At 47.3% G+C, this 72,089-nt stretch overlaps 1 protein-coding gene, 1 long non-coding RNA gene and 4 pseudogenes across 2 annotated transcripts; 3 read left to right on the plus strand and 3 right to left on the minus strand.

Moving 5' to 3' along the window:
- Positions 1-4,951: 4,951 nt before the first annotated feature.
- On the minus strand, positions 4,952-7,140 carry LOC136541400 (L-type lectin-domain containing receptor kinase SIT2-like; annotated as a pseudogene).
- Positions 7,141-11,477: 4,337 nt separating this feature from the next.
- LOC136543252 (uncharacterized) lies at positions 11,478-19,625 on the minus strand (annotated as a pseudogene).
- A 2,553-nt stretch (positions 19,626-22,178) lies between these two features.
- Positions 22,179-25,518, plus strand: LOC136541403 (serine carboxypeptidase 2-like; annotated as a pseudogene).
- Positions 25,519-31,237: 5,719 nt separating this feature from the next.
- Positions 31,238-32,447, minus strand: LOC136543253 (succinate dehydrogenase subunit 5, mitochondrial-like; annotated as a pseudogene).
- A 795-nt stretch (positions 32,448-33,242) lies between these two features.
- On the plus strand, positions 33,243-34,483 carry LOC136545081 (uncharacterized). Its single transcript, XM_066537124.1, has 3 exons — positions 33,243-33,721; positions 33,803-34,054; positions 34,192-34,483. Exons 1-3 carry the CDS (start codon positions 33,392-33,394, stop codon positions 34,279-34,281), a joined length of 672 nt encoding a protein of 223 aa, XP_066393221.1. The 5' UTR covers positions 33,243-33,391; the 3' UTR covers positions 34,282-34,483.
- Positions 34,484-35,951: 1,468 nt separating this feature from the next.
- Positions 35,952-38,139, plus strand: LOC136541404 (uncharacterized). Its single transcript, XR_010780354.1, has 3 exons — positions 35,952-36,103; positions 37,502-37,607; positions 37,813-38,139. It is a non-coding gene; the product is annotated as an uncharacterized lncRNA (long non-coding RNA).
- The last annotated feature ends 33,950 nt before the right edge of the window (positions 38,140-72,089 follow it).

Here is a 72,089-nt window from a genome sequence, read left to right on the forward strand (position 1 = left end):
AAAGAGGTCCGGTAGCCTACAAGTTAGAGTTACCTGAGACAATGAGTACAGTTTTCCCAGTTTTCCATGTATCACATCTCAAGAAATGTTTGCGTGTTCCGGAGGAAAGAATAGAACCTCGAGGTATTCAACTCAAATCAGATTTGGTGTATCGTGAGCAACCAGTCCGAGTGTTAGACACTAAGGAACGTGCTACTCGGAATAGTGTGGTGAAAACTTACAAGATACAGTGGGATCATCATGATGAGGGAGATGCAACTTGGGAAACAGGAGAGTATCTACAAAAAGCTTATGAAGAATTTTATAACAAATGGTTCGTAACCCAAATCTCGGGACGAGATTTTTATAAGGGGGGAGGGCTGTAACACCCCGGTGTTATGCCTGCATCTAGGCACTGCTAATCATACATGTCATGCATCATCAAGCATCCTAATCCTACATGCATGATCTTGCATATAACAACTGAAACATTACTTCGAAACATACGAAACATGTTTGTGAAAAGTAAATGATGCATACACTTATTAGAGTTGTTTTGCTCTGATTCTTGCTTGCTAGTTGAGTAGAAATTGTTGGTTATGCTTGTAAATCATCTAGAATTGTTTAGCACAATTTTTGGAGCAAGGTTTGTATTCAAATTAATTTAAAATTCTACTTCCAAAGTAATTTCCCAAAATTAGGGTTTTGAGTTAAAATTTAACGTTGATTCTATAATTTAAAATCTAGATAGAATTGGACTTTGGTCATAAAAGCAAAGTTGTAGGGAATTTAATTCTAAACAACTTTCATTTTTGGTACATTTTCAAAAGAGGTCATTTTCGTGCTCAAAATAATATTTGAAAACTGTTATTTGAAAATTTATTGAAAATGGAAATTAAAAAGGGTGTTCTCTGTTTTAGCGGGCCGCCGCCTCGCTTCTGGCCCGCCATCAAAGCCGGCCCAGCGAGCCTCCAGCGCCGCGCGCGCCTCGCCCCGCTCGGCCCAGCCCAGCACCGCGCCGCGCCCAGCCTGCCTCCGCGCGCCGCGCCTTCTTCTCCCGCGCGCCGTGCCCGTCGCCGCGCCACGTCCCGAGCGCGTCAGGCGACGCCCGCCGCGTGTCCGCCACGCGCCCGGCTAGCCCTGACCGCGCAGCGCACTGGCGGACTTGAAGAGGAGCGCGCCCTGCTACCAGCCGCACGCGCTCTGCCCCCACTCCTCCCGCGCTGCTTTTCCTCCCTCCGCCCCCTCGCCGCGAGCCCCGAGCTCCGCCGGCGTCTAACTCCCTCACCACCGAGCCATTCTTCAATTCGTCGCGCCCGCAGCTCCGCCTCGCCTCCCTTTGGCTCACGCGCGAGCTTGCTCCGCCTTCCGAGCCCTGGGTAAGCCTCCCCACGTCTCGCCGCCGACGGCCATGGCGCCGCTGTGCACGGCCGCCGTGGAATCCGTCTTCCTTCTCCCCTCCAGCCTCGCCTAGCTACCCGACCGAGCTCTCCTTCTCCTCGCGCGTCTCCTGCGCTCGCTCACTGGCGCTGCCGTGGCCGGAGACGGCCGGCGGCCGCTGGCCGAGCCCCGCCGTCGCGCCAGCGCGCGCTCCGGCATGGCGCTCTGCCTCAGCTGGCCAGGCCAAGTGGCCGTGGGCCGAGCCCCGAGCCAGGCCGACTCCCCCTCCCTCGCGCTTGGGCCGCACAGGCCGGTGATGGCCGTGGGCCAGTTCCATTCCGCAGGCCGGCCCAGTAGGCATTTAAATGATTTGTTTCGAATTATTCATTTTTATTTGAAAACAGAAATGGTTTGCAAAATATTTAGGATACTCAAAGTTGCTCCAAATTTGTTGAAACAAATTTTTCTAGGTTCCTTATTACCAGATCTACTTGGAAAAATTATTGCATGTCATTTTTGATATACTTTTCTATAGGATTTTATTTAATCTTGAATATTGCTGATAACTTGAAAAATATGTAGAAAAATATATAGGCTTCAGAAAAATATGATTCCAAGTTTGTTAATCTTCTTATGTCATGTACTTCCTAGGAAAAATATATTTCATGTATGTGCTGTGGGAAAATTTTGAGGTGTAGTTCAAGTGCCTTTAAGGGCTGATTTCTGTTATTTTTGATAGAGAGCAAACTTTGTATAAAACATGCATGTGGTAATTTTTGTACAGTCATTATATGCTATGAAGAACCTAGGAAAAATATTATTCTGTTGTTTGACACTTTTCATAGTACAAAGTAATTTCATGCTCATTTTCATGCTATAGCTTGTCATTTTTGTGTAGGATAGTTTACTTATCCAAATGCCATGAAATTTTTATGGTAGTCTGTTTAGAGTAGTATTATGCTACTGTAATTTTCTCAGATTTTTAGGAGCATCAGAAATATATGTTGCTATTCAAACCTATTATTAATTAGGGTTTAAGCAAGTGTCGCTTTAAGTGTGATTAAGAAATTAGTAAAGCTTTGGTGTATCTTTGAAGCATTTCATAAGATAGGTTAACTTAACATATTAGTAGTAGAAGAGAATGCAGTAGATGACATGTGCTTGTATTATAGTTTCGTGGATGATGTTGACTACCTTGCATTTAAACATATCCATTGCATTCATCTCCTTCGATGCACCGTTTGCATAATCACTTACGCGCATTGCATCATACAGGATCGCAAACCGAGAACCCAGTCGTCATAACCGAGGAGCCCGAGGAGCAGCTCGAGGTGCAGCAGCAGGAAGTGCCAGAAGCCGACGAGGAGGACGTTGAGGAACTTCCGGAGTGCCCCGATCACCGTCCGAGCTCCTTCGAGAGAGGCAAGCCCCGGAGCATTTTTCTCCCGGTTTGCAATTAATTAATTAAATGCTTTACTTTAAATTGATGCATTACGTTCAGGAGTTGTTTGCAACCGTTGCTGCATTATACCTTGTTTACCTTTGTTATACTATATCCTTGTTACCCTGGTATCCGCAGTCGAGTCAATGCTTAGCTGGCTTAGACCGGTAGAAGTCGGGTGATTTCCTGTCACCTGCGAGCTATAGGTGGTTACCTGGATCTGCTTGGATGACTATGAAGTCATGGTATAACTAAGTGTTAAATGAAGTTGAGACCGGACGGAGACTTGCAGAGTTTTGAACTGTAGTGTTTCCGTCTGTGTCGATTAAGGACCGACCGTTGTTGGGCCTCGAGTCATGTTGAACGCATGCCTTACATTTAGCTGGCCGGATAAAGTACCTTCCGACCGCGAAGCTGGGAGATTTTTCGGGCCGAGTAGATTGCCCGCAGCGCACTGTGCCGAAGCAGGTGTGGTAGGAAACGGGGGCGGGATGATAAGACCAAAGTGCAGTCGGTCGGCCCCCGGGTACATGTGGTTCCTGGCAAACTCGAGATTCCTGGAAAGTTGACTCGGTGATCAATATCTCACTTTAGCGGGTGAGTGAGGTTTGTGTAAGGAATAAATCACCAGCTGGTTAGGAATCGATTCGAATCGCCATCGCTCCTGGATAGTGAGCACTTGACTTGAGTGACTTCATCGTAGTAAATGTTATGGAACACTTGGACAGTTATAATGAATATGACGGTATGGAAGTTACTTAATGATCATTGGTTATCATTATCTGCTTAATCACATGTTTACTCTAGTATAGGTGCAAATCTAGTGGACAGGTTAATAATAATTAACTTGGCAATAATGCTTTTAGAAAGGTTCTTGAAATGCTAAAAATGCTTCTTTTGCAAATGAGTCAGCTACCCTACTATAAAGCCCTTCATAATCCTTGGTGTCATTTATTTTCGGTTATGTCGGGTAAGTCTGGCTGAGTACCTTCTCGTACTCAGGGTTTTATTCCCACTTGTTGCAGATGGGCAGATGTACTATGGCTACTGTATCAACTGCCTGTATCCTGCGATGGGTGATGCTTAGGACCATGGGCATGGTCATTCCTTACGTCTCATCTGATGCTTTTGTTGGAGATGATCATTCGCTGGCACTATATTTGAACTCCGTGTGAGTGTGTGTGGTTTTAAACAAATGACTTCCGCTACTTTTTTTATTCGAACTTGTTTTGTAATAACTATGTTTAAACTCTGATGTATCTGTATGCAAACTTTTATGTAATATGTGATTGGTGACCGCTAAACTTATTACGATCATGGCTGGGACATGAGTTGGTTTGAAATCCTTCGTGATTTCACGGACTACCGGGTTATACGGGCTTAAGTTTGCTAAAGCGTCTGCGCTGGCGGATGATTTTCTTACTTAATTTCGTATAATTGGTCGGTTCTGTTACAGCCCCTCCATGGCTGACAGGTCGCTGCCCGGCGCCGGCAGCGGCATGGAGGGGCTGGATCTAGCGGCCCCCATGCATGGCCTCGCTGCGGCCGCTACTGTCCTCGGCGGTGGCTGGGGCTGTGGCGCACCGGAGGAGGTGGCCGCGGCGTCTTCTGCCCCCGGCGGCCTGGGGGAGCAGCCCGACGCAGGCGGCGGCGGCGGGGAGGGGCCAGATCCCGCTCCCACGCACGGCCCTGTTGCGGCCACGACAGGCCCCATCGGGGGCTGTGGCGGTGGCGCGCCCGTGTAGGATGCCGTGGTGGCGGCGCCCGCCCCCGGCGGCCTGGGAACGCCTGAGTACAGGCCCGACTCGGAGGGCGACGATGACCCTTTTTTCACAAGAGATTCTTGTGCTAACTTTATGGCTCCCTTCCCTAGTCCTACTACATTTGTAGTTTTGGCTTTGCCTGCCAACCTAAAGCTTTGACGTTGTGGCGTGATAGCAGCTGGTTCATTTGGTAAAACTCCTGCATTTTGCTGAAATGAATTTATAAAGCAGAGCTATTTATGTACGCACCTTTTTCCTTTGCCATATTACCATCACAATCAACAAATACATGCAAGGGCACATTTATGTGTGCATACACAACATATAAAACAAAAAGGTAGCTATATGCTAGTGTACACATCATACAAAATCCATATATATATGCACATTATCTTTCTTGCACAACGTCGGAAATGCTCTGGATGCTGTCCATTGACGAAGGATATGACATGACGTATGAGTCAAACCCTTCATTTTGCATCAGTGCCAGCGTCTGGAAGCTCAGATGCGCCGGAACAAGCTCCGGCAGTGCCATTTCACCATTGAGGTACTGCAGGACCTGGCGCATGCTGGGCCTTGCTTCAGGGAAGGGATGAGAGCATAGCAACCCTACCTTCAGCCCCATGCATGCCTCATCAGCGTTGTAGTCACCTTGGAGCTTTGCATCCACCGTATCAACTAGCGTTGTCTTGTTCCAGTGCTCCACCACCCAATCTACCAGCATGACTTGGTTGTCTTCTGAGTCCTGCATGATGGGTTTTTGCCCGCAGATGACCTCAAGGACAAATACACCAAAGGCGAAAATATCGGTCAAAGTGGTCGCCTTGCTGGTGCGACCAAGCTCGGGGGCGAGGTATATCCTATGGTGCCAATAACATGTGAGGTTTGTGGGTTGGCACTATGGTCATACAACATCGCAAGCCCAAAATCCCCTAATCGGCCATTCATACCACCGTCGAGTAACACATTGCTCGCCTTGATGTCCCGGTGGACGACGACCTTCTCCCATTCCTCGTGGAGGTAGAGCAAGCCCGACGCGATGCCCTTGATGATACCAAGCCGCTGTGCCCAATTCAGAGTAGCACTGCTCTCTTGGCAATAGAGATACTTGTCTAGGCTGCCATTGGACATGTACTCGTAGACTAGAAGTAGCTCACCTTTTCGCCGGCAGTAGCCGAGCAACCGGACCAGGTTTGGGTGCTGCATGCGCCCGATGCTAACGATCTCGGCGACAAATTCCTTCATGCCTTGCTTCGAGTTGTGTGACACCTTCTTCACGGCGATCTCAGATTTTGACGCCGGGAGAACTCCCCTGTATACTTTCCCAAATCCCCCAATTCCCAGTAGATTTTTGTTCTTGAACCCATCGGTCTCCCGGAATAGATCCTAGTATGAGAACCGGTGCGGCCCAAACTAAACCTCCCAATCTTCCCTCAATTCAGTGTATTTTAGCTGCCTTCTCCTAAGTAGAACAAGAACAGTGCCAACAAATAGAACTAGTGCTGCAGTGGCTATTGGCAGGATGATTTCCAGGACCTTGGATCTTGGCTTTGGGAACTCACGGGGTAGTTTTGGCAGCTTGGCGATGTCGATCGCCGGCGCAGGTCCATCCATGGCGAAGCTCCATCCAAGAACGTAGTGTCTTGAGTCGACCAAGCCCGTGGACGACGAGAAGCCGATGTACGCCATGTCCGGGATCACCGTCGAGAGGTCGTACGCTGCTGAGAGCAGCGGCCTGGCAGGTTTGCCCATCGTCAGGGGAGCCAAGGTCACGTCGATCTTCTTGGCCTCGCCGTCGTAGTCCACCCACGCCTGCATCATCTCGTGGCTGATCAGCGTCAGTCTGCGTAAGCTGCCGCCGCCGCCGTCGGGGTAGTAGCCGGCGTCGGTGGAGTTCACCGAGACGAGGCTGTTGACGTCGATCCCGACGTGGTTATCGCTGATGTCCCGGAACTCGTTGTTCTTCATGGTGTCCAGCTCCACCGCGAAGATGCGGTTGGTGGCGTTGCCGTTGTTGCTGCCGTTGAGGATGCCGAGGTACTGCGCCGCCATCTCGGACGAGAAGTCGGTGGTCGGAGCCACGAAGAACGCGATGCCGTTGGCGCTCACGTCCGGGTAGCCCGAGAGGATGCCGAACACGAAGGAGGCGGAGAAGGACCGCACGGCCCCCCGGCGGCGGCGCCGCCGGGTGTCGTCGTGTTCTGATCCCAGAAGCGCAGCTGGGTCGGGTAGATGGCGTGGCCTTTCTGCCGGAGCGTGCCGTTAGTGAGCTCGAGGAGGCCGCTCGACGTGACGGATGCAGCGCCGTCGAGGATGAGGTTGCTGCCGGTGAAGCCGGAGTAGACGAACTGGTCATCTTCACTGGCGGTGAGGGCCACAAGGTGGAGGCAAACGGGTAGGAAGCATATCGGCAGAAGCTTCTTGCCTGCTATGGTTGTTTCTTTGGGTTCCATCATGGAGTATTCGAGGCAGCTAACTGCAATTGCATCCTCTAAAAAAAAGGCTAAGAAATGCATAGACGCAAGTTGTGGAGTAGTGCACGAGTAAGTTGAAACCAAAACAAAGGAATAGGCTAAGATTTTCTTTGTGAAACCAAAACAAGGAATAGGTGACGTAGAGACTAGACGACTGACGAGTTAAGGGATATGACAAGATCACAAGAGGACAAAATGAGACGCATCCTGATGGGGAAGGAGCACCACTGACCAATATTGTTTCTATCAATTTTTTTTGTTAGTGTGACAAAAATTTCTTGAGCATGTGTGTAATCCCTCCCATATACACCCAAACACTTTTCCTAGCCAGGCAGAAAGGCGGGCAGGCTGCCCGCCTCAAATCAAATGCGGGCCTCTTAAGATACGCTAGTCTTAAGATGTGCTAGTACATTTCAAAAGATAGACAATCTGTGACCACCTCCATAAATGAAACGACGGTCTCCGTAAATACTAACTTGAGAGACGGATATTTTGTGACCGCCTCCAAAAATCCTTAGGTATTTTAGGAGACATGCAAATTTTGTGACCACCTCTCCGTTAATATTTGGGCAGTGTGTCATAAAATTATTTATGTAATAGTGAAAATCCAATGTTTTCTTCTTTGTGTTTGTGATTAATGTGGTAAGTTTTAGGCCCTCTCGGCGAACTGGTGGGTCCTTTTAACACTAATGTCTCGACGACGGAGTAATAGATGACGGTGTGCTTGGTACCTTTTGTTTTATGAGGTTTAGCGGACCTTGTCTCCCTGCCGGAAGACCAGAATTCAACTTGAACTAAATGCTTGGTTATTTGTCAAGATTTTCATATTGATGATTGTCCTCAAGTGGAAACTATGAACACGATTTTTTAAGTTGATACGCTAGTCTTTTCCCTATTTTTTTATGAAAAAAGCTAGGACCTTTTTTTTTACTGAAGTTTTAGACTTAAAGTTTCTCAAATAGAGATTCTTCATACGCAATAAAATTAAATTTTGCTGTCCTTGTTCCATGTCGATGAAGGAATCCCGAACTTCTCGCTCGTTTGGCAGCGGGCGTCAAACTATGAGAAGCAAGGTCATGCGCATGCTCCGGTTTTATTCGTTTCACAAGACTAAAACGATGGCGACTTTATGAGCACTCTTAAGTCAACTCAAAGCGCAGAACGTGAACGTGATCCCTGCAAGAAACTGCAAACGACAAGTAGTGAAATGTGAAATGAAGCAATGCTTCTGTTCTGCGTTTTTCTTCATAGCTCTGAAAAATATAGCACGCATGGTATGGACATTGGACCAGGTAGGTATAGCAAACTCATCCAGACTAACTCCTGTAACGCCAAAAAAAAATGGAAAACAAAAATGTGCACGGGCCAGACAGTGGGCCACAATATCTTAATTCGAATGGTAAACGGTGAAAACAGTTCGAAAAAGAATAAAGCCTGGGCCCATGGAGTATGGCTTTTGAAGTTCAGCAAAGAATTGCCCAAATAGACCCAATCAGTTACGCTCACTACTGGGCGAATTGGGCTGGTCCAGCAATTGAAAGCCCATGTAGTCCTATTGCCCGATGTGCTATAATGATATATATTTTCAGAGTGGGAAGCCCATCTAGCAAAAAGTACTTTGTGTTTGAAGAAACTTTCCCGGTCTTTGGAGGCAACAATAATGAACAACCTGTCCAAAGCATGGGTGGAAGTGGAACGTACCTAGTAGGGATTGTTTCTTGAAGCTCTTTTATTCATTAACCTCAAAGAAAAATAATATATCGTCTTACCTAAAAGATAACTTTGGAAACGAATCATAATCATTAAAACAAAATTCCGATCCTTTTTGCCGCTATGTGATAGTTATAGGATACCTCATCTATAAATCACAGATATTCATAATCCATTTGATTATAACTCCTTACAAGCATTCCCGAGTAAATAATATAATTAGTACACTTGTTTCGATTACAATATCTCTCTAGGCTAAATCAAACGGAAACACCAAAGTTCTAAGCTTGCAATGAAGCTTGGTGAACTTCCATTCCCCCAGACATTTCTGAGCGCGGACATAGCCAAATGCCAATATATAAGCCAGAAATATGAACACCACTAGACGTGTGCATACCATGGCCAGCGCCAATGAACTTTGTGGGAAAACGAAACAAAATGAGATCAGTTGATCATAATGGTTTAGTTGTAGTTTGTATTCTTACCACACAAGTATTGATAACAAGTAATATAATATATGCTTTTCCCAACTATCCCAAACTCTGAACTCAGACTCTCCATACTCACCACTCAAACTTCCCTCACCACTCAAACTTCCCTCACCACACCCTTAACACTCTCAAATCAATGAGGTAGCCTCTACGTACACTTCGCTTCAACGATCTTAAACCAGACCTATGTTTGAGGGAGAAAAGTAGCACAGAGAAGACTAGCGGGCTCAATCAGTCCACATGAGTGATCATGATCGAGATCACAACTATATGAGAAGGGGAAAGGTGAGTCCACACCTAAGTCCTATAACATAACTAACATGGTGGAATATGTTTTCTGGATGGGGCTATCATCACTTATCGGCTACCACTATGATACATTGAACTCAATGCAAACCAATATAATGTAACATCTAGTCTGGACACCATGTCTACAACTATTGATTACTGCCATACTCAGACGTTATAACAAGGCACTTACTCAAAGTAAACACTAAGCAGTAGACAAGAAACCTGTGCTACAGCAAGACTCAGATAAAGAGTGATAAGCCTCTAGAAAACTACTTTGTTCTTTTTTTGGGAACTACTAAACTACTTTGGTCTAGACTTAGAATAATGCAAGTGAGTTGTAAAATGAAATTGCTCAAAGTAAATATCTACTCCAAAAAGTGCTAAATGAAATCATCCACACCGCCTCTTCGCCCTGCTCGCTCCGCCTCTCACACCTGCAAAATTTGTTCGTTGATATGTGGACCCGGTCACACTCTCCACTCACCAGCCGTTACCGCTCTACCTTGGCTCCTCCTATTTGTGCTGCTGCACCCGTACGTCGCCTCCCCCATCCGCTCATGCCCTACCCCACCTTCTCCTTATCTGCTTTGCTCCTCTCACCTCCTCCCATATGCTCTATCCACTCCTGTGCCCTACCTCTCCTCCTATAGTCCTTGCTGCTGCACGCTGCCCTCCTACCATCCACTATGACCTAACCTCATCTCCCACCTGCTCGCAAAGATGACACGCGAGGCAGACATAACATACCTGCACACACAACATTTCCCTAGTCGTTCCCTGCATTAGTGTGTCATCGTGTTGTGGGCTCTGACCGTCGGACACCTCTGATCCAAGCCTACTTGATAGCGAGTGCCATTACAGCTGCAATCTACTCAGTGCACTAGCCTCGGGGATCTAGCTAGATCATTCTACAACTCGTTGGCGAGCATGATCCCCGCCACTGCCATGAAACTAGGCACCTGCACTCCCTCATGTTAGTCCCTAAACCAGCATTGCTTATGGGGTGGGATTTGGGGCTGGTGTGGTTGTGCTGTGCAGTGGTTTATAGGGTGGGATAGCGTCTATGATGTATCTAGCGATCATCTATTTTCATGCCATGTTCATCTAGTTTACATTATAAATTGAAAAAACTCAGATAGAAATAAAATGTGTATCTGCATCAAGAGTTGGCTCCTTTGTTTTCCAATGATTCAACTATTTAATCCAATAAATCACCAAAACTATTTTCTAATTCAATAGGTTACCATAATATGATATTTGCTACTTTAATGGATCACCAACGATATGGAAAATCTTATTGATTTTCGTTCTCATGGCGATGCACGACAAAAATTATAGTAGAGAAAATAACTTAATTGAATACTCAGAGTCTTATAAAAGGAAAGATACAAGAGTTTTACCAGAAATCCTAAAGACTTACTTTTGGAGCCCACAAGACTAGCTAGCTCAACTCGACTCTAATTCCCATCTAAACTATTCTACATCTACATCTCGAGAGAGTGATGGAGGATTGCTCCCTTGTGGTGTGTGTTGCAACCGAAGTGAGGGGTTCATATTATAGATTGGAGGTGCCTTGGAAGAGTGGAGATGCTTCCCTTGATCCTATGGAATATTCCCTCTTGGTAGGCCATCTAATCCAAGTGAAGCTTCATCGGAATGAACGGACATTGATCCAGAGTCATAATATGAGGATACTTGGGATTTGGTTTAATTTCTTGATCATATTGTCCCGTACTTTCTCGTTGATTTCTCCTTGTGGAGCTAGCAATGGTTCCACTGGAGAACCCTTGGATTTGTGCATCATAAATAGTTGGAAACACTTGTCCTTTCTCGAGATGTAGTATGACTTGGTGAGCTTTTCAGGTGTGGGGAGATTGAGGGAGGTGACCATGGATGCATTGTGGAGATCGCCATAGATTAGTTTATGGGAGGTACCAAGTAACTAAAATAGGTAACCATTGTCACCTTCTTAGGAGGCTACACGTGTATATTAATTAATATAGTCAAGAATAGTTGTTGACGTGTCATTCACAAAGAAGGATACAAATACATTATATTCTAAGATTGTTATGATGATCAAAAACTCACTTATTATCTCTATTATTGTAAATAACTAAATAGTAAACACCCTTTTTCCATTAAAACTTCAAAGGTTAGAACATCATCTCCCTCCTGATAGGTCAGATATAGCTCCGAAACTCATCATTGATGATGGAGGACATGACACCATATATGGATCCAGTCCCTTATTTTGCAATAGGGCTAGCATGTTGAAGCTTAGTTGTGTTGACGCCAACTCTGGAACTGGTGAGTCTCCATCAAGGTAATCCATTACTTTTTGCATACTTGGCCTTGCACTTGCAGAAGGGTGAGAGCATAGCAGTCCAAGCTTTAGTACAAGGTATGCTTCTTCAATGTTGTAGTTTCCTCTCAGCTTTATATCCACTGTGGCAAGGAGAGTCCCATTGTGCCAATGCTCAAGTACCCAATCGACCAACAAAAGATGGTCGCCTTGTTCATCTTCCTTGATAGGCCTTTGTCCACATGTGACCTCAAGGAGGAATGTACCAAAAGCAAAAACATCTGTAAGAGGTGATGCCTTGCCTGTGCGTACTAGCTCTGGAGCAAGGTAACCCATGGTGCCAACCATATGTGTAGTCTGGGGATCAGTACCATGGTCATATAACCTCGCGAGACCAAAGTCACCGAGCCGTCCATTCATTTCTTTGTCAAGGAGTACATTGCTTGCCTTGATATCACGATGAATGACAACTTTTTCCCACTTCTCGTGGAGGTACAACAAACCGGATGCAACACCTTTGATGATATGAATCCGCTGAGCCCAATCCAACACTGGCTTTGCTTCTTCATAATGCAAATATTTATCAAGGCTGCCATTAGACATGTAGTCATACACCAAAAGGAGTTCGCCTTTCCTCCGACAATAGCCAAGTAACTGTACAAGGTTGCGGTGTCGGATGTGGCCGATACTAACAACCTCAGCAACAAACTCCTTCATTCCCTGCCTTGACTCATGTGACACCCTCTTCACAGCCACCTCTAGTTTTGATTTTGGAAGCACTCCTCTATACACCCTGCCAAACCCGCCTTGTCCAAGAAGATGCTTGTCCTTGAATCCATCAGTTCCATGGAACAAATCCTTATATGAGAACCGGTGCGGTCCGAAATCGACTTCCCAGTCTTCCCGTAGCTCGGCATACCTCATTCTTCTTCTCACAAGCACAACCACAAGAGTCCCTAGAGTGACAATGAACAATGCAGTGGCAATAGGCAGCAAGATCTCCAGGACCTTGGATCGAGGCTTCGGGCCGAGACGAGGTAGCTTTGGCAGCTTAGCGACATCGATCGCCGGAGCAGGTCCATCCGTGGCGAAGCTCCAGCCAAGAATGTAGTGCCGAGAATTGATGGGGCCAGTTGCAGAAGAGAAGCCGACGTATGACGGCTCAGCTAGCACGTCGGAGAGGTTGCAGCGTGTAGAAACAAGAGGTCTTACAGGTTTGGACATTCCAACCGGAGCGATGGTGACGTTGACGCGTGCTTGCTCCGCGTCATACTCCACCCACGCCTGCATCACCTCGCCGCTGATCAGGTCCACGCCGTTGAAGCTCCCGTTGGCGTCGTCGTAGTACCCCGCGGGGTGCGCGGCCACGGAGTGGAGGCCGTTGACGTCGACGCCGACGTGGTTGTTGTTGACGTCCTGGAACTCGACGTTCTGCATGGTGTCGATCTCGGCGGCGACGAAGCGGTTGGTGGCGTTGCCGTTGTCGTCGATGTTGGCGAGGCCCATGTACTGCGCGGCCAGCGCGGAGGAGAAGTCCGTGCTGCGCGCTACCGTGAAGGCGATGCCGTGGCAGCTGAGCCCCGGGTACGTGGTCTGGATGGCGAACGCGAAGGAAGCCGAGAAGGAGCGCACCGTTCCGCCACCGGGCGACGGCGTGCGGAGGTGCACGGGCGCCGGGTGGAAGGCGTGGCCCTTGAGCTGGACCGTGCCGTTGGTGAGCTCCAGAAGGCCGTCCGCCGTGACGGTAGCCGTGCCGTCCAGGGTTAGGTTGGCGCCGGTGAAGCCGGAGAAGACGAACTGGTCCTGGTCGGCTGCGGCGCCGGCAGCAGCACTGGCAGTGACAGCCGCGGTAAGGTTCAGGCAGTGGAAGAGAAGGACGGTGAGGAAGGAGATGACACCTATGTGAGCCATGGCCTCTGAAAATCTCTACAGCGTCAGAGTTGCACGCTGTACGTGGGGCATTTGATGTGAATGCTCTGTGTGTGGAGAGGAGACTGGAGACTGGAGAATGACTGAACTGCGCCAAGCGCTTGGCTGCTAGTTAGTGTACGGGTTTCCCTGGCGCATTAGGACCTGCAAATTGCTAATGCATCGTTGTCTCAAATCTGAACGTGAGTTGCTGCTTGCTTGGTGCTGGAAGCAGAGATCCAATTTCCTTTTCCTTGTTGTGTCCATTTCGTCTACCAGTCGTTGGTCAGAGGAGGCGATACATCAACAAGAGAATTTCCTGACGCATCATCAGCAACTGCCGTAAGCCATCGGTAGCAGTTCGTACTATAAATGTTGCTTCTGGCGTCCAAGTCTTCTATGGCTACTAGTTTTTCCATGTATGAACAAATGGGATAAGAACACAGCGTATTTGTGACGTCTGTGTTCCTAGCCGCAATTGACTTCTTCGTTCATTTCAGTTTACTATGCATGAGTCCACATGTATTTAATTGTGTTCACTTGTATTGACACGCAAGAATGATTCTGCATACCTCAGAATGTTCATATAAAACTTCATATAGCACATCATTGATCATTCTACCTGGTGCTGGTCGATCTTATCTAGTAGTAGGATCTTGAAATCTAGTTCTTTTTTTAAAAAGAAAAACTTTATTTCCACAGATCAGTCCAAATCATGCGTGTTAAGGACTGATACTGAAATGCCGTGTTCAACTTTTGCTAGGCTGTGTGGCCAGGATAACACATATATTATTTTTGCATAGTAATCATGTTGACTAACATGACTATGATGTTCTCCTTTTCCAGGGAAGAAACATGGTCCACTGCTTTAATCATCTGGACATTATGATTCCACACACGGAAAACTAGTGAAGGAAGACTACTCACCCACAGACGAGAGGTACAGATCGTACATCCCATAGACAAGGGGTCATCTGCAAACCGTTTAATGCTTTGCATCTAGTTAAGATCATTCATGAATATCATTTTATATACTATTGTGTTGCTATTTGATAGATAATGGATTCACAGCTACGTTGACTACACAAAATGAAGCCAAAGAAATTAGAATTTTTTCAAGGTACTATGCATTGGCATTTCTGCAACTCCATACATCATCATGACAGCCAAAGAAATTAGCAAATTTTCAAGATACTATGAAATTAGAAAATAAAAGCATGCTGTTACAAAAAATAAATAAATAAAATAAAAATAAAAGCATGATAGCTCCATACATCAGCAGCTTGTTCTACTACGACTACAACTAGCTTTCTGGTTCTCATCCGGTAAACAAACAGAACGAAGGAGAAGATCAGACGAATAACTGATAGTAGTTTTCAGCTGAGAAAGCTAACTGAGATATCAACGACAGTCGCACTAAGTGATAACAGTTTTCAACTTTCTGAAAGCTAACAATTTAGCAGCTAACAAAAACGATACACTAGCAACTTTTAGAAATGATACAATTGCAGATTCAGATAGCTTTCAGAACTGATACACTAAAAGATGTAGATTCAGATAGTTAACAGTTTTAACTGCATGTACCACTATCTGCATACCAACCAGTTTATACATAAGTAAACAACGAGAAAAGAGACAAAAGAAAAAATGGACTATGTTCTAGCACAATATGAAGAACCAGTAGTCGTTTCCGTCAATCGACACAATCAAAACGCTCTATGTAGATTCTTCAGATCAAAACAATGCTCCTAAATCAACAAATTGTAGAATCATCATGGCTGCATCAATAAGAGGAAGGTACCTCAGATAGTCAACGCTGCTGCTCCAATGCTATCTACCATGGATCCAGGCACGCCGCAGCAACCAGCTCCATGCCCCCGCGGCCGCTAGCTCCACCTGGTGATGCTCCTCCGTCTATTGGGCGCTGCTAGCTCCTCCTACGTGCCCCCGCGGCCGTCGCCGCCGTGTCAGAGTCCCCTGCGCGGAGAGGTCCGATGCCACGCGAAGGGACGAGCACTTGCGACACAGCACTAGCGCTGAGGCTGCGGCAGGGCAGGGATGGTGGTTGGGCCGCGCAGTGAACTTGCGGAGGAGCTTGTGCTGGCTGTAAGCCTGCGTGCTGGATGCGGCCACCGCGTCTAGGTCTTCCGCCCCGAAGCCGGTGCCGCAACGGTGTGCTCGACCCCGCGCGCACAAAAACCAGAATCCAAGCGCACCCACGCGGGATCCTAGCGCGCAGTCGACTCGAGACACCGAGGCGTACAACGCTGCTCCCGCGCCTCGGAGCACGGGCCTTCCCCGTCGTCTCGTGAGGCGACGCGGCCTCCGTCTCTAGGCTTCGACGGGGTGCTTTCTGCAAAAGCAGTCACGAAGAGACGGGACGGAGAGACGCATTGTAACGTGCCCTAAGGGCCTGTTTGATACCAGAGCTAATTTCAAGCTAGCTAATTAGCCCTAGTGCATCTAAATAGGAGTGCTAATAGGTGGACTACTTTTTCAACCAAGCCTTTAACTAGTTGTTAGCCAACTAACAAGCTAAACTTAGCTAGTTTGAGCTAATTAATATAATTTTTAGCCTAGCTAGTAACTAGCCCTAGCTTATTAACTCCGTCCATAAAAGATACCATTCTCATGTTTTGAGGAATCAATTGATTTGAAATTTGACCAAAATTATATGTAAAGTTACTAGCATTTAGCATTTATGATACAAAATAAGTATCATTAAAATAATTATGAAATAATTTTTTTAGTAAACTTTGTTGTAGATATAAAAGTTACTAATATTTGTTAGATCGAGATCAACACAAATGAATGATCTAGCCTAGTCAAAAGATCACATCATCTAGAATTATGAATCACAGACCTTGAGATTCCGCCGCCATCGATGGAGTAGGGATGCGAGGACGAGGACGGTGCTGTACGATGATGTAGCGGGATGCGAGGACGAGGACGGTGCTGTACGATGACGTAGCGTCGACCTTCAGGACGCCAGCGGCATTGGCCAATCACCTTGGCCGGTGCTAGAGTTGGGGAAGAAGGGCGGCGGCCTTCGGGTCGATCCAGCACCCTCTTAGGATCGGGAAAAGAAACGTTGAAGTGGTCTGTTTCTCAGTTGTGCGTTGGTCAAAGGAGAAGCCGGGCCACCCCTTTTCATATGGCGCTGCTCGACTCGGGGCCGCAACCATTGGTTGGTTTTGGCGCTACCGATCATCGCACGTGTGGGGTTTCCCCCGAGTCCCCGACTAACTCGGCCAGGGGAAACGGTCCTTGACCGCGTACCCTTCGTAACGGCTCGAGCCAGAGATCACTTAATTCCAACAATATTCACTATAAATTTGATCAAAGTTAAGCTAGTTTGACTTGTACAAATCCTATAATTGCATCATTTTATAGATGGAGGGAGTATAACACAAGACTAATCGTTTATTTGCACACATACTTGGATTTTTTCAAGGGATTGTTAATCATGGAATTCAGCAAATCTACATTTAAGGTTATGAAATGGAAGGCAGCGCTCATGGTATCACTTCTCCTGAAGGGCTGGACATGGTGGTCATGGTTGCCATGGACGAGGGGTAAGACATGACATACGAGTCGAAAACCTTGACTCTGCATCAGGGCAAGGGATTCGAAGGTCCGATGTGTCGGCGCCAGCTCTGGTAGCGGCACGTCTCTGCTTAGGTACTTGGAGACTTGCCGCATGCTAGGCCTCGTGCTGGAGAGCGGGTGAGAGCATAGCAACCCTATCTTAAGAGCCAGGGATGCCTCACCAACGTTGTAGCTTCCATGGAGCCTGGCATCCACGGTGTCAGTCACTGATCCTTGGTGCCAATGCTCAACAACCCAGTCAACCAACAAGAGCTGCTCACCGTTCGAGCTTTGCCTGATGGGCCTCTGGCCACAGGTGACTTCAAGAACGAACACGCCGAAGGCGAAAACATCCGACAAAGGCGTCGCCTTGCTGCTTCGACCAAGCTCTGGAGCAAGGTACCCTATGGTTCCAACCACATGAGTTGTATGTGGGTCAGTACCATGGTCATACAACCTTGCGAGGCCGAAGTCACCAAGCCGGCCATCCATGTCGTTGTCCAGCAGCACATTGCTCGCCTTGATGTCGCGGTGGATGATTACTTTCTCCCACTCTTCGTGGAGATAGAGCAGCCCGGACGCGATCCCCTTGATGATCCGGAACCTTTGGTCCCAACTCGGAATTGGCATATCATGATCACCACTATACAAGTGCTTATCAAGGCTCCCGTTTGACATGTACTCGTAGACCAGGAGAAGTTCACCTTTTCGCCTGCAGTAACCTAGTAACGGCACAAGGCTGCGGTGCTGCAGGCGGCCAATGCTAACAACCTCTGCTATGAATTCCTTCATGCCCTGCTTCGAGTCATGTGACACCTTCTTGACGGCCATCTCCATTTTCGACACCGGAAGGACTCCCTTGTACACCCTCCCAAACCCTCCAACCCCAAGCAGGTTCTTGTTCTTGAATCCTTCTGTTGCATTGAACAAGTCCTTGTATGAGAACCGGTGCGGCCCAAACTCGACCTCCCAATCTTCTCGCACTTCAGTGTACTGCAGCCGCCTCCGCACCAGGAGAACGGCAATGGCACCCACGGCCAAGATGACTGCTGCCGTGGCGACAGGCGGGACAATCTCTGCCAGTTTGGCTCGGTGCTTGGGGCCAAAGCGAGGCAGCTTTGGCAGCTTGGCGATGTCAATGGCTGGAGCAGGTCCGTCCACTGGCGAAGGTCCAGCCAAGAACGTAGTGCCGCGAGTTGAACGAGCCTGTCGCCGACGAGAAGCCGACGCGAGCCACGTCGGTGAGCACCGTGGACAGGTCGTAGGCGGTGGAGAGCAGTGGCCTGCTGGGCTTGGCTACTCTCAGTGGAGCCATGGTCACGTCGACACGCTTCCGCTCGCCGTCGTAGTCCACCCACACCTGCATCGCCTCGCCGCTCGCGAGCGTCAGATTGCGGAAGACGTGGTCCTCGTCGTCGTAGTAGCCGGCGCTGGCCGAGGCGACGGAGACGAGGCTGTTGACGTCGACGCCGACGTGGTTGCCGTTGATGTCGCGGAACTCGTTGTTCTGGTCGGTGTCGAGCTCCACGCCGAAGAGGTGGTCGGCGGCGTCGCCGTTGGTGCTGCCGTTGACGAGCCCGATGTACTGGCTCGGGAACGCGGCGGCGAGGTCGTAGCTGTCCGGCGCGACGAAGAGGACGATCCCGTGGCCGCAGGCGTCCGCGTCCGGGCACAGGATGCCGAACACGAAGGACGCCGAGAACGACCGCGCTGTGCCGGTGCCGGTGCCGTTGCGCGCCTCGCGGAAACGGAGCTGCGCCGGGTGGATGGCGTGCGCCTTCTGCCGGAGCGTGCCGTTGGTGAGCTCCAGCAGGCCCGACGGCGTGACCACGGCAGCGCCGTCGAGGGTGACGTTGGCAGCCCGCGAAGCCGGAGTAGACGAACTGATCGTCGGCGCTGGCGGCCTCGACGCCGAATGCGAGGACGATGCACAAGGAGATGCAGAGCAGTTTCCTGCAACCGCGAGGCGTGGACGAGGACGACATAGTTTCGTGTTGCACAGAGAAGAAAGGAAGCCAAATGTCTGATGGGATTGGTGATGGTTGGCTTGCATTATTGCTTACTGCAAAAACTGTGCCAAACCAAGAGCTGAGCATCGGATATACATTGGGATAAAAAAATCATCCGAGATATTAATATTACACACAAATCACCGAGATATTACGCGCGCGAATGCTAGCGTGTGAAAAGCAACGGAGAAGAGGAACAGAGAATGTTGTCTGGGCCTTGGCTAGGTTAGGTAGCTGAATTGACTGCTCTGCTTGAGTTGGACTTCAGAGGACAATAATCTTGTGTGATGGGGTTCAATCAACTGAGACCAAACTTGAAGGAGTATCTGTTTCAGAGTTTCCGTTTGGGAATGCACGAACTTCGTGCGGACTTACAGAAATTCCACAACCAAAACGAACCCAGAATCCTCGTGACGTGCTAGAAAAAAAAGAGAAATTATAAAAATTCTCACAATCATATCTTATCTTACTACTGCTACTCCAACAGAGATTTTACATTAATTCTTACTAGAGGTGCTAGAAAAAAAAATGAATCCTAGAATTTTATCTCACCATAACTCATTAGAGGCTCTAACAGAGCTTCCATGTTAATTCTTACCTGGATACGATAAAAAAACAAAATTCCTAAAAAGTTTCTCAATAATCAGAAACAACTAGAGCCTCCACAGTAATGTTCATCGTGTGTTAGAAATAAATAAATAAATTCTGGCCCACAATAATTAGAAAGCATCTTGCCTTAATTTGGTAGTCTCTAATCATCCTCATCGATAATAGCCATTGAATCTATTCTGTTTTATTAAAAATTTATCTACCTCTATCATTGTAAAAAATACATAAAGTAACCTGCTCTAATTTTACATCTAAATTACCCATCTATGTCAAATTCAAAAATAACCACCTAAATTTGCATCTAATTTACACACCTTTTCAATTATGAAAGATAATTAAAAATAACCTCTAACTTTGTATCTAAATTATCCACATATCTATCATTATGAGAGACAAATTAAAATAATATACTTGATTGACACATTTGTCATTATGCAGTCTGTTTGTTTCGGCTGGATTGACTTATAAGCCATGGGTGAAAGTACTGCTGGCTGGTTTGGTGTGAGAGAAAAATACTGTTCGTTGGCTGATAAGCCAAGGCTTATAGGCCGAATACAGGCTGTCGAACAGGCTGATGAAAGATAACCAAAATAGCCCCTACGTTTGCATTCAAATTACTGTAAACCCGAACAAGAAATTCATTCCAAAATGGAGGTTAGCAATTAGTAGAGTTCAGGTCTACCATACTGTCGAAGATATGATAACGGGATACCTCACCGCCTGTATTCTAGCCCAGAAGTATCGACACGGGCTGAAGACGTCGAGTATGAGGCCCATGTACGCCAGACGCACCAATAGATGTGACAAGCAAGTCGCCTTGCATGGGCAACCTGCATTCTGAATCTTTACGGGATATGGTAGAATGATCTCTTGTATTTTTCATGTAACTAACAAGGAAACACATCTATATATTAATCGATCGGATCTCTGGTAACCTTACCTCCGGCCTATATAAGGAGAGATAGGGACCCCCGATGGGAATTCTACATTGTCCATACTAGGCATAGCTACTATTAGCAGAGCATACGAACAAAGAGATCTACTTCAAGCTAGACATAGGGCACCACGTACCTGAACTAATGTAAACCATGTGTCTCGTGTGCTATCCATTCTGATTTCCTGTGCGCAGATGCGTTGATCCGTATTGCCAGAGTAAATACTTCCGACACATACAGATCAATACTACTATGCTCAGTAAACTCTGTTCTGTAGCTTTGTAATCCTTTGTACCTGGAGCATTATACATCTGAGAAATTGAGTCTACAAAGACTTAACGTTTTGCCATGTTATGCTAGTTGAATGAATTAGAATCCGGTCTTTTATGGTTTATGAACGAGCAACAACTTAGGCACTTAGCTGGAACTTTTTTTTTTTTTTGCATGAATCTGGTTAGAGCTGATCCAATTGTCAATTTAGCCTCTATGTCTCTAAAGTCTAGACTGTCCACATTTATCCAAGGTTCTAATGTCTAGACTGTCCACATTTGTTCTTTACTAAAACATCTAATTAATGAACTTTCTTCCACAAGTCTCCAAGTTCACTAAGGAGTTGGAAGAGCTACATGGTCCATCCGAGCCTGCATCCAATGTCTTCTTGAGAGTCTCGAGTTGATGGTCCATCGGCGCCTGCATCCCTTCAGGAATGCAGTCTGCTCCTCCATCGCCTGCAACTTCTTCTGTTCTCTGGTTTGATACCAAGGTCGAAGAACATAATCCGGTGGCTCCGTCAGACTTTGATTGCTCGCCGACGAGAAGAACTCGCCGGAATCGATGGAGTCTGGGCCGAGGATCTACACCTCCGAATACCAAATTGTGACAAACCACATTGGCTACTTGGGATTGTCCTTCGGGGGTTCTGTGTTAGCTAGAGTTTAGAACGAATTCACAGATATTGGAGTAGGATACAAGATTAGCGAGCACGCAGCCTTTCCCCGTCTCCTACGCATTCGTCCAGCTGGGCCCAATGAATCTTGGATTGGGCTTCTTCACTCTATTGGGCCTCTCTTCTCCCACTGGACCCGCCTTGCTTCCGGCCTCCAAGTGGTCTGCTCCCTTTGCCTTGTTGCCTTCAAGTTTCAGCATCGCACCGTCGTCATCATCCAACAATTACTATCCCACAAATTGGAATGTATACATTGTCGTCATCATCCAACAATTACTTGCTCCCTTTGCCTTGTATATATATAATAAACAAGTACTATCCGACAAATTGGAATGTATACATTGTCTCTGTAATCATCATCCAACAATTGTACGTGCACAAGCTGAGCACGATGACCGGCGGTCTCCCTCCAGTAGTGCTTCTTCTTCCCGTGTCGTTGCTGCTTGCATTGGCATGGCGAGCCGCCGCCGGAACTGCCGCCGGAGACCGCATCGGGCGGCTGCCGGGGCAGCCGGCCGTGGACTTCCCGATGTACTCGGGGTACGTGGCGGTGGACGAGGGCCCCGGCGGGCGGGCGCTGTTCTACTGGCTCCAGGAGGTGCCGCCGGAGGCGCAGCCGGCGCCGCTGCTGCTGTGGCTGGACTGGCGGGCCCGGGTGCTCGGCGGTGGGGTACGGCGCGTCCCAGGAGCTCGGCGCGTTCCGCATCCGGCCTGACGGCGCGACGCTATTCCTCAACGACAACCGGTGGAACACTGGTGCGCACCGTTGTTGCCGTCCGTCCGTAGCTTGTTAATTATACGCTGATTATCGAGATTGAGTTTTGTGCGTGTATATACCGTGTTGCTGCAGCGGCGAACATCTTGTTCCTAGGACTCAGCCGGCCGGCGTGGGATTCTCCTACACCAACACCAGCTCCGAGCTTTACACCAGCGGCGACAACAAAACAGCCCACGATTCATACACTTTCCTGGTGAAATGGTTCCAGAGGTTCCCGCAGTACAAGTACCGCGATTTCTACATTGCCGGAGAGAGCTACGGAGGTTAAGTGATACTTACTATAATAAACACGCGCTTTATTTTTCTACTGCAATAGTAACTGATGACATGATAATATAAATAAATATATATATATATAAAAAAACTGAGTAAAATCGGCACGCACGCAGGGCACTACGTCACGCAGCTGTCGCAGCTCGTCTACCGGAACAACGCAGGCGTCGCGAGACCCATCATAAACTTCAAAGGCTTCATGGTCGGCAACCCGGTGATCAACGACCACACGGACTACGCCGGCGCGTTCGAGTCGTGGTGGAACCACGGGCTGATCTCCGACGGCACGTACCAGCTGCTCAAGGCCTCCTGCGGCGGCCTCAACGAGTCCATCATCCACCCGTCGCCGGCGTGCAACGCGGCGACGGACGTGGCCGCGGCGGAGCAGGGGAACATCGACATGTACAGCATCTACACGCCCCTGTGCGGCCAGACGTCGTCGACCAAGAGATCATGGAAGCCGTCGTCGTTGATAGGCCGCCGCCACTACCACCACGTGATGGCGGGGGGGTCGTATGACCCGTGCACCGAGAGCCACTCCACGGTTTACTACAACCGGCCGGAGGTGCAGCGGGCTCTCCACGCCAACCTCACCGGAATAAACTATCCATGGGCGACCTGCAGGTTCGTGCGTGGCGTGCATGTGTGGCAATGTGTTTCGGCTTCATTTTGAATGCTGCAGCTTCATTTTGAATCCTGCTCCATGAACTTCAGTGCTTTAATCAGCACCAACTGGGGAGATTCGCCGAGGTCCGTGCTTCCTATCTACAAAGAGCTTATCGCAGCTGGCCTAAGGATATGGGTCTTCAGGTCAGTTCGTTGCAGCTAGCGTTTTTCTTTCCTTTGGGCACCAGGAGAGCTACCGATTATTTGCCTAGACAGCTGTTGCAGCAAGCGGTGTGCTCTTATGCATGGGGAATTTTGGAGGCTGTTTGATAGGCAAAGTAGAAATTTAGAATGCACGTGGTTTTCTCTATTCCAATCCGAATTGAATACTTTTCAATCAAATTATTGCATTGGCGCCCAGTGTATTTGATTGCACGCATAGAACTAGAAGGTCGTTACAGCTATCGTGTCACACTTTGCTGCAATGATCGGACGGAATGATTGACTGAAGAAGTAGGTATATATAGGTCGTGCATTGCGTCAGGTGCATAATATTCCGCTGTGAACCTGTCGTTTTCATGGATGAATGAATAGCAGAAGGCCCCAAATAGTCGTTCACATGAAAGTTGTCTCTTGCTCCAGCTTCAATTTTGTCGCAATTATGTGGCGTTTGCCAACTTGTTTTCATCATGTGTGCCAAACTTTCGATCGCCAACTATATAGAAATTTGATTGAAAGTCACGGTTGCCCTGTCATCAACAAGAATAATTGCAACAACAGTAAGTTGGAAAATGAAACACAACTGCATTTCAATTCAACTACTACTACTCAACACAATTTCCTGTGCTTGGACATGGATAGCCTCTAGTCCAGTAGTAGGGATGGAATAGACCACACACGCACAACTACTTAGGATATATTTTGGACCAGGAAGTCACACAAAGACGTGACAGGGAAGCCTGCATTATTTGCCACAACTGTAGGAGTACTGAATGTTCAAAGTCAGTCATCTTTGATCTCTCGTTTATTTCGCAGTGGAGACACGGACGCCGTAATCCCCTTAACATCAACAAGATACTCCATTGATGCTCTTGGCCTCCCAACTATCACCAGCTGGTATCCGTGGTATGATAAGAAACAGGTCAGCTTCATTATTCATTCTACTCAACCGGCCTTCCTCGATCATCTGAACCTCATGACGGATGGACATACATCTCTAAATTCTAGTTAATTTCTAGTCACATTTCACGTCAATATGCAAATTACTCTGGTATTCACACATCCTACAAGTCGACAGCTGTTAATAATCTGTGCTAATTATCATTTGCGATTTTGATTTTAAATAGGTTGGTGGATGGAGCCAAGTGTATGAGGGCCTGACCTTGGTGACCGTCCGCGGCGCAGGTCACGAGGTTCCCCTCCACCGCCCGCGGCAAGCACTCATATTGTTCCAACAGTTCTTGAAGGGGGAACCCATGCCAAAAAATGGAACCGTGGTATAGTTATCATTTATTTTTATTGGCATACATAACGGGAAATAAGTCAACATTAAATTGTGTGTAATACTTAGCACATTCAAGTATTTATTTCTTCCCAATGCATGTATATTGTACACAACTTTTTCTTGCGAAACATATTGTACACAAGTTAAAAATTTAGAACAGCAAGAATAACGGCACACAAGATTCTTTGTTCTTCAGAACTGCAGAAGAAAGGACTCTTTGGTCTTCAAGATTGCAAAAATAATAGGATAACTGGTTGTACAGTGCAAGGTATTTGCAGGGTGCCCAATTACCCATACAGTCTTCAGATGGATGTAAAGACGACATTCCTCATCAGGGATTTATATGAAAACGTTTACATGACATAACCTAAAAGGTTTTGTCGTCGAAGAAAAGAACATAAGGGATGCTGCCTGTAGAAATCCAATGATGGGTGAAAAGTAAGTCTCTAGACAGTAGTATTTGAAGTTGATGAAACGATAAGAAAGTTTGGGTTTTAATAAAAATAAGAAGGACAATAGCGTTTATGCAAAGCTCAAGAATGAAAAAATTCACTTTCCACATCCTGTGAATAGATGACATTCTACTCATTAGTAGTGAGTTAATCTATCATTGGAGAAGAAGTTTTGTCCTCAAATTTCAATGTGAATGATTTTGGTGAAGCGTCATTGGTTCGAGGAATCGAAATTCACCGAGATAGAAGGAAATTGGGTATTAGGACTATCGCAAAGGCATACTTAGGAAAGATTCTAAAGAAGTAAAGTATGCATGTGAGTAAACCTGTGCCTGCTCCTATAGTCAAGGGTAATAGTTTTGGGAACTTTAAGTGTTCCAGGAGCCGATATGAGATCGATCAAAAGAATATGGTTCCATATGCTTCAACTGTTGGAAGCTTGATGTGTGTACAAGTACAAGTAAGAACTTACCCTGACGTAGTTTATGTATCCGAGATATTTTGGCAGAAGTCCAGTTCAGATATAGATCACTGGAATTAAGTTGAGAATGTCTTGCAATTTTGCAAAGTATCATAGGCCCCTTACTGAGTAAGAAAGAACAAGTACTCTCAAATAGTTAAGGTTACAAATGTTAAGTCATGGCGAGATGTGTAGTGAAATCCACAGTAGTTGCTAACACTCGCAGTTGGAGTATTATTATGGAAAAACTCCAAAAAACAGTTGTGGTGTCATCAGTGATGCATACCATAGTATAGCTTGACATGAGGCTTAAGGAACAGGCAAAAGGAGGTTAAGGGAATTTATACCCGGATTTAACAATGGTAGACAACATCAATAACCATTTAAAGTAAGTTAACTCTAAGACAATAGGTCAAGTGTGCTGCCAGACACATTGACACTAAGTTATATATTGTAAAGGAAAAAAATCCAGAATCATTTTGAAAGCATTGAGCACATAAGTACCGAGTAAGTACTTGCGGATCCGCTTACCAAAGGTTAACCACCCAGTACGTTCAGAGAACACACAGTCGACATTGGTTTATGGGAAAGCCTATGATTTCTGGATACTAAGGGGCCTAGTTGAGTATATGTTTCAAAACAGAGAGGTGCATTATAGTTGTTAAATCTAATGGTAACTGACCGTGACGATAAAGCGCGCTCTATACACTATTCTGTGATGGAATGAGAAAAAGATAAAGAAAGTTGAGTTTAAATATGAGGTGAGATTAAGGCAGAGATTGTTAGTGTTGATCTCATCCGACTCGGCCCAACGGTCGAGTCGGGCCTTGATCCAGTGCCCTGATCGGGGGCATCCAACCAAACCAAGGTTGGTGGGCCCCCGTCGCGCAGCACTATATAGAGGGAGGTGAGGGTCAGGGCGCAAATATGAGGTTCACTACAATCGTCATGATCCCCACTTACTGCGCTAACCCTACCGATCAAGGGAGTGCTGAAGCGGCGGGAAGTGCCACCACCGGACCGCTGCATCGCGCCTGCATTGCGTCTCCACGGGCTGCTCCCTCGTCGGCGGTGCCATGGCCGCGACTGCGCTCGACATGTGGTACACCAAGCAAGTTTCCCTATCTAAGTTATGCATTTACCCACTGATCTGCACTTAGAGGTTCTATAATTTCTATCACATGCTTCCTGTCTACAAAGAGCTTATCGCAGCTGGCCTAAGGATATGGGTCTTCAGATCAGTTCGTTGCAGCTAGCATTTTTCTTTCCTTTTTTGAAACAAAAAATGGGCACCAGGAGAGCTACCGATTATTTGCCTAGACAGCTGTTGCAGCAAACGGTGTGCTCTTATGCATGGGGAGGATTGGAGGCTGTTTGATAGGCAAAGTAGCAACTTAGAATACACGTGGTTTTCTCTATTTCAATCCGAATTGAATAATTTTCAATCAAATTATTGCATTGGCGCCCAGTGTATTTGATTGCATGCATAGAACTAGAAGGTCGTTACAGCTATCGTGTCACACTTTTCTGCAATGATCGGACGGAATGATTGACTGAAGAAGTAGGTATAGGTCGTGCATTGCGTCAGGTGCATAATATTCCGCTGTGAACCTGTCGTTTTCATGGATGAATCAATAGCAGAAGGCCCCAAATAGTCGTTCACATGAAAGTTGTCTCTTGCTCCAGCTTCAATTTTGTCGCAATTATGTGGCGTTTGCCAACTTGTTTTCATCATGTGTGCCAAAATTTCGATCGCCAACTATATAGAAATTTGATTGAAAGTCACGGTTGCCCTGTCATCAACAAGAATAATTGCAACAACAGTAAGTTGGAAAATGAAACACAACTGCATTTGAATTCAACTACTACTGCTGCTGCTACTACTACTCAACACAATTTCCTGTGCTTGGACATGGATAGCCTCTAGTCCAGTAGTAGGGACGGAATAGACCACACACGGACAAGTATTTAGGTTATATTTTGGACCAGGAAGTCACACAAAGACGTGACAGGGAAGCCTGCATTAGGCCCTCCACAATGTGTTGCTTAAGTGCTGCCTAGAAAGGATAGAGAAAAGTAGAGCACCGCTCCTAACACTGTGAGAGGTGCTGCCAACTCTGAGCGACGCCAGGAAAAGAGAGAGCGGTGAAAGTTCTTGCGCCGGTTCCAACTTTTTAAAAAATTATAAATAGACTGTAGAAGTTCATCCACTTTAGGAGGAACGGGAGGACTGGGGAAATTTCTAAAGCGCGACTGAAACGGATGGTGGGGAAGATGAAGATATTTTATTGAAGCTGTGGGTCCCACTTAAATACGTAGCATCGGTTCCACCTACCTTACCCATTGTAGCTTTACTTGGCTGGTGCTCAATTTGCTGTACACTACCGGAGACTGTGTAGTTACCGAGTGCCCCGACAATTACCGAGTGTCAAAAGTCGGGGCACTCGGAAAACAATATTTACCGAGTGCCAACACTCGGAAAACATAAACACCCGGTAGTATACCGCTTTACCGAGTTAGCACACTCGGTAAATTAAGACACTCGGTAAAAATACAATTTTACCGAAGGGGCACACTCGGTAAAAACAGACACTCGGTATTGAGGTGCCACGTCACTAGGATAGCAACCGTGGGCCAAACGGCGTCACGGTATGACATGTTTACCGAGTGTTATCAGCACAACACTCGGTAAACACTACCTTTTACCGAGTGTATTGGCGCAACACTCGGTAAAATTCAACCAAATTTCTTGTTTTTCCTTCATTCTTTTTCCTCTATCCACATATGATATTTAGTACTCCATTCCAAAATATGGTGTTTATTTCGATTTATTTACTATATTTCACAAACTTTTCATTCTTTATGAAAATTAGGTACATATCGTGTAAATTTAATTGTAATAATTAAAATCGAACTCGATAAATCACGAGATTGGAAGAATTAACATTGAAGCATACATCTATGTTATAGAAAAATTTTCATAACGTTTCGGAAGTATTTTTACATTCGTCGCTGCCGAACCGGTACATCTCCCAAAGAGATGTTAAACATTCACATTGACGAGTAGGATTTCTATTAAGAGTGAAATTCAACATTATGATTTAAACTTGGAATTTTTTAGATAGTAAATAGATGACATGAAATAGTTCATGTGAAAGTTTGGTGAATTTTAGGATTAAATTGGCATTTTTTTCTTTTTTGTTTTGCATGAAATAATGGATACTTTTACCGAGTGTGACCTCAAACACTCGGTAAAGGTTAGCCACGGCCCATCTGTCTGCCACAGTGGGCTATGTTTACCGAGTGCCGTAGATCTGGGCACTCGGTAAACATGTACCAGGCCCACATGTCACTGGGCTGCGGTGCTTGAGTTTACCGAGTGCCGTACATCTAGGCACTCGGTAAACAGAAGCATTCAACACTAAGCCGTGCCTCCCTCAAATCGTGCACAGACACACACACACACCGCCGCGGCCGCCTCCTCCCCTCCACCACCGCCGCCACCGGGCGGTCCCCCACAGCCGCCGCCACCGGAGAGACGGAGAGAGAGACAGCGGCACCGGCGCACCGGACGACGATCCCCTCCGCCGACGCCGCCCCGTGCTCCCTCCTTCGCTCCCGTTCCCGCGAGGTGGGGTGGGGTGGGCCCTAGTAGCAGCGGCCGCCTCCTCCCCTCCATGCCGTCACCAGCGCCTCCCCGCTGTCGCCGGCGCCTCCCCACCGCCGCGGCTGCCTCCTCCCCTCCACCACCGCCGCCACCGGGCGGTCCCCCACAGCTGCCGCCACCGGGGGAGGGCGGTCACCCGCCGCCACCGCGGGACTGCCGCCGCCGCGGCCGCCTCCTCCCCTCCACCACCGCCGCCACCGGGCGGTCCTCCACCGCCGCCGCCACCGGTAAATGCCCTAAGCCACCATATTTTCCTTTTTTCGAGTTATGACTATATGCATTTGTGCAATCTCTTTCTAGTGATGTTTACACAATAGATCTGTACACAAAGACTAATCGAATCGCACATGATTTCACTTGTGAACTACGAAATATAAATTTTTGATTTGGCATACAAATATTTGTGATATAGTCAATATGAATGTGCAAGAAATTTCTAGTTTGACCAAATAAGCAGTGGTGAACTCCTAATGTAAATAAAAAATCCAATGCATGTGGGATCTCAACTTTTCATGAACATGTGATGAACATATGAAAAAATAATAGAAGAAATTGGCAATTCTATACAGAAACCATTAAAATAAAGGAGATAAGTCCTACAAGATATTCACTAGGTCGTTGATGAAGCATGGCCTCTTCTTTGCTACTGCATTCGCTCTTTTTTGGTTGATTCACTAGAATCTTATCAGAGCAGAGAGATGGCGACCGCAGCCCGGTTGCTCCCGCTGAAGTTGCACCACTGTTGCTTCTCCCGCTAAACCAGAACATCCTTTCCCCATAAATGGTACACTATGTGCACAAGGTGTTTGAAAAAGCATAACCATGCAATTCTTATAAAACTGCTTGCCTGCTAGTAATGCCATGAGCAAAAGATCATGGAGGAAGACCAGACAATATTGGCCAGGAATCAGCCCGAATGCATGCTTGTTTTGCTGGTTTATGGTGAAAGTTAGAGAAACGGGGAAAATATTTACCAATTTGAACAAAAATTACCCTGAACCAATAAAGCAAATCTAACCCACATATCACCAATTTCAAAATGTCCGATATACTTTTTCTCAAATCCTACCTGCAGAGAGGATTGACATTAGCTTGTCCCTGGTGGTAACAAAATAACCAGTTGCTGTCACCTCGTCACAGACAGAAGGGGAGCCATATTTGGTACTTCAGATTTCACATGCAAAGTGCAATTGGATGCAATTTTCCAGTACCAAGAGTTCTATACTTCTATACATGACAAACAAATTTAACAATCCTTGCCAGATCTTGCAATGCCATTCAGTGCATGAACACTTATGGCAAGACAGCCAGCTATGGTCAGTTGTTACTGTATAATTTGCTTAAAATTAAAATCTTTTTTTTGGGGTACCAAGTGAAACACAATCAATATCAAGGTTTAGGATCCCACTATCAACTGAACAATTAACACCAGTTTCTGGAAATCATGGGCTTACACATGGTATGGAAAATAATGGATGGATGGTTGAGGAAAATACAGATCAAAGTTTTTAATAGATTTTCTTGAGATAGGCAAAATACCAAGCATGGGAAATTCAATGATACAAAAATCAGTCAAGCAATAAACAAGATAAAATTCTATTAAAAATGCAGCAACACTGCATATGGAACAAAAACTGAACATAGTCTTAAAAGGAACTATGGATGGCACAGTCAGAGAAACGACGATACTGAAGTATCAGGCAACATATTACTAATTTTCTACAGCATAAGACAATACTGAAGTAAAACTGTACCACAGGGACAAGTAACATTCAGAATACGTACCTTTCCCCACTCAGAACCTATGCCACTGCATCTCATTTTGAGGTGTATCATTTTTGTCCCCAACTCAGTCTCCACCTTCTTTCTTAGATAATTTTCCTAAGGGCCAAAGGACTCCAGATATGTCATGTAGCGATTATATGCAGCTTTAACAGCATCTTCAATATAACCAGGTAAGGGACCCACATTCTGCAAAAGATCTGCCTTGATCAGACTGATATAAGCACACCAAAAAAATGCATGAGGAAATAGAGATAACAAGTACCAACTTCGCCAGTCAGGCCGCAAAGATCATCAAGAGTCATTCTTAGGGTAACCAAGGTTCCACTAAATTCTTCACACACCTCAGCTGCACGGAATACATTTTTCAAAGCCTCTTGACCAGCCTTATCATCGGTGGCTTTAGATACTGCTTTCTTTGCTTCTGCTACGAGAGAATCTGGAAGTTCATTCCAACTAGCAGCCAACAAATCCTTAAATGCAGATTCTATCTCTGGGTCAGATATTGCAGGCAAGTGTTTTTCATTTGAACTGAAGAAGCGCCTCAGTTTCCATGAGAGAGGATTGTTCCCACCTGAGCTTATAACATGGACAAGCTAATTAAGAATGAGAAGTTTTAAGTGAAGTGCAGTATTAGAATCACATCATAATGAAAACAAACAAGGCATCATTGAGTCTTCTAGCATTTTTTCCCAAATATATAAACACAAATCAAACAAAAAAATACACAACTCGAACGATTTCACATAAAATAATCTAATCTTGTTAAAGTAAGTTTAATCACTTTGAATCCTCTTTAACCATTTCTCTCACAGAATTCAGTGCATATTATATTAGAATGAAAGATTAGTATTAACTAAGTATTTTCGTTGAAAAATAACATGGAAAAGGCAACCTTTGTATCCCCCTTTTAGTTAATGACTATATCCCTAAGTCCATGGTTAAGAACATGATATATTGGAATAGAACTGTTGGGGTTACAATGTTACATAAAAGCACACCCCCTCCTCCCCCATCCACAAACGTGGTGTGTGAAAAAAATACAAGATGTCCCTTATTCCCTTCCACCTTCACTCAAACCAACCCTCCTTGCAGCCATCAGCACAGGATGGGCGAACCCTAAACAGTCACAATCTCATGGCACCCCTGATCCCATGCGTGAAAAACATAAATAATGATTTGTTGTCGCTGACTTCCTGAAGCCCGTGTACTCAAACAAAGGCTAGACAACCTTGTGTGTAGTTGCTTCTTAAGCAAAGGCCTCATTGTCAAGTAACCGATGTTCTAGCATGTGTTCAATAAATGAGAAAGTGAGTCCATTCAGCCTAGAAAGAAACGCTCTAGGACCACACATTTCACATCTGAGCAGGTGTGTCCAGGCAACTCTCACTACCGGAGATTCTCTCGTATTGTTAAACTGAGAACTGAGATACATCACTAATCACCTCATTTGGATCCTACCTAAGCGCTAGGCTGTGAGGATACATGCCAGTAAATGGTTTATGAAAAAGTGGCAAAGACATACATGCTAATTGCCAACTAAAACTGTAACTCGACTAATGAGTATTATATGATGAACCTGCAATGCCCGTGATTAGCTGCAGAATTTTACAAGCATCATAAAAAAAAGGTAAGACTAGGCCGACTACCAAAGCCATATTTGACCGAAAAGCATTTAGCTAAATGCAAGGAGTACTATCAGAACAAATTCTATATCACCTCCACTCTTCGTGAAATATTTGACTACTCATCATCCAATCTAGCAAACATCTTCTATGTGAATCGACCAAGAACATGAATGTCTCTTTATCATCTCATATGGTTTTTCTCTAGCACTACTACTCTATTGCTCTAAACTGCAATATCGTCTATATGTTAGGATGGATGACCGTCAGTGGATGTACACGGGCTATCAGAAGAGGGGTCAATACACAAATGAATGGATTGAGAAGGCCAATGATTTCATGACGAAGGCATTTGCAAATGGACGGCGACATGCCTGGTGTCCCTGTAGGAAGTGTAAGAACAAGGCAATGAAAACATATGAGGCGCCCGAAGGACTCGCCCGACCTCGTCTACAACCCGGAGGACTCGCCCGAGGCATACAGCAACCCGAGCGTGCACAGGTGCCTCAGCGAGTACACGGCGATGGCGAGAGAGATCCATGGGTCAGAATTTGATCCGAGCACCGCTGACCTCGAGGGTGACATCGTCATGAGGTTGGGACCAGGTAAGCCACACGGGCGGTACTATATGGGCAACAGCACCATAGACACGGCCAACACTCAGACACTCGCCCAGATTAGAGCCCGGAGCACGAGTTCGAGTCCGGCCATACGCCCACGCTCACAGCCCCAGGTGGTAGCACTCCAGGTTAGTTCTGTTGCATTCGTTGTCCATTCATTTTCTACTCGTTCTTTATTTGCATTCTAACTATGTGATAAATAATTGTAGGCCCAGATTGAAGCCCTGCAGGAGTCACAGCAGGCCTCACAGAGCCAGCTTCAGGCCCTCGAGCTGTCGCACCAGGCCGAGTTGGCACAGGAGAGGGCGCGAGTGCAGACCCAGCTTGAGGCCTTCCAGCAGGCGCACAAGGACTGGTACGAGTACATGGCCCGTTTTTCTCAGAGCATGGGCCAGCCTCCACCGCCTCCGCCGCCGCCGATGATACCGTTGGTGCCTCCACCTCCACGCGATGGCACTCCTGTGAGTCACTTAGATGCACTCTTCACTTTCGTGTCATATAGAGCTACCTTCGACTTATACCTTAGTTTGACCTACCATAGCTTAGACCTTAGAATTTGCTTTGATCCAGATAACTCACATGTGCAATCTCATTCTAGGGACCTTCTACAGCTGGATCGAACAACGATATGCAGGGTGATCAAGACCTGGACTTGACTCCGTTTCTCCGCAGGCCTCCGACCATGTGACAGGCCATCCGACCTTGTTTGATAGTTTTGTATGTTGAACTGTGGACTTGGTTGAACTTTGGACATATGTTGATGGTGTTTGTGGACTTTGCATGGTGCTTGTCGACATATGTTGGTTATTGTGAGTGGATGTGACATTTGTGGACATATATGTGATATATATTGCCTATCTGTCATGTTATTATAATTTCCTGTGATTTTGTTGCTTATTGTGACTGGATATGCACTGAAACAAACAAAAAAAATTCTGTGGACATATTTTACCGAGTGTAGCACTCGGTAAAACAGAGATTCTGTCAGTTTTACCGAGTGTAGCACTCGGTAAAACAGCGAACAGAACCAAATTGGTTCTGATTCTGTGAATTTTGCCGAATGTGCCATTTTTTACCGAGTGCGGCGTCCCCACTCGGAAATATTTGACTACTTTTTACCGAGTGGGAACACTCGGTAAACATTATTCCTGAAGTTTATTTGCGGAATTGTTTTAATCACGAAAATGGTTATTCTTTTACCGAGTGTTAGGAGCTACACTCGGTAAACATTATTCAAAAAATTTATTTGCGGAATTGTTTTAATCACGAAATGCTAATTTATTTACCGAGTGCTGCTAATGACACTCGGTAAACGTCGCCGTTAACGGTCAGTTTGGAGGGTGACGACCGTCAAGTCATAATTGTTTACCGAGTGTCATTGTAGCACTCGGTAAATCTATGCTCCGAGTGCGCCGATATTGGACACTCGGTAAAATAACTTCACCGAGTCGTTGTTTGCCGAGTCCACTTTACCGAGTGTGGCACTCGGTAAAGAGTTTGCCGAGTGTGTAGCACTATTTGCCGAGTGTTACTCACACTCGGTAAATTAACAATATCCACAGTAGTTAAGGTTACAAATGTTAAGTCATGGCGAGATGTGTAGTGAAATCCACAGTAGTTGCTAACACTCGCAGTTGGAGTATTATTATGGAAAAACTCCAAAAAACAGTTGTGGTGTCATCAGTGATGCATACCATAGTATAGCTTGACATGAGGCTTAAGGAACAGGCAAAAGGAGGTTAAGGGAATTTATACCCGGATTTAACAATGGTAGACAACATCAATAACCATTTAAAGTAAGTTAACTCTAAGACAATAGGTCAAGTATGCTGCCAGACACATTGACACTAAGTTATATATTGTAAAGGAAAAAAATCCAGAATCATTTTGAAAGCATTGAGCACATAAGTACCGAGTAAGTACTTGCGGATCCGCTTACCAAAGGTTAACCACCCAGTACGTTCAGAGAACACACAGTCGACATTGGTTTATGGGAAAGCCTATGATTTCTGGATACTAAGGGGCCTAGTTGAGTATATGTTTCAAAACAGAGAGGTGCATTATAGTTGTTAAATCTAATGGTAACTGACCGTGACGATAAAGCGCGCTCTATACACTATTCTGTGATGGAATGAGAAAAAGATAAAGAAAGTTGAGTTTAAATATGAGGTGAGATTAAGGCAGAGATTGTTAGTGTTGATCTCATCCGACTCGGCCCAACGGTCGAGTCGGGCCTTGATCCAGTGCCCTGATCGGGGGCATCCAACCAAACCAAGGTTGGTGGGCCCCCGTCGCGCAGCACTATATAGAGGGAGGTGAGGGTCAGGGCGCAAATATGAGGTTCACTACAATCGTCATGATCCCCACTTACTGCGCTAACCCTACCGATCAAGGGAGTGCTGAAGCGGCGGGAAGTGCCACCACCGGACCGCTGCATCGCGCCTGCATTGCGTCTCCACGGGCTGCTCCCTCGTCGGCGGTGCCATGGCCGCGACTGCGCTCGACATGTGGTACACCAAGCAAGTTTCCCTATCTAAGTTATGCATTTACCCACTGATCTGCACCTAGAGGTTCTATAATTTCTATCACATGCTTCCTATCTACAAAGAGCTTATCGCAGCTGGCCTAAGGATATGGGTCTTCAGATCAGTTCGTTGCAGCTAGCATTTTTCTTTCCTTTTTTGAAACAAAAAATGGGCACCAGGAGAGCTACCGATTATTTGCCTAGACAGCTGTTGCAGCAAACGGTGTGCTCTTATGCATGGGGAGGATTGGAGGCTGTTTGATAGGCAAAGTAGCAACTTAGAATACACGTGGTTTTCTCTATTTCAATCCGAATTGAATAATTTTCAATCAAATTATTGCATTGGCGCCCAGTGTATTTGATTGCATGCATAGAACTAGAAGGTCGTTACAGCTATCGTGTCACACTTTTCTGCAATGATCGGACGGAATGATTGACTGAAGAAGTAGGTATAGGTCGTGCATTGCGTCAGGTGCATAATATTCCGCTGTGAACCTGTCGTTTTCATGGATGAATCAATAGCAGAAGGCCCCAAATAGTCGTTCACATGAAAGTTGTCTCTTGCTCCAGCTTCAATTTTGTCGCAATTATGTGGCGTTTGCCAACTTGTTTTCATCATGTGTGCCAAAATTTCGATCGCCAACTATATAGAAATTTGATTGAAAGTCACGGTTGCCCTGTCATCAAGAAGAATAATTGCAACAACAGTAAGTTGGAAAATGAAACACAACTGCATTTGAATTCAACTACTACTGCTGCTACTACTACTACTCAACACAATTTCCTGTGCTTGGACATGGATAGCCTCTAGTCCAGTAGTAGGGACGGAATAGACCACACACGGACAACTATTTAGGTTATATTTTGGACCAGGAAGTCACACAAAGACGTGACAGGGAAGCCTGCATTAGGCCCTCCACAATGTGTTGCTTAAGTGCTGCCTAGAAAGGATAGAGAAAAGTAGAGCACCGCTCCTAACACTGTGAGAGGTGCTGCCAACTCTGAGCGACGCCAGGAAAAGAGAGAGCAGTGAAAGTTCTTGCGCCGGTTCCAACTTCTTAAAAAATTATAAATAGATGGTAGAAGTTCATCCACTTTAGGAGGAACGGGAGGACTTGGGAAATTTCTAAAGCGCGACTGAAACGGATGGTGGAGAAGACGAAGATATTTTATTGAAGCTGTGGGTCACACTTAAATACGTAGCATCGGTTCCACCTACCTTACCCATTGTAGCTTTACTTGGCTGGTGCTCAATTTGCTGTAGCTGGGCCCACAAATTTTCTGGCCTCACTCCCGCATTGTGGACGGCCTTATTTGCCACAACAACTGTAGGAGTACTGAATGTTCAAGGTCAGTCATCTTTGATCTCTCGTTTATTTCGCAGTGGAGACACGGACGCCGTAATCCCCTTAACATCAACAAGATACTCCATTGATGCTCTTGGCCTCCCAACTATCACCAGCTGGTATCCGTGGTATGATAAGAAACAGGTCAGCTTCATTATTCATTCTACTCAACCGGCCTTCCTCGATCATATGAACCTCATGACCGATGGACATACATCTCTGAATTCTAGTTAATTTATAGTCACATTTCACGTCAATATGCAAATTACTCTGGTATTCACACATCCTACAAGTCGACAGCTGTTAATAATCTGTGCTAATAATCATTTGTGATTTTGATTTTAAATAGGTTGGTGGATGGAGCCAAGTGTATGAGGGCCTGACTTTGGTGACCGTCCGCGGCGCAGGTCACGAGGTTCCCCTCCACCACCTGCGGCAAGCACTCATATTGTTTCAACAGTTCTTGAAGGGGGAACCCATGCCAAAAAAACGGAACCGTGGCATAGTTATCATTTATTTTTATTGGCATACATAACGGGAAATAACTCAACATTAAATTGTGTGCAATACTTAGCACATTCAAGTATTTATTTCTTCCCAATGCATGTATATTGTACACAAGTTTTTTTTTTTGCGAAACATATTGTACACAAGTTAAATTTTAGAACAGCAAGAATAACGGCACACAAGATTCTTTGTTCTTCAGAACTGCAGAAGAAAGGACTCTTTGGTCTTCAAGATTGCAAAAATAATATGATAACTGGTTGTACAATGCAAGGTATTTGCAGGGTGCCCAACTGCCCATACAGTCTTCAGATGGATGTAAAGACGGCATTCCTCATCGGGGATTTATATGAAAACGTTTACATGGCATAACCCAAAAGGTTTTATCGTGGAAGAAAAGAACATAAGGGATGCCGCATGTAGAAATCCATTTTTGGGTTAAAAGTAAGTCTCTAGACAGTAGTATTTGAAGTTGATGAAACGATGAGAAAGTTTGGATTTTAAAGAAAATAAGAAGGACAATAGCGTTTATGCAAAGCTCAAGAATGTAAAATTCACTTTCCACATCCTGTGAATAGATGACATTCTACTCATTAGTAGTGATGTTAATCTGTCATTGGAGAAGAAGTTTTATCCTCAAATTTCAATGTGAATGATCTTGGTGAAGCGTCATTGGTTCGAGGAATCAAAATTCACCGAGATAGAAGAAAATGAGGTATTAGGACTATCGTAAAGGCATACTTAGAAAAGATTCTAAAGAAGTAAAGTATGCATGCGAGTAAACCTACGCCTGCTCCTGTAGTCAAGGGTAATAGTTTTGGGAACTTTAAGTGTTCCAGGAACTGATATGAGATCGATCAAAAGAATATGGTTCCATATGCTTCAGCTGTTGGAAGCTTGATGTGTGTATAAGTACAAGTAAGAACTTACCCTGACGTAGTTTATGTATTCGAGATATTTTGGCAGAATTCCAATTCATATATAGATCACTGGAATCGAGTTGAGAATGTCTTGTAATTTTGCAAAGTATCTAGGCCCCATGCTGAGTAAGAAAGAACAAGTACTCTCAAATAGTTGAGGGTACAAATATTAAGTCATGGCGAGATATGTAGTGAAATCCACAGTAGTTGCTAACACTCGTAGTTGGAGTATTATTGTGAACAAACTTCAAAGAAACAGTTGTGGTGTCATCAGTGATGCATACCATAGTATAGCTTGACATGAGGCTTAAGGAACGACAAAAGGGGGTTAAGGGAATTTCTACCCGGATGTAACAATGGTAGACAATAGCAATAACCATTTAAAGTAAGTTAACTCGTAAGACAATAGGTCAAGTGTGCTGCCAGACACATTGACACTAAGTTATATGTTGTAAAAGAGAAAATCTAGAATCATTTTAAATGCATTGAGCACATAAATACCGAGTAAGTACTTGTGGATCCGCTTACCAAAGGCTAACCACCCAGTGCGTTCAGAGAACACACAGTCGACACTCATTTATGGGAAAGCCTATGATTTCTGTATACTAAGGGTCTAGTTGAGTATCTGTTTCAAAACAGAAATGTGCATTATAGTTGTTAAATCTAATGGTAACTGACCGTGACGATGAAGCGCGCTCTATACACTGATCTGTGATGGAATGAAAAAAGATAAAGAAAATTGAGTTTAAGTGTGAGGTGAGATTAAGGGGAAGATTGTTAGTGTTGATCTTATCCGACTCGGCCCAACAGTCGAGTCGGGCCTTGATCCAGTGCCCTGATCGGGGCATCCAACCAAACTAAGGTTGGTGAGCCCCTGTCGCGCAACACTCTATAGAGGGAGGTGGGGGTCAGGGCGCAAATATGAGGTTCACTACAGCCGCCATGATCCTCACTTACGGCCCTAACCCTACTGATCAAGGGAGTGCTGAAGTGGCGGAAAGTGCCACCACCGGACCACTGCATCACGTCTGCACTGCGTCTCCACGGGCTGCTCCCTCGTCGGCAGCGCCATGGCCGCGACTGCGCTCGACATGTGGTACACCAAACAAGTTTCCCTATCTAAGTTATCCATTTACCTACTGATCTGCACCTAGAGGTTCTAGAATTTCTATCACATGCTTCCTATCTACAAAGAGCTTATCGCAGCTGGCCTAAGGATATGGGTCTTCAGATCAGTTCGTTGCCGCTAGTGTTTTTCTTTCCTTTTTTGAAACAAAAAATGGGCACCAGGAGAGCTACCGATTATTTGCCTAGACAGCTGTTGCAGCAAGCGGTGTGCTCTTATGCATGGGGAATTTTGGAGGCTGTTTGATAGGCAAAGTAGAAATTTAGAATGCACGTGGTTTTCTCTATTCCAATCCGAATTGAATAATTTTCAATCAAATTATTGCATTGGCGCCCAGTGTATTTGATTGCACGCATATAACTAGAAGGTCGTTACAGCTATCGTGTCACACTTTGCTGCAATGATCGGACGGAATGATTGACTGAAGAAGGTATAGGTCGTGCATTGCGTCAGGTGCATAATATTCCGCTGTGAACACTATAGCAGGCACACGCTTTGCCGAGTGCCCCATGCACTCGGCAAAGGCACCCATGCACTCGGCAAATCCTTTGCCGAGTGTAACACTCGGCAAAGAGGCTTCGTCGAATTTTTTCACGGTAAAGTCTGCTTTGTCGAGTGCCAAATCTCGGGCACTCGACAAAGGCTTTGCCGAGTGTCAAGCTGGCACTCGGCAAAGGATTGACGGCCATTGGCCGAAGGCTCACGCCGTCTTAATTTTTTTTAATTTCTTTGCCGAGTGCAACACTCGGCAAAGAATTTTCTTTTTTTTTTCAAAATTCTTTCCCGAGTGCCATAGCGCCGAGGCACTCGGCAAAGCCTGTTTTTATTTTTTTTAAATTTTCTTTGCGAGTGCCACTGCCAAGGCACTCGGCAAAACATTTTTTATTTTTTTTAATTTTCTTTGCCGAGTGCAATGGCCATTGCACTCGGCAAATCTAGGAAATTGTTGCTGCTATTTTCCCAGCTTTGTCGAGTGCAATGGTCATTGCACTCGGCAAAGCCACAGCAATTTTTTTTTGTTTTTTGCTTTTTCATGTAAACAACAGTGCATATATATATATTAGAAACCACAATTCAACACAATATATCAGAAACCACATATATATATCACAAACGACCATTTATGTCCGAAATCCATAATACATTACAAACCACAAGTTCAAAGTTCACAAGTTCAATACATAAAGGCATGCCTACATAAAACCGACTCCGGAAGCGGCTCACGGCGAATGTGAGGGTTGCGACGCCCCAACTTGCGATGCTTGCGACCCTCCGAGATGGTTCGATGCCGCCCCCGATTGATGCTGCACAAAAGAGAAGAGATTGCACGTGAGTGACAAGATAAAAATGTAAGCAGTTTAAAGAAAAGTTGAAAATTTCGGCAGCACCTCCCCTGCACGGGGAGGTTTCCAAAACCTGCAAGAAAAACGTCGGCACGAAGGCCGACAACCACATTTCCGGCACGAAGGCCGACACATCAACAAACCCAGCACAAAGGCCCACACATCAACAAATCCGGCACGAAGGCCATCACTAGGTTTGACACTAAGCATGAGCATAGAAAGTAAAGCATCCGTACTCATACTCACCGGAGTAGAATCTGGACGATGTGGTGGTGGTGGTGGTGGTGGTGCAAGCAGGTTGGCTGGGATCTCCCAACCTTGTTGCAGCCCAAGTTGTTGCACGAACTAGAGCAAACCTGCTTGCTGGGCCTCCAAAGCTTGTAGCCTCTGACGCTCGGCCTCCTGCTCAGCCAGCTGGGCCTCCTACTGGGACCGAAGTTGCTGCAGCTCGGCCTGCAACATTTGACACCAATGTTTCAATAATGCATAGCTAAGGAATGTAAATGACAAAGAACGATGAATGAAACTGGAATACTTACCTGGAGTGCCGCCACCGATGATGGCCGTTGCCTTATGGGCACGCTAGAGCTCGTGCTCGCTGCTCGGAGGCGGTAGAGAGGAGGAGTAGAGCCCGTGTCGAGGATGTCGTCGCCAATCCAGAAACGACCATGCTTCTTGCCTTCCCCCACCCTCATCACGAGCTCAGGATCAAGGCGCTCCTCGGTCCTCGGATCATAGTCGGGCCCGTGGACTAACCTTGTCACCTCCGTGTAAGAAGTGAGGCGGGTGTGGACGCTGGAGTTGGTGTACGCCTCTGGGCCCGCAACCGGGTTGTACTCGATGTTGGACTTTGCCAGGCCCATGTGGGCCAGAGCATACGCCGTGAGTTGGCCAATTGGCTAGCCACCATGCGTCGCCGACTGCGAGAAAGACAACAACATGTGGTAAGAAATAATGCAAAACTGAGCGCGGCTAGATAAGACAAATGGTGGAGACTTACATATGTCTTCGCATACTTGCTAAGGCTGGCGCTGCCCTGATGGTGAGGTACACCTAGCATCATCATACGGTGCTCGCTTTTCTCTTGGTGCGCCCTCTGCCAGTCCGCGTCCAACCATTTGTCCACTATAGCAGCCCAGCAATCGGGGTGGGTGGCGCACCAGTTTGGAATCACCTACATGCCATCATAAGATCAAATTAGGCATAGTTAATCTCAGAAGAAATCAATAGGAGATGTTTTCTATTACTTGTAGGTACTGCTCCCTGGTAAGAACCTCTGTCTCCCTTCTTGCCTGTGTCTTGTTGATTCTTCTATTACGGAAGGTGGCGTTGTAGTCTCTGTGCGTCTGGAGGCGGGCCTCGTAATACAAGTCCGAGACACGCCTTTTACAGGAAGCGTAAGTCACCTGATACGCCCTATCCTCCTGTCCCGGCTGGCATCTTAAGAAGTCCTGCATAAAGACACGAGGTATCCATTATTTTGTTTAAAGAATGTGCATTGAATGCAATGAATTGAGGGCCATAGTGCGAGAAAGGCTTACCCACAACTCCTGAATCACCTGATCCGCCAAGTTTCTATGCTCAGTGTCGGTGGCGACAAGGGCGTACTGGTCGAACGAGGGTACCACTGGGTCCTCATCCTCTGATGTCCACACTAGGCCAGGGAAGTGTTCCCTGCACAGAAGTCCTAGGATCCCATTGACATTGTGAGCCTCGATCCCCTCCTCCACAAGCATCCAGTTCCGGCACAAGTGGTTAACAATAGTTATTATTAGCTCTTATTATCATTTTTCAACATATCAAATGAAGAACATATGAAGTTACTTACTTATCCCCCTCGAGTGCAATCAGTGGGCGGCGGTGAGGAGGAATCGGTCGCTTCGGGAGCTGGCTGGGACCTCGCAAGTAGGGTTTGGAGGCTGCAAAGGAAGTCGAATCCCCCTGCCCCCTCCTCGGACGTGTGCGGAACCACCTCCTCGTCGTACATCTGTGGAGCCGCCTCCTCGCCCACCGTGGGTAGAGGGCCATCGTTGTCCCTAGAAGAGCGCGAGGAGCCGCGCTCGTGGTCAGTCGACGGCTCCCGCCTAGGCCTACCCCTCGGCCTCCTCTGCCTTTGTGACGTCTCTGCCTCCGCCTCCGTCTCCTCAGCCTGTGGCATGTCCCTCGATCTCATGTAAGTCGAGTGACAGCTCCTCCTAGTGGTCCCCATCACCTACAATTAAAAAGAATAAACCAGTATTAGTCAAGATAAACGAGAAGTACTTAGCAAGGTATGCAAAAAAGAAAAATGTAATTACAAAATAACATAGTATTACATGTATTTCTAATATTCTTCATGATCAGGATTATCTGAATGATAGGTATCGTCATCACTATCAAGAGCCTCCAAATCGTCAACAGCCTCATCCTCATCGCTGTCGTTGCCTAGTTGTAGTCCATCAAGCATTTTCAAGTCTCTCGGATCATGCACCTCATCTGCAGCTTCCTCGTCAACAACCCATTCCTCATCTACTTCCATTTCAATCTCTCCTATGAAGTCTATCTCAAGCATCCCTGGTAGCCCCTCATCTTGTTGATAGAACTCCCCGTCATCATGCGTGGGTGGGTTCAAGTTGTAATCATCATCATTTGGGCGAGGTAATTTACCATGTGGTGATACCTTGTGCACAATATACCAACCCTGAAGACGTGGGTCGGTTTTGCAAGCATATGGACAATAATAAACTTGCCTGGCTTGTTGAGCCACAATATAGACATCATCTCCTGGATAGAAGGAATCCTGTCTAGTTTCGACTATCCCAAGTTTAGGGGACTTTTTCGATACTGCAGGATTAAACCACTGGCATTTGAATATGACTGGCCTAGGTGCTTTTTCACCATGGTATTGGAGCTCGTATATTTCTTCAACTGTGCCATAATAGTCCTCCTGCTCAGTGCTGGGCGTAACTACTCCGGGCGTATATACTCCGGTATTCGTGGTCTTTGCATTGGGCCGACTCTTCTCGTAGCTTGTTGTGCGAAAGCGATATCCATTCACGGCATAAGCGTTAAATGACGAGACCTTATAGTCAAAGCCTTTGCCCACTTGTCGTAATTCGACACTTATAGACAAATCACTTTGGCACTGCAAGGTAAAGCAGGAGAGAAATGAAATTAGGTAACTAGGAACGCCAAACTTGGAACGAGCTAAGTTGGTCAAAAGGTACGTTTCTTTGGAACCATGTAATGAAATTGGGAACCATGTTCAAGAAGGGTCTCTCGTTCATGGTCAGAAGGTGGCCTTGGATGATGCTAGTATTGGTCAAAAAATTCCCTGCACCGACAAGCAACAAGGTTGTTGGATGCAGAAAAGATGACTGGCTATGTAACAAGTTCGTTGAGAATTTACCTCTGATACTTGTCGACTTCGTCAAGGTTCGTCAACATGTAGAGCATGATCTTGCGCCACTCTTCATTGGTCAAGAACTTTTTGGATGCTCCACTTGATCTCCCGCGTTGCCCTTTGAATAGGCTGAGGGTCGATTCATTTTCGTCCTCGTTGTAACGAGGGGGTGGATTATGCACGCTAGGAAGGTTGTCATTATAGTATAATGTTGTGAAGTTTGACACCTCCTCACGAATGAATGCCTCTGCTATGGAAGCCTCAATCCTGCCGATGCTTGTCGAACGATGAGAACTTGCCACTCTTCTTCAACCAAATGAACTGTAGAGCTGCCTTGCATACCAGGCATGGAAACTTCCCGTGGACACACCAGCCGGTGAATATCCCATACGCCAGGAAGTCATGCATGGAGTACAAGTACCAAACATACATTTTGAAGTTCTTCTTTGTAGCTCGGTCGTAAGTCCATACGCCTTCATTCCAAACCTTGATCAATTCATCATAAACCGGCTCCATGTACACACCCATTTTGTTTCCCGGGTGTCCAGGAATTATCAACGTCAAGAATATGTTTTGCCGTTGAAGTAGGGCCCAGGGGGAGAGATTGAGGGGGATAGCAAACATAGGCCAACAAGTGTATGGGGCCGACATCATTCCATAAGGATTGAACCCATGCGTTGCCAGTGCAATACGTACATTACGGGCCTCTTCATCTTTGCCACGATGGTTGCCATTAAAGTTTTCCATGCTTCACCATCTGCTGGATGTACCATCTTGTCAGGATTGTATCGAATGCCATTCTTGTGCCATGTCATCTGTTTCGCGGACTCCTCGGACATGAATAGCCGTTGGAGCCTCGATATGACCGGAAGGTATCGTAGGACTTTCATGGGGATCCCCTCATTCTGCTCCTTCTTGCCATCACCTTTGTCTACCTCCACATATCTAGAGGATTTACACTTTGGACAGTACTTTGCATCCTTGTGATCTTTCCTAAATAGGACGCACCCCTTCGGACAACAATGCATCTGCTCATACGGCATCTTCAGTGCCTGAAGGAGTCTCATTGACTCGTACAAGCTGCTCGGCAGATGATGACCCTCCGGAAGCAAATCCCCAATAATTGCCATCATAGCATCGAAGCAGGCTCGAGTCATATTGTGTTGGGACTTCAACCCCAGTAGGCGCCCAATGGCATCTAGTTGAGAAACCGTTGTCTTCTCATGTAGGAACTTCTGTGCCGATTCCAACATGGCCAAGAACGCCTTAGCGCTTGGCTCTGGCTTGTCCTCCTCATCCTCCTGCTCGACCTCCGGAGGTCTTTCAGCGAACATCGCATCCTCATAGTCACCTAACCATCCTTCTACCCCGCCATCACCATCAAATGCCTCCAAGCGTCATCTCACGACCTCCTCTCTAGGACGATAGGCTTCACCATGGTACACCCACCGGGTATAGTTTGGCATAAATCCAAACTTGCAAAGATGCTTCATCATGACTTCCCTTGTTTTCACAATCGCTGCAGGGACATAACGTGTCTCTCGCTCCCTTAGCTTCCTTAAATGCATGGTCCAAGAATTTCTCTACCTTATCTATCCATTCATGGGTGATTTGAGCCTGACTTGGGTGTCCCATGTACATCCACTCACGGTTCTCCATCCTCTAGCATATACACATAACGGAGCAATATCATATACACATAACGGAGTAATATAACCATCAGTTGCATCTGCACGGCGTGCCTGCTGTCTAATAGGTGAGGATAGGTCCTAATCCCACCCACGGATGCATAGATGAGGTTAGTTTCCATGCTCTACTCCGATCCGAGACATAATTTCGGCAGCACCTCCCCGTTGTTCTCCCGATACACATCCTGGAAGGGAGAGTGTGTATCCGGAGAACAACAGGGAGGTGGTGCCGAAACTCCGTCTCGGATCCGAGCAGAACATGGAAACTAACCCATCTACGCATCCGCGGGCTGTCCAAAAAACATGGACAATCCGAAACAGATACGGTCATAGATATGTAAAGATCTGCATACCTCCAACTATATCTGTTTTGGACGGGAGACGCCTAACTGGGTTACGTATGACAACTGTAAGCAAGAGAGGTCAATTATACCTAGGGTGGCGGTGGAGAAAGGCTAGCGGCGTAGTGGCGAGTCGGTGCAATGGCGAGACGAAGCAGTGCAGGCACGACCGCAGCGCTGACGAAGACGATCGGGATCGCCGAGGTGCTCCGGGTCCCCTCCGACAGCTCCTGCTCTGCAAAAGAAGAAACACATCACTATTACTTGAAAAATTCGGTAGAACCTCCTCTGTACGGGGAGGTTTCCAAAACCTGCAAGAAAAAGCTGGCACGAAGGCCGTCAACACATAAACGGCACCAAGGCCGACACCCCCGGAGCCTTTACCTTTTCTCCGGCGAGGGACGGGGACGACGGCGTGGACGAACGGCGATGTGCGGGGACGACGGAGTGGACGAACGTCGTCTTCGAACAACATGAACGGTCGTCGGACCGAGGTCCATCTCCTCCCCCCCTTCTCCTTCTCCTTCTTCTTCCTCCTCCTTCTTCTTCTTCCTCCTTCCTCCCTTCTCCTTCTTCTTCTTCCTCCTCCTCCTCCCTTCTCCTTCTCCTCCCTTCTCCTTCTTCCTTCTCCCACCTCCCTTCTCCTCCTCCCCTTCTCTTTCTCCCCTCCTCCTCCTCTCTGCAGGGCCGGCCGCCGAGGGGTGGTGTGGGGCCGAGGCGGCGGCGCGGGCCAGGGCGGCGGCGCGGGGGCGGGGCCGGCCGCCGAGGGGCCGCGTGGGGTGCAGCGGCGTGGGCGGGGGGACGTGGGGCGCGGGGGCGCGGGCCGGGGCGGCGTGGGGCGCGGCGGCCGGTGCGGCGGCGGGAGTGGCGGCAGCGGCGCTGGCGCGGGTGAGGGGCGGGCGTGAATGAGGATAGGGTTGGAGGAGGATGGGCCGTGGCCCTTATTCCAGAAGGGATTTTTTTTGAAATATCCTTTGCCGAGTGCTGCGGCCTGGCACTCGGCAAAGTATTTTTGTTTTTTTTATTTTGATTTCAAATTTTTTTTGTAGACCTTATCTATTGTTTACAAGCACATGTTAAATTTTGGGACCTTTTTATAACTTTTTGCTATATTTCTTGAATTAATTTTGTTTACTTGCATTTTTTCCGAAAAAGTAAATTTGAACTGCAGGTGCATGAAATAATAAAATGTAGCCCGCAGTTCATTACTTTTTGAATGGCTACATTTCATTATTTCATGCACCTGCAGTTCAAATTTACTTTTTCGGAAAAAATGCAAGTAAACAAAATTAATTCAAGAAATATAGCAAAAAGTTATAAAAAGGTCCCAAATTTTTACATGTGCTTGTAAACAATAGATAAGGTCTACAAAAAAAATTTGAAATCAAAATTAAAAAAAAACAAAAATACTTTGCCGAGTGCCATGCCTGACACTCGGCAAAGAGGGCCTTTGCCGAGTGCCAGGCCGCAGCACTCGGCAAAGGGCCTCTTTGCCGAGTGCCAGGTTAAGCGCTCGGTAAACATTTTTTTTAAAGATGATAACGGCGTGGGCGGGCAACTGACGGGCATTTTGCCGAGTGCGCTCTTTGCCGAGTGTTGCGCTCGACAAAGAGTGCCTTTGCCGAGTGGCGTGCTTTGCCGAGCGCCGGGCACGCTGCGGCACTCGGCAAAGCCACTCTTTGCCGAGTGCAATTCTTTGCCGAGTGCAACACTCGACAAAGAGTGGCTTTGCTGAGTGCCCTATTTTCGGTACTCGGCAAAGCATGCGGCACTCGACAAATTTTGCTTCTCCCGTAGTGGAACCGGTCGTTTTCATGGATGACTGAATAGTAGAAGGCCCCAAATAGTCGTTCACATGAAAGTTGTCTCTTGCTCCAGCTTCAATTTTGTCGCAATTATGTGGCGTTTGCCAACTTGTTTTCATCATGTGTGCCAAAATTTCGATCGCCAACTATATAGAAATTTGATTGAAAGTCACGGTTGCCCTGTCATCAAGAAGAATAATTGCGACAACAGTAAGTTGGAAAATGAAACACAACTGCATTTGAATTCAACTATTACTACTCAACACAATTTCCTGTGCTTGGACATGGATAGCCTCTAGTCCAGTAGTAGGGATGGAATAGACCACACACGCACAACTATTTAGGATATATTTTGGACCAGGAAGTCACACAAAGACGTGACAGGGAAGCCTGCATTATTTGCCACAACAACTGTAGGAGTACCGAGTGTTCAAAGTCAGTCATCTTTGATCTCTCGTTTATTTCGCAGTGGAGACACGGACGCCGTAATCCCCTTAACATCAACAAGATACTCCATTGATGCTCTTGGCCTCCCAACTACCACCAGCTGGTATCCGTGGTATGATAAGAAACAGGTCAGCTTCATTAGTCATTCTACTCAACCGGCCTTCCTCGATCATATGAACCTCATGACCGATGGACATACATCTCTGAATTCTAGTTAATTTCTAGTCACATTTCACGTCAATATGCAAATTACTCTGGTACTCACACATCCTACAAGTCGACAGCTGTTAATAATCTGTGCTAATAATCATTTGTGATTTTGATTTTAAATAGGTTGGTGGATGGAGCCAAGTGTATGAGGGTCTGACCTTGGTGACCGTCCGTGGCGTAGGTCACGAGGTTTCCCTCCACCGCCCGCGGCAAGCACTCATATTGTTCCAACAGTTTTTGAAGGGGGAACCCATACCAAAAAATGGAACCGTGGCATAGTTATCATTTATTTTTATTGGCATACATAACGGGAAATAACTCAACATTAAATTGTGTGCAATACTTAGCACATTCAAGTATTTATTTCTTTCCAATGCATGTATATTGTACACAAGTTTTTTTTTTGCGAAACATATTGTACACAAGTTAAATTTTAGAACAGCAAGAATATCGGCACACAAGATTCTTTGTTCTTCAGAACTGCAGAAGAAAGGACTCTTTGGTCTTCAAGATTGCAAAAATAATATGATAACTGGTTGTACAGTGCAAGGTATTTGCAGGGTGCCCAACTGCCCATACAGTCTTCAGAAATCTTGCCACGTATAAAGCTATCCCTTCCATTGGAGCGAGCCCATGAACTTATAGCACGTCTCTTTCTTTCTCGATCCATGTAAAAAGGTTAAGCTAGAGATACAATATTTGACACCGCAACAAGGTTTATGAACTAATAATTCTCACCTACCTACATTCGTAAGGTAGTACTAAACCACCCACCAGAACCTTGGGCCAACAACTACAACTGTTACAGATACAAACAGGTCATGGTGGACTTACATTCATTGCCCAGGTGGAGTTACGGAAGGAAAGAGGAAAAAAAGATGAAGTTGTATTATAGCAAGGCTAATAATACAGTCGGCATGCTGGCTGTAAGGTTCTTTATAGCCTTCTTCTAGCCCACCCGTATAGTAGTTAGCCTTTCATTATTAATACAGGGCCCAATTTTCTGTCTCATAAAGTTTCTTGGTTCTTGTGCCTCAGTCGGCTGTAATCTTACAGTCCGTTTCTCTTCTCTCTCTTCTCCTCTCTCCTCCACCTCAGCATTTAGCCAGCTTACAACCTGTTATTATACTTGCTCTTACACGAGTAGGGAGCAAGGTATTGCCAATCCCAACGGTGTATTTCATTTTGATGTTACCTTGGTTGCCATGTCATCTATAGTGCTTTGAAATGGTGAATGAAACATCCGCTATCCAATGCTTGTTTCATTTTGTTATTTCATAAGCTACTCATAGCATTTAATACGCGATGTTCATGATTGGCTGATTGTTGGATAAAATGAAATTTGATGCCCACAATGCTTGTTTCACACGGTTTCCAATTGTTGGAAACGGTGTGCTCCTGGTTTCATCCTTATGAAACCATTCCCTCCAATTTCATCTCTAGTACGATGCCATATCATAAAAAATGGTGACATATCACCTAATTAATGATTTTTTCTCGAATACGTAAAAGATTTATATATCATTGTAATTAAGAAGAGTTTAACCATACAAACGACACGTTTCTGATAAGCATCCTAGGTGGTCTTACAGTTGTGACTGGATCTTCCTAGGGGTTAGCTTTGCCTCTAAGTAGGGGTGAAAACGGTACGGATATTTTCTGACCGTATTCGAGACAGAGGGGTTCAGATGTGTCCGTATTTAAGTCTGGATATTTAACAACCGATACCGTATCCGTATCCGTATCCGTATCCGAATACTCAAATCGCATATTTATGATGTCAATATCCAATTGTATCCTATCCGGCATGATTGACATTATCCATATTCGAATCTGAATCCGGACAGAACTATAAAAACAAATGTAATATCAGTGATATTCGTCCGTATCCGATCCGTTTTCATCCCTACCCCTAAGGGTGAATAATCTATATGACGGACCAGGATCCAGAGGGTTCCCCACAGGCCGAGAAAGTAGCTATTTACAGAGACGGGAGTTATAATTAATGCGACCATCTCGGAAGTAGCTATTTACAGAGGCGGGCTGTTTTGGCCGCCTAGGAACGCAGACCTTGACGTAAGCGGACAGCATGTCCGCCTCCGAAGATGTGAAATGGCCGCCTGGGAAAATTGGTACTGCAGTAGTTGATGACAAGCAATGTGATATGATTTGCTCAAATATATATACGGTCCATGATTATTTTTGGACCAAACACATTTCTGTGCACATGCATGTATAAACAAAGTCGTCGTGGCCAAACATTTAACAGAGCACCATGCATATGTTTACTATCTCCTTTGCTGGTGTACATGCACGTACGCCACGTTGCTTTGACTGATGAAACGGCAAGCCAACATGTACGTATGTACAAATGTGGAGTATCATACTTGATACCGTATCCAGCTACGTATGGCGGCCGGGCCGGTGAGAGCGAGACAGCCTACCTGACGGGAACGTTGTAGAAGCTCTGCGATTTGACAGCCGGCAAATATCCGGCACCATCTTCACTGCATGGTGTACATACGTCGACTAAGCCGGCACCGGCACTGCTTCACAGTCGACGTCATGGCAGCAGGTCAATTGGGAGATTGTTTATATTTATGCTTAGACAGCAGTACAGGGACAGCAAGCAATGGCAGCCCAACGGTCCCCCATGACGAGCATGTCCACCTCCGCGATGCAGCATGATGTGTCCCGGCCCATATGGCGTCCCGATAGCTCTCCATCAGCTGCATCCCTGCCGACCAGTCGGACCGAGTCTGTCCGCAGACACCGCCCCCCCCCCTCCCCTTCCTCCTGTTATTTTGTTGTGTTTAATTCGGCCCAACTTTAGTTTTGGCCCATTTCGCGCTGATATTTCATTATTTTCGGGCACCCTCCCTCCGCCTGTTTCGATTTCGATTTGGTCGGAGTCCGTCCACCGACCACAAACTCCATCTATCGCGGGGTCGGAACCACGGCAAACATTGTTGTTCGAGTCGGTGTCAGAGTACGTGTCTCCGGTGGCTCAGGTGGACTCAGGAATACAAGAATTACAGAGGGGACGCAACGGTTTATCCTGGTTCGGGCCGATCGGTGCCCTACGTCCAGCAGCTGATGATCCTTATACCCAAGAGCACTCAAAATCATGGGTTCTAATAGAGTGTAGAGAGATTTGGTAGGGGTTAGCTCGGTGCTAATCCTAAGGTTTCCTCGCTGCCGGTGGAGCCTTCCCCTCGTCGGAGAGAAGGAAGACGATGGATGCGGCGGAGGAGCTCTCGATGCCCTTCTCTGGGTTGCCCCTGCCCTCAGTGCTGAGCAGGAGCGGATTAAATGAGGAATGAAATGATCTGTCTCTCGGATCCTCCCCCCTAAGGTCTGATCTTATCCCTTATATACCGAGATAGGTCGGGTACATGGCGGTTTGGGGAGAAGTGTCTATGGTCTACATGCGCCGGAGTCCAGGAGGGTCTTGCCACGGCGCTCTATGGATAGTGGCGGCATCATGGAGCCAAAGAAGCCTTGGGCGTCGTCCGGCTGCTCTGTTCTGACACTCTGCGTGTCAGGCTATGTCGGCTTGGACCAGCTTCCCCTAGGGGGACATTCTGGAGTCTTCTTGGTAACGAAGGAGGTTGGCTCCAGGGGCTGACGTGCGGGCTAGGGAGCCGCCCAGCCCCTGGAGGCCGAGGGGACTTGTCTTCTTGTGTCACACCCCATGACTCTATCGAGGGAGCGACCAGCAAGGCCGCGCCTGGAGTGCAGCGCCTGGGAGCCCTCGAGCCTCGATGGCTCGTGGCTTGTCTTCTTGCACCCGGCCCTTGGCTGGCGTCGTAAGCCGGGTAGGAGCCAATGGCTGAGCATAGGCGCGTCGTCGATCGGGAGCCCGAGGCTCGGTTGAGCCCTGAGCGGGGGCTGCGTCGTGCCCAGGCTCGGTCAGGTCTCTTCGGTCGAGAACCATTGATCCCGAGGCTTAACATACCCATATGTTAGGATCTCATCACCGTCAGCCGACCATGTAGTGCGTTACATCAGGTTTTTTTGTTGGGGGAGCCCATATGGAATATGGGCCAACTCCCCCTCGAAGAGGCCCAATAGAATTTAGCGTAGTAGCTTGAGATAAGTCAAAGGCCGAGGCGCTATGAAGATAAGTCAGAGGCCGAGACGCTACGAAGATAAGGAAGATAAGTTAGAGGCCGTGATGAAAAGTCGATGGCTGAGACAATATGGAGATCAGTCAGAGGCCGTGATGAAAAGTCGGGGGCCTAGGTGCAATGAAGACAGTGCAAATGCCGATGCTCTATAAAGATAGTGTGAAGGCTAACACTCTATAAAGACAGTGTGAAGGCTGACGCTCAATGAAGACAGTGCAAAGGCCGACGCTCTATGAAGACTGTGCGAAGGCCGTGGTGCTACGAAGCCCGATCGAAGGCTGACTAGTCAAAGGCTAGTAGCTGGGCCTCTTCTTGGGCCGAGGTGTCGGCTCGACAAGGGCCCATCAGCGAGAGGGGTTATAGGAGTAAAAGACTCAGGTGCCCCTAAGAGGATCGGTAAAAGAGCAGAATATTCTGGCATATGCCGTAGTTATCGCAGGGGCATTTCTGTACCATTAGAAGATTGTAACAATACCCTATAAAAAGGGGAGCTCAGCCCCTAAGAGGGGAGAGAGCAATTCAAGTGGCTTGAAACCCTTACTGTTGCTTCGATTATCACATGAGTTGTGCTCCGATATCTGTGCCACCATTAGTCGAAGGCCTTCGCCCTCAAGTAGAGCATTCGACCCCTGGGTGCTAAGCTGTAGCGAGATCCCCCTAGCACATTAACTCTTTCGGGATCCCTATTTCTCAACATTTTTTCTTTTTTCTTTTTTCCTCTTTGTTTTTTTCTTTCCTGAGTCTATTTCTTTTTCTTTTTTGTTTTCTCTTTATTTTTGTTTTGTTCTATTATTCTTGTCATATTTTATTCTTTTTTATGTTTCTTTCTTTTCATCTTTTATTCTTTTTTGTTTTTCTTTCTTTTCTTCAATTTCTTTTTTCCTTTCCTTTCTTTTTCCATTTTTTCTTTTACAGTGGTCTTTTATTATTCTTTTTGTTCTCTTTTTCTTTTTTCATTTTTTATTATATGTTTTCCTTTCCTTTTCTCTTCCCTTTCATTCATTTATTTTTCTTTTCTTTTTTTCTATTTATAATTTTATGTTCCACTTTTTTATTTACAGATACACGTGATGTATACGTAGTATACATTTGATGTTCCATGATGTATTTTTTGATATTCGTGAGTATAAATGTGATGTTCTACGATGTATTTTGTGATGTTCAGTATGCATACATTGATATTATAGGATATATTTGTGATGTTCAGTACCTTTTTTCTTCTTTTTATTTGACTCTAATTAATTACTTCACTAATTTTATTATTTTATTTTGCATTTCATGATATTTTTTATGATGTTCATGTAGTATACATATATGGTGTTCTATGCTATATTTATTGATGTTCGTGTAGTCTTATTGTGATGTTCTACGATGTATTTGTGATGTTCGGTAGCATTTTTTCTTCTTTTTATTTGACTATAATTAATTACCTCACTAATTTTATTTTTATTTTTTTACAATTCATGATATATGTGATGTTCACGTAGTATACATATGATGTTCTATGCTATTTTTGTGATGTTTGTGTAGTGTTCATGTGATGTTTGATGATTATCTTTAAATACAGGTTCATCTTGAGATAAATGTCCGTTAAAATTTTTATTGAAATGTATCGACGGGGGGTCTTGTTTTGAAGAGTATATTGTAAGGAACACGATGATACATTCATATTTTAATTGGGATACTTGGTTTAGGAGCAATGATTTTTTTTCTTGAAAAAAGTATGGGATGTGCTGACGTCAGCCGCTTGCGCTCGTCATCTGGTTCACATAGCCCTTCCGAACAACATTGCGAGCATCTGCTGCAATGCGCCCGGCTGCAGAGGTGAAGGAAGCCCGTGTCGCTGGCCTCATAAGTAATTGAAATCGGCCCACTTCAGCAGCAGCGCACAAATCGCGAAAATATAATTTGGGAGGCCACCCAGGTCGGTAGGTAGGCGCCCCCGCGGCGATGAGGCTCTGAAAGCAAGCAAGGCTGCCCTAGGCAAATTTTACCGAGAACCGAGAACCGAACCGAAAAAACCGAGAACCGAACCGAATTTACCGAGAGCCGAAGTCTCGGTTCCCTGTTTCGAGGAATCAAAATTTGTTCGGTAAAATCGGTTCCCCCCCTCAGTTAACCGAACTAACCGAAATTTGGTGCTTTGCTGATTGCCTTGCTGATTGGCGATTGCCTGGTCACCTGGATGGCTGGATGTATTTCAGTATTTGTGTTGTGCTGTGCTAGTGTAGTAGTGTGCTGTCTTAGTGTCTTGCACTCTTGCTGAATGCTCATGCCTTGCTTTAGAAGTTAGCACTCTATTGAACATGTTGTTACATGGATTTTGGGCACTGTTCGGTTTTTCGGTTCTACTCGGAACCGAACCGAAAGAACCGATACTGAACTTGGTCGGTTCCATATTTTTTGAAGAATCGATCGGTACTGGTTTTCTAAGAACCGAACTTCTTCAAAAACCGAAGAACCGATCGGTTCGGTTTGGTAGAACTGAACCGCTGTAGTCCGGCGATGACGAAGCAAAGCCTGGCAATCCAGGCCCGACGGTTGAAGCGGCCCGGCGCGGCCTACTGCTTATTCCGGCCCCCCAAGGCCCAAGCACGGCGGGCTTGCAAGGTAGCATACAGCCACGGCTGCTCCGAGCAGCCGAGCCCAACAAAGCTAGCATCTTCAGTTCGGCTCCCCGCCCCGGCAACAATTAGCAACAGTAATGCGGCAGCGCAGATGTTCTCTAACTCAGCACGAAGATCCTCTTGGCCTTTACGCGCATGGTCAAAAACATTAGAAGCAAAGCCACAAGTCCTGAGTACATGCAAGTTGATATACGATGTATGTGTGCGAAAGAAATTTACAAGCAAGTTGGCACAAATTAAGCCTACATGACATGCGTGTTTATTTTTTGCTGTGTGGCCAGAAAGGTCCAATATTCATATTCATTTTGTGCAACAAGATCGAGTGCTACCTTCAACTAATTAAGTCAAAGTGCTCATTCAAGATTGTTAAGAACCAGAATATTCACTACCGGATTCATAGAGGTTATTACAAAAAGGAGCAGCATCCTAATTTGATTGTGAATCACTGTGTACAGTGGTGATACGAGCACAATTTATTTTGTAGCCCAATTCAGATATAAGAGTGGAGTGGGAATATTTTACTTCTTACAAGAATTATATTTATTTACTCTCCAAATATGTTTTAATTTCCTTTTATTTTTGCAATATATGTAAGACGATCGATGCTAAGTAGTACCGAAACAATAGAAATAGGTTATTAGTCTGTGCTCTCAAGCTGGTGGCCAAATTCTTCATATAATAGTATCAAAAACAATAATATCCTTCTTATGTCTTGGTTTTCTGGTATTATATTGATCATCTTGTTGGCTGATATTTTTGGTGTTGCTCTTTTTTACAACAGGGTTGCTTTAGTAAATGGGCACAAATTTGATCGAATGAACATGCAGTTATTTAAGTCCCAGACGTCGTTACTGCCATTCCAAAAGAATGTGGAGAGGGTTAGTCTTGGACAAGGTGGAAGTGCAACGGTGTTAATCTTGTCCTATCCCAAAAAAAAAAACTCTAAGATCTTCAGCCTGTTCGCTCGTTGGCTTCAGCCAGGGCTTCAGCCAACGGTGTTTTTTCTCTCACAACAAACCAACACCAGCCAGGCTTATCAGCCCAGAAACCCACCAACGAACATGCCGCTTGTGTTTTTGCGTGATGATCGAGGTAATTTTGTTACTCGCACGTAGCATGGCCCAGGGCATGCATTTAGCTTGTTTTAACTAGAGTGAGTAGTAAAATGGTACTACCACTACTATAGGAACGTTTTTTTAGGGACGGCTCATAACCCTTTATGCTAGCTGCCCCTACGAAGGGGAGGCTAGAAACCATTGATTTGTAGGGGTGGCTGGCCAACCGCCCCTATAAATCAAATTTTTAGGGGCGGTTGATGATTTGTCAATTTCCCAAAATTTATGAAATTGGGCAAAAAAAAAAGCAATTTTTTTAACCCGGGGAGCCCCCCACCTGTCAGCTACCCACCCGCTCCGTCGAAGTCACAAGTTTGAGATATATACGGCAAAGCACATTTATATTGAATAGTACGATGGAAAGTTTATCTTATAATTGGCCCCCAATCATAACGTTTTATTTTCTGCCTCAGAGGTGCTCCATGTTGGCATGAATAGGGAAATCAGTCGCCAGGAATTTTATATGGTAGAGCATATAGTATGTGTGTGGTCAAATATGACCTCCATCATCATGTATGAAGTCACACATTAAGTTTGTCTGTTTCAGTTGTTTCTCTCAAAATGTGGGTAGTTCTAATGCTGAACATCACGAAATGGTAAAGAATCATAATTATATTTGACGAAGATCTCACTGTGAATAAAATATTATCTCGCAACAAAATTCCCAAATCATTAGTCGTCTTTGGTGTTTAATAAACTTCTCAAAACAAATAGTCAAGATTGTTAATTGGAAGAATTGAAATATTTAAGAAATGTATTGTCATAGCCAAATTCTCCAAATATTTTTTTTCTCAAAATTAGTAATTAGGTTGTGCTCCCTTTGCAATGCATGGACATTTAGGTAGTGTTTACATAATTAGCTAGGGAATGTTCAGTTCAGTTGGCAAAATTATGTTTTTTTTACAACAAACGAAATTTATTTCAGCAGCATCTAGCTGAAAGTAGGGTTACAGAGTTAATGGCCACTGACCGAATGGCAGCCATTAGAGGACAGTGAATTACATGAGCATTATTGGATCATGAAGAAGTGAACTGCAAAGTAGGGAACTCTGAGTCTATAATAGCCTGTCTTGCTAATGTGTCTGCTGTTTGATTTAGAGTCCGCCTGATCTTGAAAATCCCTGTACTTCTTTGGTATGTGTTGTTGATGAAGAGCTGAGTAAAGGGTTTGATTCTCCGGTCCGAAGGGTTTGCACCGTCTGAATCAGTGAGAAAAGAGACCAGCTTTTGACGGAGGAACAACCAGGGAGGCGAGGACTTGCCGCCACCACCTCCTATCTCTATGGAGCAGCTGATGATAAAGCAAACTCAATTGCTTCAACAGATGACTCAGAGCATGCAGAATAATGGGAATGGGAATGCACCCCCTCAAGTTAGGGACAAGAGGGGAGAGTTTCTGAAGGAACATCTGCCTGTTTTCAAACATTCCACTGACCCACTCCAAGTTGATGACTGGCTGCGTGCAATTGAGAGACAACTTGAGATTGCACAGTGTGATGACAAAGAGAAGGTTTTGTATGCTTCTGGACAGCTACAAGGGGCTGCACTTGACTGGTGGGACTCTTTCCGTTTTGGCCGTAATGAAGCTAACCCCATCACTTGACAAGAGTTTGGCAGTGCCTTCTGCTCTCATCATGTGCCTGTTGGATTAATGAAACTCAAGAAGAAGGAATTCTTGTCTCTCAAGCAGGGAAACATGTCTGTTGTAGAGTATCATGACAAGTTCATACAATTGTCACGGTACGCACCTACTGAAGTGGAGGATGATGACAAGAGGCAAGAACTATTCATAGAAGGTTTGAATGATGGCCTCTAGTACCAATTGTTATCTCATACCTTTACTAGTTTTCAGCAACCGGTGGATAAAGCTTTGGTCATTGAGAACAAGCGCTGTGAGATGGAGGACAAGAAAAGGAAGTTCTAGGGACAGCAATCTGGGAGCAACTCTCGCTTCTGTACCAATTCTCAACAGACTCATCCACAACAGCGATATCAAGGTCAGTCCAGTCTGATCAACCACAACCAGCAACCATAGCGTGCACAGCAGCAGCAACAACAGTATAAGGCACCAGTCCAGTGCCAGCAGCAAACTAACAATGTTCCTATGAAGGGCATTGTCCCTAATGCTCCACCAAAGAATGGCGCACCAAAGGCGCCAAATGCAGTCAATGACAACAGATGTTTCAACTGTGGAGAACCAGGACATTACTCCAATAGATGTCCTAAGAAGACGACTAATATGCAGCAGAACTATGTTCGTGGAAAGGTCAATCATGTGACCGCAGAGATAGCTCAGGAGGCACCTGATGTGGTGATTGGTACATTTCCGGTCAACTCAAACTCAGCTATAGTTCTTTTCGATTCTGGTGCTTCGCATTCCTTCATAGCATATACTTTCATAAAGAAGCATGGTATTCCCATATGTGTTATGAAGAAACCCATGTTAGTAAACTCACCTGGAGGGGAAATGAAAGTAAATTGGATATGCTTAGCTGCTAGTCTCATCATAAGAGGGGTAGAATTTCAAGCCAACCTTGTAGTCATAGACTCATCTGGAATTGATGTTATCTTGGGTATGAATTGGTTGAGGTCCTAGAAGGCAGTTATAAATTGTGGGAATAGTTCCGTGAATCTAACCACTCTATCTAGAGAGAAAGTTGAGTATGTAGCAACATAGTCAGCCTCGGAAATCTTTCGGGTTAATCAATTGAAGGGCACAACCATAGAGGATATACGGATAGTGTTGGTGCAGAAAGTGACCAACACATAAATATTTATAGTTTTGCCATATGTTGTGATCGGATGTGGCCTAGCACTCAATGACATAGGGTTTATACTGGTTCAGGCAACGTGCCCTACGTCCAATTTGAGTCGGTCGGTGACTTTATTCCTGAGCCCAGGTGCTTAAAGTTTGCAGTGGGGTTACAAACGAGAGGGAGAAATATGGGGGTGCAAGAGGTCCGGTCGGACTCTGGTACGAAGGGCCGAGAGTGACAGGAGCTCCTACGTGCGCTGAGTATTCGAGCGTGTGCTCGAGGCTTGAACCTGGTGGTTCTGTTGTTGTGTGTTGAATCGTTGGAGAGTTTGTTTCTCCTATTTTCTATTGGGAGAGAGCACATCCCCTTTTATAGATGAAGGGGACGGCCTTACAAGAGGGAGAGACAGAGAGTACATAAGCTACCAAGTCTTGTTGCCCACGCCGTCGGGTACAAGATGATTGCAGGCGCCCACAACACTATTGATGCCAGATGCACGTGGGAGGTTTTTACCATGTTCCACTAGGTATGGTAAATGTCGGCGCCCACAACATTGTGGATGCCTAGATGCATGTGGGGTGCCTTACCGTGCTAGCCTGGTATCAGAATTGATGGCGCCCACAACACTGTAGGGTAAATGTCGGCGCCCTCAACACTGTTTGGGTTCTGACATGTTTGGAAGGTTGCAGGGCACCCCCTAACATGTCCTGTCAGTACCGTCCTGCAGTCGTGCAGGGTACGGTCTTTGGTGTTGTGGTTGTCTTGAGTGCCCTGCCTTACTTGCTTTGCCCGTTTCCTAGTCCTCACCGAGCGGGCGTCCCCGGTTGGTTGGTCCCAGTTGGCTCTGACTGCGCCAGTTGGAGAAGAGTTGTAAGCAGAGGTTCGGTGCATCCCCGATCGGAGATGCGGGTCAGAGCCGGAAGCGGTGTTGGCTAGGCCTTCCAGTCGAAGAGGCGGGTCGGAGTCCGAAGCGAGCGCTGCTCTTCCTCGGCCAGGCCTTCTGGTCGGAGAGGCGGGTCAGAGTTGGAAGCGAGCGCCGTTCCTCCTAGCTAGGCCTTTCGGTCGGAGAGGCGGGCCGGAGTCGGAAGTGAGCGCCGTTCCTCCTTGGCCAGGACTTCTGGTGGGAGATTGGATTGCTCTTCTGGCCTATTGTTAGGTTCTTGGGCAGCCCCCGAAGTTGCACGTCGTTCGCAATGTCGTCTGCTGGGCTGAGCCTTTACTGGGAAGCTGGTCCATGAGGGACCCTGAGTTTATGAACCCGACAGGAGCCCCCAAGCCCCTAGGTGATTCGGGTAGAATCATCTGGGGGATTTTTTGTCTTCACAGCGGGTGCCCGCGAGCGCACCCGCGGGTGTAGCCCCCGGGTGATTTGGGTAGAATTGTCTAGGGGTTTTTTCATGTTGCCAGCGGGGGAATTTTTTTGTTTCGACAGCGGGTGCGCATGAGCGCACCCGCAGGTGTAGCCCTCGAGCCCTCAGGTGATTCGAGTAGAATCGCCTGAGGGGTTTTTGTCAGCGGGCGTGTGTGTGTGCCTTGGTGGGGTAGCCTCTTCTTTTCTAGTTTCTGACCCATCATTTCTAGGAGTGTGGTTTCTAGGCGTTTGGCCGTGGCCGAGGGACTGGGTGAGACAAAGTCATCAACTAGGGGCATCGAGCGAGTCGGAGTCACGGATCCAGGCACTGGGCGCAACGAGGGATCGGGCAAGTCAGAGTCACGAATCGAGGCATCGGACGTGCCGAGGGATCGAGCGAAACAGAGTCACAGATCTAGGCGCTGGGCGTAATGAGGGATCTAGCGAGCTAGAGTCACGAATCTAGGCATCAGACGTGCCAAGGGATCAAGCGAGTCAGAGTCATGGATCTAGGCGCTGGGTGCAACGAGGGATTGGGCGAGCTGAGGTGTTGGGCGTCCTAAGCCCCTTGAGCCCCATTGGGCTTGGTAGGGACGGTTGAGTTTCATACATTTCCCCATCCGTGGTTTCCACAACTGAAGGGGCTGAGCTAACGTCGCTTGCCTCGATGGCTTGAGTGACGCGCTCGATGAGCTCGCTAATGGGCATGTTTGAGTGAAATCCGGGTCTGTCGTTCATGATGGGGTCGGCATAGCCCTCATGTGGCATTCCATTGCTCCTTAACCCATGTCCTGGTAGATGCCTAGGTCATTCCAGAGACCGACTCAGGTGGCCCGCTGGCCTCCACCTCGATGGAGATTCTGTGGGCATGGCTCGAGGTTTAGGATCAAACGAGAAGGTCGAGATGACCCTGTCTGCTTTGGAGCAGACTGGTCAAGGGCCACTCGAGGCTCATCTACATTTTCTCCCCTGGCTCTATTTGACGCGAGGCGGCCTTGAGCCCTTCGTGGGCTGGCCTTCGAACCCCAGTCGGTTGTTGCTCTTGTTGAATGTGGCAACTGCTGCTTCATGACACAACACAGAGTGTTGTGATGCATTTGACTGCATATGCGATGCTTTGGATGTATGGGATGAATGAATGCATGCATGGATGAATGTGTAAATGTGTGTATGAATGTATGAATGACAACAGATGAATGAATGAATCATATAAAGAAATAGTGGGGGTTGGTAATGTTACCTTGATGACTCGAGTGATGAGGTTTGAGGAGCTCCAATTGGATATGTCCGACCAGGATCTACGCTCATCATTCGTGACGGAGTTGGCATGACCCACATGGGGCGTCCCTCTGCTCCTTACCTGTCTCTTGGCATTCGCCTAAGCCGTCCGATTGACTCAGGAGGCCCGTTGGTTTCTCCTTGGCGGAGATCCCATTGTTGGGCCCTTCTAGGTCCCACCTGGGAAGGCGAAGAGCCGCTTGCATGCAGTTGCACCTGGTTTCCCATGCCTGGCGTGTGGTAGTGGTGGGCCATGCCTAGGCCATGTCCTGTTTGACCAGGCACCATCTCGTCGGGCAGGGTGCGTCCCATCGGTTAGGGCACGTCCCGTCGTATCCGATCTGCATTGAATGGGGAAGGGAGAGGGTTTTTCAACCCCTTCATTCGCCTTTCCCCAACTACTGCACCTCCTTCTTAAATATGGGAAGGGAGAGGGCTTTTGTCCTGTTCCTTCGCCTATTCCTCATCTGCCACCTCTCTTCCTTCTTCCTTCTCGCCAAGAGCATTCGTGCACTGCAGTGGTTCCTAAGCGAGAGAGAGGAGAGAGCGAGGGATAGGAGAAACCTGTAGATCCATTTGCGAATCCAGAGTGCAATATTGAGCTAGAGGTCATTTGTCATGATTGAGTCGGTGTTGGCTGCCTTCGCCAAGAAGGGGGTGGTGCCACTGAAGGAGGTGGCGCACTAGAGGGCTCCTGTAGGGGAGGATTTCCCATAGCCTCGGGCTGGTGAGGTTGTCTCCTTCCTCGCCTTCCATAAGCACGGGTTGGGATACCCTGCGCACTAGTTCCTACGTGGGCTCCTCAATGAGTGGGGCCTAGAGCTGCAACACCTCAATCCGACTAGGGTGCTGCACATTGCTAGATTCGTCACCGTGTGTGAGGCCTTCCTTGGGATGGAGCTGCATGTGGACTTCTTCTAGCAGATGTTCTCTGGGTGAGCTTTGTTGGTGGGGAAGCGGCTTAGGATCATGCTGGTAGGAGGCTTCGCACTGCAGAAGAAACCGAGCGCATCGGGCGCCTACCACATGTACACCCCCTGTGACTCCAATGGGGGGTGGCATGGGGAGTGGTTCTATATTGGGAACCTAGTGGAGGCTCCATTCTTGTCATTCACCGACAGAAGGCTAGAGAGGTAGGACAGTTGGTCGTGGGGCCCCTCCAGCTAGGAGAAGAAGCTGGAGATCATTGGGGAGGAGCTCGAGAAGCTGGTGAAGCAGGGCCTCGACGGGGTGCAGGTGTTCCACACCTTCTACTGCCCTTGGGTCGCTCCGCTGGCAGAGAGGACGCGGCCAATGTGGATGTATAATGGCCCGACAGACCCTGACCACGTGTCACCGGAGGAGTTGGCGAGTGACGAAGTCTAGAGCCAACTTGACCGGGTGCTGCGAATGAAGGCCAAAGAGACCCTTGATAGAAAGCCCGGAGCTCTCAATGCTTCGAAGCTATCCAAACTGGTACATTCTGCTTTCCTTATTTCGTGTCCCTTTTGATCCCATTCTCCTATATTCTTGACTTCGTGTCATCCGTTCCATAGGGACTCAGAGTTTACAAGTCCCAGCCGCATCTTCCGAAGGGGCTAGAGGGTGTGGCCCTATAGGCTGCCCTAAAGGAGGCTCGGTGAAAGCATGAGAAGGAGATGGAGATCGCCTGGTGTGTGTGGGCCAGGGAAAACAGGAGCGACATCAAGTCAGAGGACCCCACGGAGATGGGTGACGACGTGATCTCCTCCAAGGAGGAGGGAGGCCAGGACGCCGGTGCGACCTCGGTGGTGCGTTGTGAGCCTGTGGCCGCACCTGTCAGCGATGGGTGGGACATAGAGAGGCGTGGAGACGCTCCCGTGCCCTGGAAGCACGTCGTGAGCTTGGACACCATCGGCGAGCGGGAGGCAAAGTGGACGCGGTCGCCGTGGCCCTTGGAGGAGCAGGTTCATACCCGTGCATCATCAGGGCCGACACTAGCACGTGACCCACAATGGGGGGACACCTCGCTAGCTGCTTCGGTCAGCACATCTCGAGCCAGCGGTTGCGGTGACTCGTGGGCCGATCGGGAGCTGGCCGGGACGACCCCCCCTCCGGTCGAAGCGAGGGGGTGCAGGTCACAACCCGTGAGCAGCCCTCATCCAGCGGGCCCATTGCCATTAGGTCGGAGCTTTAGAGCCCTACCGCTTATGGCTTGGTATGTGCTCTTTGTTTCTTTTAGAGTGTGACTGACCTGTTCTTTTCGACAGCGGCTAGATGCTGATGGGACTGAGCGTCGCCCCAACTTCCATACGAGTGGAGTGGAGGACCACCTTGCATCGCGCCATGATGAGTGGCGGGGAGAGCAGGACAGTGGCGGCGCGCCCTTCCCCTCTGAAGGTGGTGCCTTCATAGCTGGTCGCAAGTACGGTGGCGACGGTGGAGGTGATGGTGGTGATCCCGGCGACGGCAAAGGCCGTGTTAGAGGTGACCCTTGCAGCCCCTCCCCCACCGGCTATGGTGGAAGAGGAGAGGGAGACCGGGCTCCCTGCCTTGTCGGGTGGAGGGCCACATGGCTCACCTACTCGGTCAGAGCTAGAGGTACCAGGGGGAGACACGGCCTAGGCCGGAGGCAGAATGTCTATCAGAGGCCTATGAAATCGAGGTGGTGGAGATCCCCTCCGATGTTAAAGTAGGTGATGAGGTGGAGTTGCCGGTGCCGTCGTTGGAGCTGGCAGTGGTCTAATCGTCGGCTGGGTCCTCTAGTGGGCTAGGGGCTACCAACCTGGTGTGGCCCTGCCCTAAGGACCCGAGGAAGGTGCAGTTCGTCCTTCTAGATGAGCAGGAGTGTTAGCTCTAGGACGTGATTGGGGGGAGAGGACTTGCGATGGAGTCCAATCTCGCCCAAACAAGGGTGAAGCTGGAGGTGGCCCTGGAGTGGGTCAAGTCCGTCCTACAGGCAGTCATGGTTGACCTACCCTATGTCATAGAGGTGAGTTTTCTACATTCGTCCTTGACTCCTGGTCTTTCGTTGGTTGCCTCAGCACGCTTGCTTCTTGTTTTGCAGGGTCTGGAGGAGATGTCGAGCCGTAAGTCTCGTTTCCTCTGGATGGAGCATGCCTAGATGGAGCAGGAAGATGTAGCGTCATGGCGGGTTGCCAAGCTCAAGCGCTAGCTAGAGTCCACCTACCATGAGTCCCAAGACCAGGCGGCGGAGGCGACGGAGGCGCTAGCGGCAGAAGTGCTTGCGGCGGAGTGGGCGACCGCCGCCGAGCGAGGGCTCGATATGGTGAAGGCCCGCTAGGCGGAGATCGAGGCGGCACTATAGAAGTCTCTGGAGAACACAGAGATAGAGCTCTAGAGTTCCCTGGAGGCTCTAGAGTCAGAGCGGAAGGCCCGGTCGGAGGTCAATCGGGAAGTGCTCGTGCTCCAGGGCCGGGTGATGGGGACGGAGGAGCCGATCGCCCAACTGTGCAAGCAGGTGACTCAGTAGGAGGAGGGACTCTCCATACTTGAGAACACCCACCTCATTATGTACCTCTTCTGCTTTCGATGTGTTGGTTTCTTCCTTTAGCTTGCTTCTGAGCTTGTCGTCCTTCTTCCAGAGCTAGGAGGAAAAGTTGCGTCGCTGGAGAAGGACCTGGAGATGGCCAAGGCGACGATGGCTCGGAGAGCGAAGGCACTAGCCAAGTCCCTTGAAGAGTGATGTGCTCTCAAGTGGGAGCTTAACTAGCTCCGCAATGTCACTCAGGTCATCGTCTCGGAGGTGTTCGGGTCAGCGCCGAGCACCAGCACGCCCGCCATCCGACTAGCTGAGGTCCCGGATGAGGTTCGGGCCCTCATCATCGATGGGATGTTTTATGGGACATTGGGAGTGCTAACTTCGGTGGCGACATACCACCCAAACTTGGACTTCGTCACCATCTATAGCGGGTATGCCACTGGTTGGAGCGCGGAGGATATCCACTCGCTCGGGGAGAGCTTGCTGCCACACGCATAGTTGGTGGCTGAGCAAGTCTCCACGCAGTGGGTGATGGATGCTCACCGTGTGAACACGGCCGGCACATGCGCGGAGGATGTCGCCTAGCCTACAGATGGCGTGGAGCCTGGGTCAGAAGTGGACGTCACCCTACCTAAGACCAAGCCGAACGTTGCCTAGCCGGTGGACGAGCAACCCCTACCCTCGCCGGTAGCCGATGCCGCCGTGGAGCCATAGTAGAAATTAGAGTAGAAGTACTTAGCATATGTGAAGGATGAGTTCATGGGGAAGCCCCCATGTAAAAGTTTTAATGAATACAACATGTTTTGTTTTTGTGATGAAATCACTTCATTCGGGGAAGCTTGTCCCGTATGTTTCTTGTTTTTTACCCTAGCCTAGCTCTATTTTTTATTCTTTCTTTTTTGCACCTGCCCGTTCGTACCATAGGCTGCAACCTTAAGAGCCTGGGCATGGCCCATGAGGCTCAACTGCTCGTAACCATAGGTAGAGGCAGGGTGCGATCGGTCAGAATGTTGAAGCAAAGTTTACGTAAGGTAATTAAAGGAACGGACTACCCTTTCGTTCAGGTAAAAAGATATATTTACCATATGATAGTAAAAAAAGAAAGGGGTGGTATCACACCCCTGTGGAGCCCCCGAGCAATCCAAGCTAAAAGTGTTTGGGTCAGGGTGCTTTGCAGGAGCGAACGCTGAATGAAAGAAAACGGTAAAGACCAAATTTTTAGGGGAAGAAACGACGTAACTGTTCGCTATTCCAAGTGTTGGTGAGAATGTTGTCGTTGTCATCCTTTAGTCAGTAGGTGCCTGGTCTGATTAGTTTGGTCACCATATAGGGACTTTCAGTCGTCCGTATCCTTGCTTGCCATGGCCCCCTTCTAGGTTGCTACCTCCTTGCCCTTTCCTTCCTTCGGCCCGCTGGCCTGTCGCAGAAAGCATTTGAGGAGTTCGCGGTCCTTGTAGAGGTGCTTGATGGGGTAGGCGTGGTTGGTGCATGGGCTCTCCATGAGCTCATCAAAGTGGTCAGGCAGGCCCTGCAGGGCTGCTTGCCCGTGCGATCAGCCATGGCGACCAACACGGAGTTGGCCAGTCGGCACCAATCCTTCTTGTTCTTTTTGCCCCTCTGCATGGAGGGGCCCTTGTCCTAATCCTCGTGCTTGGCCTTGACTTTGTCCCAACCTCCATTGAAGACTACTCTGATTGCCTCCTCACTAGAGGCGTGGTTCATGGCGACGTCGAGCAGGTCGCGGGTGGTTCAGGGCTTTAGGCAGCCAAGCTTGTGGATCAGGGACTCACAGGATGTCCTAGAGAGGAATGCACCAATGACGTCCGCGTCGACGACATTAGGGAGGGAGTTGCATCTTTTGGAGAACCTGCGGATGTAATCCTGTAGGGGCTCGCTGGGCTCCTACTAGCAGCTCTTAAGGTCCTAGGAGTTCCTAGGACGGACATACATCCCCTAGAAGTTCCCAACAAAGACCCTCTTAAGGTTCGCCCAGTCGCGGATGCTGTCGTGCGGGAGGAATTCAAGCCACGCTCAAACATGTTCCCCCACGCAGATAGGGAGGTACTGAATGATGAAGTGGTCATCATCCACTCCGACTTGGCAGACAAGCTAGAAATCTTTGAGCCATATATTGGGGTTCGTCTCCCCGATGTACTTAGCGATGTTGGTGGGTGGTCGGAAGTGCCATGGGAACAGCGCTCTCAAGATGCGTCAGCCAAAGGCCCATGGTCTCGGGCCATCTGAGCTGGGACTCTGGCTGTCTGGCCGGTGACCATGCCTGGGGTGCGTTTCACCACTCCCTGCGATGGTTCGGCCAGGGTCTATGTGGCCTGCCCTCATGGCCGCCCGATGGATGTCATCATCATGCTGAACCTGATGCCGGTTGCTGATGACACTATGAGCATCCTAGTTTGGACCGAGCTGTTCACGTACCGGTGGTCGGTGTTGAGTAGGCACTGGGTCAGACTACAATGCAGCTGCAGCCTCCTGTGCCATGTTTGGCGGCTGTAGTGGTGAGCGGATGGAGCGATCTGTCTGGTGCGTCCCCACTCCCCTGGTGGGGAGAGAGGCCATTAGTTGGTGTCGCGATGTGGAGCTCTCTTCTTGTTGAATGATGGCGGCTTCCACCAGCGCCCGGAGGTTCTGGTGGGCCACCCGCTCCTAGGGGTCGACGGGCTCGGGAACGTCGTGCAGAAGCATTTGCCGCAGTGGCGATGTTCTGGCTAGCCTGAGCGAACTATGGGGGATCGTTCCCCTCGTCCATGATGTTGCGCTGGACCTAGCGGGCATGACCTCGGGCGCCGCTCACTAGGTTACGCGCATGGGGCGCATCGTGGTGCTCTGAGCACACCGACACAGGCGGTGGCTTGTTCTGCCGCTGTTGTCATAGCTCCTCTCCGTACTCTTGTGCGAGTGCGAGGGCCCCCGCCCGAGGGTCTAGAGGGGTGTGAGTCTACAAGGACTTCGCTACCACTAGCAGCTATCCTAGAGCGTTCGCCATAGCGCACTCCCAAGACAGACGGTGGCTAGGTGCCACGTCGCCGATGCTGGAGCCGTGGCTCTCAACCTCGACATCTAGGAGCTCGTGGAAAGTGGTGGGAGCATAGCTCGCCATTCCCATAAATTTGGATGTGAGAGGGGGTGATGCCAGAATCCTTTAGAGCCCCTGAGCGTACATGTCCGTGGGCGACGCGAGGCTGTAGAGGAACCGGTCATAGGGCGGTCATGGCATGAACAATGGGGTCCCTCTAGATAAATGGCGGAAGATAGTAAATAGTGAGTAAATGATAGTATGTACGTTACTCATAGTGGGGTTTGAGCAGAGTGTATGCTCGGAATGAAGCGCATGCACCTCGTTGTTGAAGTTGCCAGGAGTCTCAGAGCCGACGGAGGGCGCCCTTTCGGCGGGCGCCGGGATGGGTGCCTCCTCGTGGAGGTGCAACACGTCGAGTTGGTTGGCGACGAAGTCCAGGCTTTCGAAGAGGAAGGCCTGGGATGGCTCAAAGATGGGTGGAACCCACATCCCAATAGGTGGGAGTGCGGGAAACTCCAGCGAGCCGAAGCGAGTCGTATCACTTGAGCCCGCCATGGTGAAGATGGTGGAAAAGTGGGCCATCCAATGACCAAAAGAGTGAACGTACAATGTCTTCCCCATAGACGACGCCAACTGTCGGTGCAGAAAGTGACCAACACATAAATATTTGTAGTTTTGCCATACATTGTGATCAGATGTGGACTAGCACTCAATAACACAGGGTTTTATACTGGTTTAGGCAACGCGCCCTACGTCCAGTTTGAGTCGGTCGGTGACTTTATTCCTGAGCCTAGGTGCTCGAAGTTTGCAGTGGGGTTACAAGCGAGAGGGAGAAAGATGGGGGTCCAAGAGGTCCGGTCGGACTCCGGTACGAAGGGCCAAGAGTGATGGGAGCTCCTACATGCGCTGAGTATTCGAGCATGTGCTCGAGGCTTGAACCTGGTGGTTCTGTTGTTGTGTGTTGAATCGTTGGAGAGTTTGTTTCTCCTTTTTCTATTGGGAGAGAGCGCATCCCATTTTATAGATGAAGGGGACGACCTTACAAGAGGGAGAGAGAGTACATAAGCTACCAAGTCTTGTTGCAGACACCATCGGGTACAAGATGATTATAGGCACCCACAACACTATTGATGCCAGATGCATGTGGGAGGTTTTTACCGTGTTCCACCAGGTATGGTAAATGTCGGCGCCCACCACACTGTGGATGCCCAGATGCATGTGGGGTGCCTTACTGTGCTAGCCTAGTTTCAGAATTGATGGCGCCCACAACACTATAGGGCAAATGTCGGTGCCCTCAACACTATTTGGGTTCTGACATGTCTAGAAGGTTGCAGGGCAGCCCCTGACATGTCCTGTCAGTACTACCCTACAGTCGTGCAGGGTACAGTCTTCAGTGTGTGGTTGTCTTGAGTGCCCTACCTTACTTTCTTTGCTCATTTCTTGGTCCTCATCGAGCGGGCATCCCCTGTCGGTTGGTCCTAGTTGGCTCCGACTGCGCCAGTCGAAGAAGAGCTGTAAGCAGAGGTTTAGTGCATCCCTGGTTAGAGACATGGGTTGGAGCCAGAAGCGGCATTGGCCAGGCCTTTCGATCGAAGAGGTGGGTCCGAGTCAGAAGCGAGCATTGCTCTTCCTTAGTCGGGCCTTCCGGTCGGAGAGGTGGGCCGGAGTTGGAAGCGAGTGTTGTTCCTCCTGGCTAGGCCTTCTAGTCAGAGAGGCATTCCGGAGTCTAAAGCGAGCGTCGTTCCTCCTTGGTCAGGCCTTCTGGTGGGAGATTGGATTGCTCTTCTGGCCTGTTGTTAGGTTCTTGGGCCGGCCCCGGAGTTGTGCGTCATTCGCAACATCGTCTGCTGGGTCGAGCCTTTGCTGGGAAGCTAGTCCATGAGGGACCCTAGGTTTATGAACCCGATAGATAGTAAATGAGTATACAGATGTCTTCCCTTATGAGTTACCAGGTATGCCTCCTGAACAAGATATTGAGTTTATAATTGAACTTTTACCTAGAATTGCACCCATAGCTAAGAGACCCTATAGAATGGGAGTGAATGAATTAGTGGAACTTAAGAAACAAATAAGGGAACTGCTAGATAAGGGTTATGTCCAACCTAGTTCTTCACCTTAGGGTGCACCAGTACTGTTTGTAGAGAAGAAAGATGGTACACAAAGAATGTGCATAGATTACAGATCACCTAATGGGGTCACAATTAGGAACAAGTATCCACTACCTAGAATCGATGACCTATTTGACCAGTTGAAAGGAGCTTGTGTATTTTCCTAGATCGACCTCCGATCTAGATACCATCAATTGAGAATAAGACATTTGGACATTCCCAAAACTGCTTTTGTGACCCGATATGGATTATATGAGTTCACAGTCCTGTCTTTTGGTCTGACAAATGCACCTGCTTACTTCATGTATTTGATGAACAAAGTATTCATGGAGTACCTCGATAAGTTTGTCGTTGTGTTTATTGATGATATATTAGTCTACTCTGAGAATGAAGAAGAACATGAGGAACATTTGAGGCTAGTATTACAAAAGCTTAGAGAACATCAGCTCTATGCTAAGTTTAGAAAATGTGAGTTCTGGCTAAAAGAAGTATCTTTCCTTGGTCACATAATCTCTAATGGAGGAGTAGCAGTAGATCCCAAGAAGGTTAGAGATGTGTTGAGTTGGAAGCCACCTCAGGATGTTAGTGAGATTCAGAGTTTCCTTGGTATGGCTGGGTACTATAGAAGATTCATCGAGGGATTCTCTAAGATAGCCAAACCTATGACTGCCCTGTTAGAGAAGAATGCCAAATTTGTATGGTCTAAGCAATGTCAGGATAGTTTTGAGGAGTTGAAGAAGAGACTGACTTCTGCCCCAGTGCTTGTCTTACCTGATCTTACCAAAAGCTTCTCTATCTATTATGATGCCTCACGACAAGGTCTAGGTTGTGTTCTTATGGAAGAGGGTACAGTTGTTGCCTACGCATCTAGATAACTGAGAAAACATGAGTTAAATTATCCGACTCATGATCTGGAGTTAGCAGCTGTGGTGCATGCTCTCAAGATTTGGAGGCATTACCTGATTGGTCATAAGTGTGAGATTTATACCAATCACAAGAGT

The sequence above is a fragment of the Miscanthus floridulus genome, chromosome 3 (genome assembly GCF_019320115.1).
Source record: "Miscanthus floridulus cultivar M001 chromosome 3, ASM1932011v1, whole genome shotgun sequence".
Lineage (NCBI taxonomy): Eukaryota > Viridiplantae > Streptophyta > Magnoliopsida > Poales > Poaceae > Miscanthus > Miscanthus floridulus.

Excerpts from the sequence above, each read along its gene's own strand:
- LOC136545081 (XM_066537124.1), top strand. The coding sequence starts at position 33,392 with ATGAGGCGCCCGAAGGACTCGCCCGACCTCGTCTACAACCCGGAGGAC. Across the intron at positions 33,722-33,802 it reads CCCAGGTGGTAGCACTCCAG|GCCCAGATTGAAGCCCTGCA; the intron begins GTTAGTTCTGTT and ends AAATAATTGTAG. Across the intron at positions 34,055-34,191 it reads CTCCACGCGATGGCACTCCT|GGACCTTCTACAGCTGGATC; the intron begins GTGAGTCACTTA and ends ATCTCATTCTAG.